This window comes from Gordionus sp. m RMFG-2023, chromosome 2 (assembly GCF_954871325.1).
Source record: "Gordionus sp. m RMFG-2023 chromosome 2, tfGorSpeb1-WG-v2, whole genome shotgun sequence".
NCBI classification, from domain to species: domain Eukaryota; kingdom Metazoa; phylum Nematomorpha; class Gordioida; order Chordodea; family Parachordodidae; genus Gordionus; species Gordionus sp. m RMFG-2023.
The window spans coordinates 41,982,893-42,054,981 of record NC_088776.1 but is presented as its reverse complement, the minus strand read 5'-3'; the positions used below and the strand labels follow the sequence as shown (position 1 = coordinate 42,054,981).

General features: G+C 26.0%; 2 protein-coding genes across 5 annotated transcripts; one reads left to right on the top strand and one right to left on the bottom strand.

Moving 5' to 3' along the window:
* Positions 1-20,344: 20,344 nt before the first annotated feature.
* On the bottom strand, positions 20,345-43,722 carry LOC135925411 (cyclin-dependent kinase 10-like). Of its 3 annotated transcripts, XR_010571635.1 has the most exons (8): positions 43,586-43,722; positions 43,263-43,534; positions 43,120-43,201; positions 34,777-34,897; positions 34,602-34,734; positions 30,722-30,985; positions 22,996-23,232; positions 20,345-21,390 (listed from the first exon to the last, which is right to left on the bottom strand). XR_010571635.1 is itself a non-coding variant. In XM_065460714.1 (7 exons), exons 1-7 carry the CDS (start codon positions 43,640-43,642, stop codon positions 21,288-21,290), a joined length of 1,032 nt encoding a protein of 343 aa, XP_065316786.1. In that variant the 5' UTR covers positions 43,643-43,722; the 3' UTR covers positions 20,345-21,287. The 3 variants fall into 3 exon arrangements, 2 of the variants coding, with proteins under 2 accessions (XP_065316786.1, XP_065316787.1); XM_065460714.1 differs by lacking the exon at positions 22,996-23,232; XM_065460715.1 differs by lacking the exon at positions 22,996-23,232 and having other exon boundaries at positions 43,645-43,700.
* Positions 43,723-43,773: 51 nt separating this feature from the next.
* On the top strand, positions 43,774-58,128 carry LOC135923178 (uncharacterized). 2 transcript variants are annotated; one of them, XM_065457778.1, is made up of 3 exons: positions 43,774-43,902; positions 44,107-46,490; positions 56,092-58,128. In XM_065457778.1, exons 2-3 carry the CDS (start codon positions 44,112-44,114, stop codon positions 57,424-57,426), a joined length of 3,714 nt encoding a protein of 1,237 aa, XP_065313850.1. In that variant the 5' UTR covers positions 43,774-43,902; positions 44,107-44,111; the 3' UTR covers positions 57,427-58,128. The 2 variants fall into 2 exon arrangements, with proteins under 2 accessions (XP_065313850.1, XP_065313851.1); XM_065457779.1 differs by having other exon boundaries at positions 43,897-43,959.
* Positions 58,129-72,089: the final 13,961 nt, after the last annotated feature.

The window sequence follows — 72,089 nt, the reverse complement described above, 5'->3', positions numbered from 1 at the left end:
ATGGTTAACATTATCAAAAGCACGTTTAAAGTCGATAAAAATAAAGTAAAAAGGTATTTTATACTTCTGACATTTCTGCATTAAAATCTTTAAAACTAATATTGGTTCGTTTATATTTCTACTTGGACGGTAAGCACAAATGTATTTAGACAAAAGGTTCGGTGTAGAGGAAAGAATGATAATTTTGGGGAATGATGGACATAGACGATTTTATAAAATGTGGTATTTGTTTAGTAAATTGCTACACGACTATGAACGTAATGGTGTTAATCCATTATTCAAAATTGATGCTAATTATCAAAAAGAAAGTGCTTTAGCAGATACATTGCTTTAACCTATTATTTCATAAAATTGATTAGTGACCGCAATATGAAACACCAATAACCTATTTAGTACTAAACTTAGGGCCGTAGCCAGGAATTTTAAGCGAGGGGGGTTAGCTGCTTACTTGAGGGGGCCACTATTTTTTTAAAATTAAACAAATAATTAAGCATTCATAGATATATTTTGCTATTTAATATAATATGAATACAAAATAATACTATAATACGAATATACAAATAATAAATATAATACGACGATTTTTATTTATAAATTTTAACATAAATGAATTAAAGTTTTGTGTTATTTTTTTCATAAGCTATTAATACTAAATTTTGCTTAAGTTGATCTTTCATCGACTCTCTGCTGTTAGATAGAACTCTCTTTAATGTAGAGAAAGAGGCCACACAAAAACCCGTTGGTACCCTAATTATGATGGCTGCTGCTAGTATTTATACAATTCTTTAAAAGCATGATGATATTTTTTATACATAATATTTAGGATATTTTCAAAATTATGTGTTTCTTTAACAATGTATGTAATTAATTGAGAGTGATAAGTTTAATATTTTTTATTAATCCCATTTAATACGGCGAATTGACCATATTTGAGGCCACTAATTTTTTTTTAATTTTAAAATAACTATCGTTATTGTTGGGGTCAAATAACTCAAATGCATTTTTTCTTTAAATTTAATGATTTTACTTAGTTATATTATATTATATAAAATAATTAATATTACAATCAAATGTCGTTTTAAATTGGAACCTGAAGATTTTGACAATATAATACTTTTTGGGCACATTTTACACTTGGTAAGCATTGAATTAGTTCCTTCAATATAGGATGTTACTGTAAAACATTTATCATATTTGGCCATGTTAATGATAATTCATCTGATTTTGGATTTTCAGAATCAGATGATGGATTAAATATCCATGTTTATGCTAATCTATTAAATTAAAATATAAACAAAAATATTCAAATTAATAAATTATAATAATGGCGTATTAAAAAAATAAATGTGAAAAGGAAATACAGCTGATTAAAAAATATAAATAATACATTTTTTTAAAAAATTCGGATTAATATTAAATTTTTCAAATAAATAAAAATAAAAAGTATTTTTAAAATTGAACGAACGTTAAATTCAAACGCGTTCGTCATAAAAAAAGAACGCGTTCACGTTCAAAGTTCGTCAATAATAAAAGGAAGGCCGTTCATCATTTTTTTCAAAAAAACGAACTTCTTTCACGAACGCGTTCGTTTTGAACGCGTTCTTTATAAACGCGTTCGTTTACAACACTACCTGATTAGCAGTAATCCTTGTCAGATGTCTAATTTTTTATTAATTAATTTTGATTATTTTTATCTATAAACTTGTCTGAGGTTAAACAACTTAACTTAAAAAAAAATTTTTATATTCAAAGCTTATATAGACTTTTCTAAATGTGACTACTTGGAATTTTTATTTCCATCCATTTATTCTAGAGATTCTGACCTAAGAGCAACTCATTACATGCAATGCCTATAACATATCTCTTAAAGCATCGACTTGAATTTTTTGTCCATTTTTAATGAATTATACATCAAGGAATGGGCAAATCACATATGCGTTTTTTAAATCAATTCCAAAAATTTCTGATAATTGTTGGATTTGTTAATTGAAAGAAAGTACGATTTTAAGGCTTCATACATTTTAAGAAATGAAATAAGGAAATAAAAAATTCATTATATTTTTATGATAATAAGTTGTTGATAATCAAGCTGAGTGAATTAAGAAATAATAAATATACATAAAAAAAATATTAAAAAATATTTTTTTAAGAGGACAAATTAAAGTAAAATTAAAATAGATACAGTATACATCTTTTTGTGGATTTATCGTTATTTTTAAAATTTTTTACCCATTTCTTCAATGCTTTTAGACCATTTATTTTGGAGTATTCTGGAGAATAGAAAAAAATAGGGGGTATAACAATCTCCCCAAACAAGATATCAATATCTTGTCCTTATCTTTCTTTTGGAAACTATTTTTGTCGTACTTAATTTTATTTTGCTATAATTTTTAATCATTCCTTTTCTGACATCATATATGTTTGTAAAATTCATCATTAATTTTTGTAAAAATCAGAAATTACGATAATTTTGTTAAAATTATTTGTCTTACAAACATTTTCCAAATTTTATATAAAAAATTTGTATTCAAAATATTTGTAGCATATAGATGGACGATTTAAGATCTATTTTAGGATAAATTTATATATCCAAGTGTCTTAAATTTTAATATGGGATGACTAATCAACTTCCCCAGGCTTTTCTTTTCCACTATAAATCCATTAATAAGTTTCAAATGGTATACCACTCATTTCTAATACCAAATTTTAAATTAAATTCAAGTTAAAAAAAAAAATAAAAAATAATAGCATTATTAATTTATCCTTAACACTAGGGCTTTTGGAACTTTTTTCTAATATCAAAAACTTTTCATTAGGCACAAAACAAAGTTGGTAAAATTTTTCAAATTTTTAATTATCTTGTGGATTAAAATATAATGATAGTGACAACTTATTACTAGACCCAAACTTAGCATTGGGCTCAAATATATTTTTTTAATATTTAAAAATTTTAACGCAAGAAATTATAAAAAATAATGTCAATGGGAATCTCTCGATGAAATCAAAGGCTTTAAAAAAAATTATAGTATCAAAAACTTTTAAATAGTCTCATAAAAATGTTTTTAAAAATATTTATATTTTAACTTTCATCGTGGAATAAAATGGAATAGCATGTGGGTTTAATACTATATGAACCTTGCTCAAAATATAATTAATTTTATTTCTACATTTTACGCGGGGTTTAAAAAATATTAGAACTAGAAATTTCTTTGAACTCAAATGTTTTAGAACATCTTTATAGTAACAAAAACATATAAATAGGCTTAAAATAAATTTAAAAAAAATTAAATAATTTATTTTTTCTCGCGATAATTTATTTTTTCTCGTGGGGTAAAATAAAATAGCAGTGCTAATTTAATACTAGAACCAAAGGTTTTTGAACATTTTTTAGTGTCAAAAAATTTTAATTAAGCTTAAAACAAAATTTTAAAAAATTATGATAATTAATTTTTTCTCGTGGAGTAAAATATAATGCTAGTGCCAATTTATTACTAAACTTTTGAGCACCTTTTTACTGTAAAATACTTAACTAGGCTTAAAACAAACTTTAAAAAAGATTTCATAATTTTTCCCTCATTGGGTAAAATATAATGGCAGTGCCAATACATTGCTAGACTCAAAGGTTTTAGAACCTCTTCCTTGTATCAAAAACTTTTAACTAAAAACTTAAAGCAAATTTTTAATGAATTTTCGTATTTTTTTTTCCTCGTAGACTAAGATATAATAACAGTGCTAATTTATTATTAAACCCAAAAGATTTTGAACATTTTTTTAGTATCATATATTTTAAACTATGTTTAAGACAAAAATTTTAAAAAAATTTATAATTTAGTTCTGTGGAATAGAATATAGTGGGAGAGCCAATTCATTACTAGACCCAAAGGTTTTAGAACATCTTTCTACAATCACAAACATTTAACTAGGTCAGTGGCGTAGGCATAGGGAAGGTTCAACCCCCCCCCCCCCCCCCCCCCTCCCCCCTATGAAAAATTAAAAAAAAATTTTTTTTTTTTAATTTTATTTTTTTAATTTATTTTTTTTAATTTTAATTTAATAAATTCTTAATAAACGCTTGATTTTTATGTTTTAAATTTATTATAAATAATAATAGATATACACATTTGATTATTTTTATATTTATTGGTTTGCAGCTATTTCACACCACCCAAAAAAAGGAGTTATTTATTCAAACGTATCATGATATTGACTTAAAAAATCAAAAAAAACTAAAGATTTTGTCCGACTAGATTCATCGAAAGACAAGAGTTGGTGAAACTCTTTATTGAAATATATGATGTTGTCTTTGCAGCACTAGAATTTTATATATCAAGCAAGGAAAAAGATTCAGCAGATGCCGAAAATCTTTTGCAGGCTATTATTAAGCCACAGTTTTAAATTTCAATTCAATATGTTTATATTTTATTTAATTATACATATGATTTTAGCAAAATGCTACAAAAAATTGATTTGGATTTAAGGGAGATTAATATCAGAGAGAATGTGGATGAAAAATTTCATGAAATATATGAAAAAGTAAAGGAGATTGCTAATATGTTTGGAATTGAAATTTTTAAATCTAGAGTAGTCTCTAGACAATCCAATCGATCAAATATTGATGCATCTACGATTGAGGATTTTTATAAAATAAACATTTTTATTCCTCTTATTGATACATTTTTATTTCAATTAAAAGAAAGATTTATTAGTCATAATTATATTTTCAAAGCTTTTATTTTCTTTTGCCGGTTGAGTCTAAACTGTTGATTACACTTGACTTTTATTTTCTTTTGCCGGTTGAGTCTAAACTGTTGATTACACTTGAAACACGAGAGGATATTAAAAAAATCTCAGAGTTTTATGCTGATGATTTAGTAGGTTCATATGATAAGTTACTTTGTGATGTCGAATTTTGGTATAAAAATCTTGACAGAATAGGGTATTTTTTGAGACCAAAAAATGCTCTGTAGGCCCTTTCCATGTGTATTTGCATTTTAGATTCCCTGCCTAATATCAAAACATCATTAATTTTAACTACCTTGCCAATTAGTACCTGCATTAATGAAAGATCTTTTTCAACTTTAAAAAGGTTAAAAACCTATTTAAGAAACACAACCGGTGAAAAACGTTTAAATGGATTAGCCCTATTGAATATTAACAAGGAGATTATTTTAGATAAAAATTTGATTCTAGATGAATTAGCAAAATCTCTGAGAAAAGTAGATCTCTCTTTTTAAATTCAAATCAAAAAATAGCAATAAGATTTCTTTTTTTTTTGTAAAAAAAGTATTATTTATAAGATAATATCATCATATTTTTTTAAATACCATTATTTGCATAAGAATTTCACATATTTTATATAATTATAAAAAATTACTTTTTTTAAAATAGAGTCTTTATACATTATAATTTTTAATATTAAAATCTGTATTATATAAAATATCAACATTTTGAAAATATTTTAATTAATAAAAATATATATATGATTAAATAAAGGAATGTAAAATATAAAATAAAATAGCCTAAAATTTTGTTATATGAAAATATAAAACAATTTAACAAATCCAAAAATATAAGCAATTAAGTGTTAAAAAAATAGGAGGTTTGGAGGGCAACCCCCCCCCCCCCCCCCCCCCCCATGATAAAATCCTGGCTACGCCACTGAACTAGGTTTATAACAACATCTTAAAAAAATTCACAATTTTTTCCTTGTGGAGTAAAATGTAACAGCAGTGTCAATTTATTATAAGACCCAAAGGTTTAAGAACATCTTTCTAGTATCAAAAACTTTTAACTAGGCTTAAGATAAATTTTTAAAAAATTTTCACAATTTATTTTTTCCTTGTGGAGTAAAATACAGTGCAAATTTATTTTTTGACCTAAAGGTTTCAGAACATTTTCCTAATATCATAAACAATTAACTAGGTTTAAAACAACGTCTTAAAAAATTCATAAATTTTTTTCCTCATGGAGGAAAATATAACAACAGTGCCAATTACAAGACCCAAAGATTTAAGAACATCTTTCTTATATCAAAACTTTTAATTAGACTTAAGATAAATTTTTAAAAAATTTTCACAATTTATTTTTTCCTTATGGAGTAAAATATAATGGCAGTGCCAATTAATTACTAGACCCAAAAATTTTTAGAACATCTTCTTAATATCATAAACATTTAACTAGGTTTCAAAGTCTTAAAAGAAAATTGACAATTTTTTTTCCTCGTGGAGTAAAATATAACAGCAGTGCCAATTTATTACAAGACCCAAAGGTTTAAGAACATTTTTCTAGTATCAAAAACTTTTAACTAGGCTTAAGATAAATTTTTAAAAGATTTTCACAATTTATTTTTTCCTTGTGGAGTAAATGGTAATAGCAGTGCCTATTAATTACTAGACCCAAAGGTTTAAAACATCTTATATTTTATAAACATTTAACAAGGATTGAAAACCGTCTTAAAAAAATTATAATTTTTTTTCTCGTGAAGTTGAATATATTAACATGGCCAATTTATTACAAGACCCAAAGGTTTAAGAACATATTTCTAGTATCAAAAACTTTTAACTAGGCTTAAGATAAATTTTCAAAAAATTTTCTCAATTTATTTTTTTATATGTAAAATATAATGGCAGTGCCAATTAATTACTAAACCCAAAGGTTTTAGAACATCTTCCTAATAGCATAAACATTTAGATAAGTTCAAAACAATGTCTTAAAAAAATTTATAATTTTTCTTGTGGAGTAAAAACAGCAGTGCCAAGCCAATTCATAACAAGACCTAAAGGTTTAAGAACATCTTTCTAGTATCAATAATTTTAACTAGGCCTAATATAAATTTTTTCCTCGTGGAGTAAAATATAATGGCAGTGCCAATTTATTACTAGACCTAACGGTTTTAGACCATCTTGCTAGTATCATTAACTTTTAACTAGGTAAAAAACATATAATTTTAAAAAAAATTCTTTTTTCCTCGGGAACAAAATAACAATTCTTGAAGAAGAGAGTATAAACGACCAATCCAAATGATAAAACACTATGGTGATTAGAGCTTCCTCTTATATGACATGATGGAAGCTAGATAAGTAATCGAGAAAATTATTGTGAGATATTATATTTCTAAAAGATAGTCTTCCATTTTTAGTGATATATAAACGACTACAGAGTTGACCATTATTGCTCATCTAAAATAGAGTAATTGTAATAATCTTAAATTACATAGCCACACAAATAATAGATGTTGGTTAATTTACAGTCATAGCTATGACAACCATGTTGTTAACTTATCAGAATTTATTACAGGGTTTCCCATTTAAAAAAGGAAAAGTCCCAATCAAAAAAGGAAAAGTTTCAGTCATGAAAATGTCCGATCAAAAAAGGAAAAGGTTCAATCAAAAAAGGAAAAGTGTCAATCAAAAAAGGAAAATTCCCAAAAAGAAAGGAAAAAGTCCGATCAAAAAGGAAAAGTGTCAAACAAAAAAGGAAAAGGTTCAATCAAAAAGGAAGAGGTCCAATCAAAAAAAAAGTGTCGATCGAAAAAGGAAAATTCCCCAAAAAAAGAAAAAGTGTCAATCAAAAAAGGAAAATTCCCATTCAAAAATTGAAAATCGTAATTTTTTAAAAAAAAATTATAAATTTTTCAATTTTTCTTCAATTTTTATTTATTTTTGTCATTCCTTCTTATTTTATTTCTAACTTTTTGCGATATCTTTACTTTATTTGTATCTTAGGTCAATTTTTTTAACAATTCTTTACGTTTTTTTTCCATCATACATATGTCGTAATTTTTAAAGGGATCATAACTATCCGGGATTTTCACGGGATTTAAAGGGATCCCTTTAAAATTTCAATTTTTTAAAGGATAAAGAACTTTACGGTATTATTACGTTTGAACCATGATATAGAAGAATCTTTTTAAAAAAGCGTTTTCCACGCGTTTTGTTTTTTATATTGTTATTCATTAATTTTCAATGTTGTTTTTTTTGGCCTTATGAAATAAGATATGTCTAATTGATATGGGTATTAAATAAAAGCTAATAAAAATATTTTTTTATTGTAAAAATAGTAATCATTCATAGAAGGCGGGTCTAGGTCTTGGGAGGTCAGGAATATTTTTATCAGCACAAAATATCGATATGGGTATCAAATAAAAGCTAATTTAAATATCTTTAGATTCCAATTATTCATTTTTTGTCTTGATGGGTATGACTGTCAGGCCCTCAACATATTAACAAAATGTTTAGTTGGATAGAATATACAGAAATAAAAGAGAATGAAGATAAAACAATTTTTTAAATCTTTTTTCGGTTCCAATCCTGAACTTGAAATATATAATTTGCAGTGTTCTATATTTAGCGCGTTGTTCCATAGCTATTTTTTTTAGTATCGATAGCTTTAGCGTGCTACATTTTTTTAAAAAGAGCTCGTTACTAAATAAATAGCAAAAATTATTATAATAATTTTATAATTAATTCTAAAATCATAATCTTTTTATTTTATTTAGTTAAATTTACATTTAAAAATATGCATTGTTAAATATATTTTTTAAAAAAAATTTTTTTTAAATGTCGACAGTAGACATTGATAATGAAAATAATTTTGGTACAGATAAAATAAAAAGATTATGATTTTAGAATTAATAAAATTTTTATAATAATTTTTGCTATTTATTTAGTAACGAGCTCTTTTTAAAAAAATGTAGCACACTAAAGCTATCAATACTAAAAAAAATAGTTATGGAATAACGCGCTAAATATAGAACACTGCAAATTATATATTTCAAGTTCAGGATTGGAACCGAAAAAAGATTTAAAAAATTGTTTTATCTACATTCTCTTTTATTTCTGTAAATTCTATCCAACTAGACATTTTGTTAATATGTTGAGGGCCCAGTAGCGTACGCAGGAATTTGGTGTGAGGGGGGATAATTAAAATTTTTTAAAATAAAATTATTGTTATTTAAAAATATCAAGCATAAATTTATTAGGACTAATAACTATTTCTAATATACAAATTTAAATTAATATGAATTATAAAAAATTAAATCTATAAACCGATATATAAAAATAAATTTGATTTAAAAAATATTAAACGAATATAACCGGCGGCATATAAATACTTTAAATAAATCTGAATTATAAAATATTAAGTGGATATAACCAGGATATGATGACTATAAAATAAATAATCCATAATAGAAATTTAAATTTTTTTGAGCTTTTAAAATTTTAAAGTATAAAAAATCTAAATGTTGGAAATATGAATAATTATATTTTTTATGTAAAAGAAAAATATATAAGACAAAAAATGATAGCACAAAAAAATATTATAGAAACATTATATTTTTATAATGTAAAATCCAATCTTCGTTGGGAGGGAGCTAATTTTTTAATTATCTCATCCCTGTTTGGCGTCAAATGCCTATGAATATTCAAAAGGGCCAGACCATTCAACCTACTTTCAGAAGTTGTACTTCTTAGGTACGAATCTTCTTAAAGAAGAGAATGTTCTCTCATTAGTTGCAGTCCTAATGGGAAGAGTTGCTAATATATATAATAATTTCAATATATTGGGAAAATAATCTAAAAGATGTTTGAAATGATGCAAAGCATCATAGCATTTTTTGGGACTATATCAACCATAGTTAATCTTTTATACCATAGTTGGCATTCAGCTAATAAAGCATCATGAGATACATTAATGTCTTCATGATAAAAATATTCCAAATATTTTATTTTTTTTCTATCACCATCTAAAAAAGGTTCAGAGAGCTTTTGCGGAAGTAATATCTGCAGATTGATAAGTGTTTCTTGATAAATTAAAAACCTTTCATTTACTTGGGTTATAAATGTATCCAAAAGAGGTATAAAGACATTTATTTTATAATATTCTTCTATTGACCCTATATTAATATTTGGACGATAAGTTTGCCTTACTGTAAGTCGAGGGAGACAAATATTGAACTCGTATAGCTCTGCTTTTGATTCAACATTAACATATAAAATATGAAATTCCTCATCAGCATTAGCTCTAATTTCTTTGAGTTCTAATAAAATTGTCTCTGCTATTCTCATCATCTCAATCAAATCAATATCAGGTTTTTGAAAAGTATTCCATAAAATAGTTGTATAATTAAATAATTTATTAATACATTCTAATGCGAAAAAAAAACTTGGTATAAGTATTGAATCCAGTAACTTGCTTGCTTCTGAAGAAATATCTTTTTCAGACATTGTAATATTTCTATAAGAGCATTAATAATCGGCTCTTCTAACTCGATAAAAGCTGTTACTGCTTGATGTCAAAGACTCCATCTTGTTGGACAAGCTTTTTGCAATTTTTTTCTCCTTGTTGGTCAAGGAGTTTCAGATATAATTCTGTTCAAAATATTTTGACGCTTGGGGTATCTAAACATCTCATATATGCTAGATATTTTACCTGATATAAATATAAAAAATTTAATTTAATAATTAAAAACCTAAGCAATTTGATATCAATGGTAAAGAACATGAATCCGATATTGCTAAGTTGAGTGAATGGGCAGCACTGTAGACATATATAGCTGTTGGGCATTTTTTTTAAAATGCCTGAAGCCCATTGAATTGTCCACTCATTGCACGTGCTCCATCATACCCTTGCCCACGTATCATATTTATATTTAGCTATATTTTTTAAAATAATTATATAATAAGATTAATTATTACTTTTAATTTTTTAAGATTCACAAATATTACACCAGCTAAAGCAGACCCAGTCATGCTTGAAACAGGAATAAATTGGAGAAACATTTCCTTGATAATGTTTTTATGAGTATCTACATATCGCGCACACAACGACATCTGCTCAATGCCAGCAATGTCCGTGGTCTCATCTGCCAAAATTGAGAAGCATGGGGCAGAATTGATTTCAACAATCAATTTTTCTAAAATGAGGATCTCCTAATGCTTTAAATTTAAAAATCCACGGAAATTACCTTCGTTATCATTATTATTAAAATATAAGCTTCCTGAATCCTTGTGGCCACGAAGTGCTAGGCCTTGCAAGCCACAATATAAAATAACCTCAATAGTTAGTTTTATCTTGCCTCTATTTTCTTTTGCAATTTTAACCCTATTTTTATCAATTATTGATGAAATGGGAATCATATCCCCCTTTTGAATTGATTCTTTTGAGGAAATCATCAGTTCACATATTTTGTTTATTAAATTATCATACTATACTTTTTTGATTTTTGGCATGCTTTTCACCTTCAGCGTTTTTTAAAAAAAAGTCTAATATCCATGACTAGAAATTTGAAAATTATAATACCTGGAAATTTAAAAATAATAAATAAATATTACGCCACAAGGAAAACTTGAAAATGAAATTAATTGATAAAGTAAATTAGTAAATGAAAAAGGTAATAATATAAAAATTTAAAAAGAAATAGATATGAATAATTATAATAAAATATAAAAATAATATTTTTGAAAAATATGTCCGGCATCTGCATTTTGGCTTGGGGGGGGGGAATTTGTCCCCTGCCCCCCCGTTGCGTACGCCAATGTGAGGGCCTGACAGTCATACTCATCAAGACAAAAAATGAATAATTTCAATCTAAAGATATTTAAATTAGCTTTTATTTGATACTCATATCGATATTTTGTGGAGATAAAAATATTCCTGACCTCCCAAGACCTATACCCGCCTTTCATGTTATTATTACAATAAAAAATATTTTTATTAGCTTTTATTTGATACCCATATCCAAAAAAAATATTTTTTACCCCCCCCCCCTCCCCCCTCCTCCACCTTTACCCCCCAGACCAAGTCATACCCATCAAGACCAAGAATAAAGACTTTCAGTAAAACGATATTAAAATTAACTTTTATTTGTTACCCATATCAAAAAATTATTTTTTATACCCTCCCTCCATACACCTCCCCCCCCCCCACCCTCAGACCAAATTATACCCATCCATACCAAGAATGAAGACTTTCAGTCAAACCATATTAAAATTAGCTTTTATTTGATACCCATATCGATATTTTGTGTTGATAAAAATATTTCTGACCCCCCAAGACCTAGATCCGCCCATTATGGGGGAGAGATTGACTTCCAGTTGAATAGATCTTTTGGTTAGCTATCGATTGATGGGAGAGATTGACTTCCAGTTAAATAGATCTTTTGATTAGCTATATTTCATAAGGCCAAAAAAACAACATTGAAAATTAATAAATAACAATAAAATTAAAAAACGAAACGCGTGGAAAACGCTTTTTAAAATAAGATTTTTCTATATCATGGTTCAAACATGATAATGCCGTAAAGTTCTTTATCCTTTAAAAAATTGAAATTTTAAAGGGATACCTTTAAATCCCGGGAAGATCCCGGATAGTTATGATCCCTTTAAAAACATACAACATATGTATGATGAAAAAAAAACGTAAAGAATTTTCTTTAGCTATTTTCATTTCATGATGTAATGTTTCCATATTTAAGTTTAATATTGATTCTAATCAGGCCATTTTATCCGATATAAAATAATCAGGGTCAAAGGGGGACAATGTATTAAAACATGATAGAAGATTAAAGTCATCTTGTGTAAATCTATCTAAAAAATAATCAACATGAAGTAATCAATAATTTAATAAAATTTCTTTTTAAAGAACGCCAATTGGAGTCTTTTCACAATCAAATTGTAATTTAGTCTCGACTAAAAAATATCGAAAATTTATAGGCGTTTTACGTACCATTAATGATTGGGGAGTGGGATTAAATTTTGCTAAAAGTTTTACATTAATTCTTATCAAATCAAAAGAATTATCGCTTCTTTTATTTTTTAATAAATTGATAGTGGAATCAATATAATTTTAGCAACCACTAGATTAGTACCTACTGACTGTAGTTACTTATTTAGTGGATCTATTGTTATTATATTTCATAAATTATAATGGCTAGTATAAGGTAATTTACATTAACGCAAGATAAAAGACCAGGGGCCTCGACTGACTCATGAGTGGAAACCATTGAATTAAGAGTTTTATTAGAAAAGTAAATAATATTTCACCAATAGCCTCAAAATCGCATATTTACTGGATATGCTAAAGCGCCTAAAGAATAATACAACGCAATGGTTAAATTAAAAAAATTAATAGAATTATTATACCATTTTTGAACCACAAGATGCAACATGTGGTTTTAGGAATTTATATAATTTTTTTTGAAGTAGGGTTTGCACTCCTTCATTTCGGCCAGAAACAACGTTTGCCCTATCATATGCCTGGCTTTATATTCGTTGAATTAATAGCTCATTAAGTTGCTTTAGAATGCAATTAGTATTGCTTTTAGCAGGAAGACACTGTAAATAAATGAATCCTATTAAATTTTTTAGGCCTGTGAAATTGGCAGAACGACTTGAGGTGCAATTGACAAAAGTTATGCCATTATTTAGAGTCTTAATTGCAGTTCTATCCGAACACGAGCAGAATGAACCGTTCTTGAGTAATGAGCAAAATAAGGAAAGTGTGAAATTTTTAAATTGGCAGAACGATTTGAGCTGCAATTAACAAAAGTTATGCCATTGTTTAGTGTCTTAATTGCACTTCTATCCGGATATAAGGAGAATAAACCGCTTGTGAGCTATGAGCAAAATATGAAAGTGTTGGCACTTTGCCAAAACATTAAATAAAAAAGATCATTTTCTAAAACTTAGCAATTATTTAGTATTGAATTTATGCTTTAATATTCTCAAAACCCGATATCCGTATCACTCACCATAACCGATTTATATCTATTTATTTGAGAAGCGTGAAGTAGGCGGAATTATTTGTAAAAGTGAGGTGAAATTACTAATAGCTCTGCCAAGTTTTAAATTTTTTTTTATAATTTTTAAATAAAAGAAAAATAATTTAATTTAAGAGAAAGTAAAGGTGATCGCTAATATGTTTGGGATTAAAATTTTTAAACCTAGAGTAGTTTCTAGAGGGTTCAATCGCTTAAATATTGATGCATCTTCGATTGAGGATTTTTATAAAATAAATATTTTTACTCTTCTTATTGATACATTTTTATTTCAATGCCGGTTGAGTCTAAATACACTTGAAACGCGAGAGGATATTTAGAAAATCTCAGTTTTATTCTGATGAATTATCGGGATCGTATGATAAATTACTTTGTGATGTCGAATTTTGGTATAAAAAATTTGATAGAATAGAATATTCCTTGAGACCAAAAAATCCTCTGCATGCCCTTTCCATGTGTAATTGCATTTAGATTCCCTGCCTAATATCAAAACATTATTAATTATTTACCTTATCAATTAGTACCTGTCTTGCACTTATGAAAGGTCTTTTTCAACTTCAAAAATGTTAAAAACCTATTTAAGATATAGCACCGGTAAAAGCCGTTTAAATAGATTTGCAATATTAAATAATTATAAGGAAATTATTCTTGATGAATTAGTCAAATCTCAAAGAAAAGTAGAATTCTCTTTATAAATTCAAATTAAAAAATTGTTTTATTATAATATGATCTTAGTCATAAAATTTTTATATTCAAAACGTGATTATAATGAATTCTTGGTTATATTATTTATATATTATACCATTTTTAATAAAAATATTGCATTTGCACTAAGAATTAGTGATCTGCATCGGACCTAATTTTTCAAGCCAAGCCCTGCCCGAAATTATTTTTAAAAAGTTTGGTCGACCTGGCCCGAATTTATTTAAATATAGAAATTCATTTTTATAATTACTCAAAATAAAAGATATATGTTATATGGCGTCTAGTTTTTATAAATAAAATATTTTTATTTTACATAAAAAATTTAATATAAAATTGATATATTTAAAAAAATTTGAAGGCCCGACCGAACCCGGTCTGATTTATTTTAAAATATTAGACGCGACTTTCCTAATAAGAATTATTTTTGTTTTATTAATATACTCATATACTAATCCCCAAAACAAAATTTTTATCATTATTTTAAGAAAATTAATATTATAGTAATTTTACCCATTCCATTAAAATATTATATTTATATTTAAATTTTAAAAATAAAATTTTAATCTATTGCCTTGTTTATATTAATTAATATTTAAAATGAATGTATATAATAAATTATATTTTTTGAATTCTATAATTAATGTTTCGTTCTCTATGGCAGTCTTATTTTGATTTATATTCAATATTATATTATAGAAATTAATAAATTAAAATATTATATATTTTGGTTATTGAATAGTATTATGTTTTAATTTATGTAACGCGCATTCATTTAATTTTGTTTATTCATTATATTTTCTCTCTCTCAATTAAACAGTGATGACAGCAGAAAGTTATTGGAGATGTGCAGGAGTATAAACCTCAAGGTCGAAAATACTTTCTTTTCACACAGCGAATTAAACACCCTAACCTTCAGTAGAAATAATATCAAGTCTCAGATCGATTTTATCATCTCGAACATCCATAGCTGGTTTATCGATGTAAAAGTAATGCCAAATATAAATATTTCTGATCATAAATTAATCAGAGCCAGTATTACTGTGAAAAATGTATGGGGAAACTCTCGGCGTCCTTCTCTTCAACCCCAGCCGAGATACCTGTCCTGGAAGAGAAATGCAACACACCTGCAACGCCCTGCAGTCAAACTACAGCTCGATCTATTCTTAAATGATAGGGAGGCAACTTTCTTATCCTCGTCGGAGTCTCAATCTGTCGAAGAATGTTGGGCGTCTTTCAAAAACAACTTGTTTGATGCCTACAATCATCTCCCTAACATCAACATTTCTCCACCAAGACAGGAATGGCTATCCGATGACACCATTCGCATGATAGCTCAACTCAAGTTACGAGGTGAGCGTGATGGTCACTTATGGAACTCAATTCATAGACTCCTAAGGAGAGATAGAAGGATCTATATTGCTAAAAAGGCTTTTGAGATAGACAGGGATATGAGGGAAAATAGAACTTTCGACGCCTACAAGAAACTAAACTATTTTTGTAAAGCCAAAGTGTTCAAGACACTTCCAACTATAAGACTGGATAATAATAGGTTAATTACTGACCCCGACGAACAGATAGCGTTATGGCTTGACCACTATATGGGAGTCTTTGATTCTAGGAGGCCTACCTTAATCCCATCCACTAGTCAAAATGTTGGACAATTGGACGCAAACTTTTCATTGGCTGAAATTGTGGCCGCTATTAAGAAGCTTAGGAATAATAAATCTCCGGGTACAGATAACATTACAGGAGAACATCTGAAAGCAGCTCCCTTAACGATCTCTCGGTTCTTACTTCCTTTGTTTAACAAGATATGGTTGACTGGGATGATGCCAGCGGATTGGAATAAGACTATCTTTTGCAACTTCCCGAAAATTCCAAATCCATCTAAATTCAAGGATTATAGAGCCATCGCTCTCACGTCTATTGCATCAAAAGTTTTTATGGTTCTTTTAAAAAATCGCATTCTTTCCTCTACACCAAACCTTTTGTCTAAATACATTCGTGCTTACCGTCCAGGTAGAAATATAAACGAACCAATATTAGCTTTAAAGATTATAATGCAGAAATGTCAGAAGTATAAATTACCTTTTTACTTTATTTTTATCGACTTCAAACGTGCTTTTGATAATGTTAACCATGATGCGCTTTGGAAGATTTTAACCGAATGTGGCATTGACTCTAATATTATAAGGATCCTTAAAACACATTATAGTAGTCTTTTTGCCTCCTTAAAAATCAATAATAAGGTTTCTCCATCTTTTAGGACAAAAAAAGGGGTAAAACAAGGATGTGTTCTTTCCCCGCTTTTGTTTAATATACTTATGAATAAAATCATAGTAGATACGCTGGCTACTGCGAATCTCTTAGAATTAAGTTCCAGTCAGTCTTTTTTCTTGGAAAATAGGGTGATATCTTATGCTGACGACATAGTTTTGATAACAAAAAGTTTGGAAGAAACCCAAAATTTGATCGCTATATTAAACTCCTTTAGTCTTAAGGTTGGCTTGGATATTAACTTTGATAAAACAGTGATAATGCCCTCGTCCCAGGCGCCTCTTTTGAATAATTTGGTGGTGGGGGGAAAGTTGGTTAAGGTGGTAGAATCTTTTAAATATCTAGGTGTAACCATTGACAATAAAGGTAGTTGTAAAGAAGAACTAAAAATTCGTTTACAAAATGCTAGGGCGGCTTTTTATAAATTTTTTAAACTGTGGAAAGCTAGAGAGATATCCGTTTTCACAAGACTCTGTATTTTCAACTCAACCATCATCCCGATTCTCTTTTATGGCGGTGATACATGGGAGATTACCAAGACCGAAACTAGGAAATTACAAACGTTTGTAAATAAATGACTTAGAATAATAAATGTAATCTTCTACCCTAATATTATCTCAAATGAAAATCTTTGGAAGAAGTCTAACCATACCCAGGTTCACGTGTCTTTAAAAAAGAAACGTCTTACTTTCTTTGCCCATATTTTAAGAAATCATAGCAACAATAGCCTTGTTATTGATGCCATTAATTGGTTATACTCCTTTAATGGGAAAACATATTGCAAATATAAGACATTATGGTTCTACAGAGCCTTGAAGGACATAATGGATCTTAACTTAAATTTGAAGCAATTCCTAAGGCTAAATAAAAACAAAAAATCTATAAAAAAACTACTAAAAATTAAATCGAACTACCTAAACCTCTCATAATTTTTTCAGGTTATTTAATTTCTTCATCTCTCAATTTTACCTCTTGATTTTGTCTTTCACCTTTTCTGTGAATTACTTACTTCACTGACTTCAGCTTTTATTTATCTTATTTTCTGAAAAAACTGCATGGTTAACATTATAAATAGCTCTGTTATAATTCACAAATGTAAAGCAGAAGGGGGTTTTGTACTTAGTTTTTCTGCATGATTATTTTTCTAAATTAATTTTTGGATCCAGTATTTTCTTTTCTTGGCCTGTATATACTTATGTATTTTGGTGTGGGTGATATGCTTTTTTTCCATGCTATAGGATGTGATGGCTATAGCTCAATAAGCCTTAAATTTCTGTGGTCTTAGTTTTTTGGGTAGTTACTTAGGTAGGATTTTTGATCCATCCCACTGCAGTTAGTTTCCGCTCTCCCATATTTCTATTAAATGAGGGCAAATAGGTAGCGATATTGTTATAGATGCTATTTATTTTTTTTTTGGTTTTTCTGCTGTGATATTATCTGGCCCTGGAGCTTTGCTTTTTCTTAGTGTTTTTTTTCTTAGCCTTTTGTTATTTCATTTATGGAGAAACCAGTCGACCGGGGGGTGGCGAGGTTTGTATATATGTTTTGTTGGTAGAGTCTTTCCGTGAGTGATAGACTATCATATAACAATCAAGCCAAAATGCCTTTTGTTAATCCTGGCCAACAATTACTTTTCCATTTCCTAAAACTTACGGAGCTGGTTCCTATTTCTGCGTCATAGTTTCCTTTCTCTCATATCTTTATCATTATCAAAGACCTTTTTCGCTATATAATCTATCTATCACTCCATAGAGTATTTTGTTTCTCTGGAAAAAGGAAAAAATAACCGTTTGTTGTGTGGTGTTCGTTTGCTGGATAGTCATAAACCGATTACTGACTAGTTTTTGCCTATTCACTGGAATTTTCACCTATTTTAAACAATTTGTGGTAAACCCATTTTAGCTTTTCCTTATTTTCATGAATAAAATCTCAATTGATATGAACACATTCTCAATTATTTGTTAGTAACTATCAAGGCTTACATTAGATGTTAAACTTAAAATTAGCCACCACCCACCCTTAAAGTAATTAAATTATTTTGGCAGTTCATGGGTATAGGCTTTTGTTTTGCCCATTTCTTTTGTTGATTAGCCTATAGACGTTTAAGCGACAGTTCTCGGACTGTTGCGCGTACAAGTACGTGCGGCTTGCCCACAAACGTGTGAAGGGCTCCTCATTTTTCTCCCCTAAATTAACTATCCAGTTTGATGGATTTTTGAGGAAAACCTAGCGTAGCTCTGTTGTATCCACAACCAGAGGGCGAAAACGCTTTTATCACGTATTATAGTTTTACTTTTCTTAGTTTGTAAAAATATTATATAAACCATAAAAAAGTAATAAAATCAACATTTTTAAACATTCTTTATTTTAGAATCAAGTGTTCCGGATTTCTTCTTCATTATAATTTTATTCAATCGATTTCTTTTCTTTATATGAATATTAGCCCAAACAAACCAATTACTAGGAATTGTTTAAATATTAGACACTTAATGTCCGGGCAAAGCCCTATTCAACAACTTGAGTCCAATATCTTATTGTTTTTTTATAAATTTAACTAATTTTGGATATTAAATATAATGCCACTTTTACTTCTCGAATTTATAAAAATATTTTGATTATCATTACCTTGTAAAATGCCTAATTCTTGCTTTATCAAACTCCCTACTAGTAAGATGCTCCCCTTATACTGGGGAGCCAATAAATAATCAGCATGAGCATATGTATCGTTTTTTCAAACATATTTTAATTTTTTTCTTCAAATGGACATATTATAAAATCATGACATTATTGAATTCTGTGTTTTCCAAATTAAGTATCACATATTTTACGAGGGTACATTTATTTTTTTTGCTCTTACAATAAGATAGCTATATGTCAAAGAATAGTTTAAAATTTTTCGTCCAAAATATTTATTCACTATTATATTATTGGAATTTCTTTCAAACAGAGCTTCCTTGCTTATTTGTATTTGCTCTGTACATTTGACGATGCCGATCTTGTTTGGATATTTGTACATATGTAATAGAAATTAACAATTTGAACGCTTTAGCAAAATTATTAATTTATATATTGAGATTCAATCAAATTAACAATAAAAATTTTTTTTTCTTTTTATATTTCAAAATGAAATTCTAATATATTTAATATAAATTATAATTAAATCGATGCCTTGATGATACAAATATATTTAAATAAATTGTGTACTTTTTATGTGTCGCTGTAACAATCTCCAAAACATTTGTCAGATTAATAAGCATATTAAATTAAATCAATATATTTATTCGCCTTTAACCAGGTCAAATACTCTTTCAGTCAATTGACCGACTTGCCAACCCGAATATAATGCAATTTTAAATGTAAACTTATCCCATAAAAATAAAATTTTCACATTGTTTATTCAAATCAAATAATTAATTAAATATAAACCAAATAAAATGACAAGATAATCTTATAATGAGTATTGATTTAATACAACATTAAAAACAAAATAAAACCTTTTTCAATATCCTGGTAAAAATAAATACTCAGAAGAGCCCTATACATAAGCATCTTGAAATGCTACTATGTTATATTGTCCTAATTTTGTATAATTTATTATTAATGATTGTATAATTTATAATTAGTACATTTATTGTTGATTGGTTAAAAAAGAATTATAAAAATAATGATTCGAATATAAAATTTTGTGATAATTATTATTTTTTATTGATTTATGACTTTACATTTTTTTAAAATAGTTTTAGTAAAGAACTGGAAATTATTTTTATTGAAATAAAGAATTTTGTTTGTATACAGAAATTATTTTTATTAGATTTAAGAAATTAGTACTAATAAGATTGAGAAGACGTTTTATTAATTATTTTTATTATGGTATTAGAAAAGTTTAAGAAATTAACTAGTAATAAAAGTGAGATTTTTTATTATTGTAGTTATACTTTTTTTTAGTTATCAAACAAAAATATCTTAAGGAGGGTTTGATAGCAGCAAATAAAATCAGTCCATGCTTTGGATCGGAATATTGGTGCAGCCCTACTTAAATTTAATTAATTATTTTTTTTTGTAAAATAAAAAAATTATTTAAAAAAATCTAAACAACAATAGATATTTCTAAAAAATTTTACAAAATGTAGAGGTAAATTTTTTTTACATATAATATAAAATGATTTACATAAAAAAAATGTTATTACTATTGAAAATATAAAAAAAACAATTCCTGAATCCTAAAATTCAAAAAAGGGTTCTAGAAAAATTTCCAGGATTCGGGTACTCTTTCCTGCTTAAAATATACCCGATAATTATGCCGATGGATTTATTATTTATACATGGGAATGTTTTTTAAAATATAAAAGAAATAACTAAATTTAACAGAGAAGTAATAATAAATATATATAGATTACAATTTAATTAAAAAATTGTAATAGAAGTAACAAGTTATTGATAAGAATAAAAAAAATTATAATTTTTCATAGAACTGAATCTGGGTGAAATTATTAACTAACTATTGATAATTAAAGTTATGCTAGGAATATTATTTATCACGTAAATGAGGAAAAGTAGGCATAAATTCCGGTTTACAAGGATAAGGTGTCTCATAAAAATAAGGATTGTTAAGAGCGTCTTTTGCAGTTATTCTAAAAATATTTAAATCAAATAATGTTATATAATCGTGATTTCATGTTTATTTTAAAAAATACAAATCTTATTTGGATATATTTTTTTCAAAAACGACTGAAGCGCGCCCCTTCTTTTAAAAATCAGGAGCGGTAATTAGCTCCTTTTAGGACTGGAGTGAAGGAGAGCCGCTTCACCGCTATTTTAAATTTAATGTATAAATTAAAATTTAATAATTTTATTTTATTTAAATTTATGCAACATTAAATGTTGAGTGTAAATAACTTTATTATAGATTTTCAAGTTTATAAAAATGAAAATATCATGCTGATATTATCCATCCTGCATTCAAATCAAAATATGGAACAAACAAATATTCCTGATGCAAAAATAGCTTAGTCCACGGGAACCATGTAATGATTTGGAAGATTTTTTTGAAATTATGATTTTAAAATTACTATTTTTGATAAATTTCCTGATTTAAATTTTTTTTATAAAAATACCCCGCTTTCCTCTAGTGCTCCTGTTTAGTATTGCAAACAGGTTTTAGATAAAAGCGTGAATTTAGAAATTTTATTACTTTTAAATGCTAATGAAATATTTGATATATTATTTAATATAAATAAAACTTTTTTGATAAAAAAATATGATTTTGTTTCATGTACTTTAAAAAAAAATGTAAATCAAAGAAGCGGCTATGGAGTGGCACTCCATTACTTGGAGCGAGAGCTAGCTACTTTTAAAAAGGAGCATTAACAACTCTGGTATTTAGAATATTAATCGTTTGGAAATAATGGTATGTTCAGCTAAAAATAGAGATGGTTTAAAATTTTTTAAAATACATAATGTTCAGAAATTCTTTTTATTTTTCCCTCATTTGGTGTACTAGATTTATACAATAATCCCAGTATGAGATAAATACCAGGTTTAATGAGGTAATTATTTTAATAATGATAGGAATTAGGGAAGCTTGTTTAATTTAATTTGAAGGTTGGAATATTGGGAACTAAAAAAAAGTATGAAATTCTTTCTTTGAGTAAAAATTACATTTTATTGGAATTAACAAACTATCATATATTAATAATTCTGTCACTCTTCTATTCACTAATATTATAACCCGTTTAAATAATGAAGAAATTAAATTTTACCTTCAGTGAAAATATTTATCAGCACTGTGGTGCTGCATCTACACCATTATCACAGATAGTGTTGTTAAACGGCTCGATTTGAGCCGATTTTTAAAAAGGAGTAACTCAATATTTTATTCAGAAAAATATTACGCAGGGTTGAAGATTTTGTTTATAGAAGGAACAAAGGTCTAGACATCAATTAGCGTCATCTCGAGGCTTAGGCAATATTTTCCTGGCTAAAATATTGAGTTAGCCGTTTTTTAACAAAACACTAATCACAGATAGTGGAAGTTATCGAAATGAACTATTTTTAAAAATAGTAATCGATTCTTTTCATCAAAATCTAACATTTGGGTTAGATGTGTCGATGCTATTTTCATAATTTGGTCTCATACCACGATGAACTTAATAAATTCTTAGAGTATAACAAATTTAGAATGGAAAAAGAACACACACCTTTTTAGAGATATATATAAAATATAAACGTAGACATACTATCTATAGAAGACCTAGTCATACCAATCTTTACCATAAGGCTAATTCAGATTATCAATCATCACCCTTGCCATATACGCTGTGGGTTTACATTTTATGTTTTCATCTTGATGACAAATTAAAAGTTATTAAAACCGTTTTTTCTTCGGATACAGTGTAAGTAAATTCAATTAGTGGTGGGCACGGGCCATGAAATTATGCGTGACACGATGGGCCATGGCGTGAACATAAATTTCCCTTAAATACCGAAAAATTCAAAATTGTATTTATGAATATAAATGCAATTTTATAATTATAAATATCTATATATATAATCACCGTAATCAAGAAATGAACGTTTTTGTATATCCTTAATGTTAATTTTTCTCATCAACTTTCCTATCTTCTTAATGTTAATTTTTCCTATCATCTTAATGTTAAATAAATCGATGTAGACTATATCTCTCTAATGTTAAATTTTAAGAAAATTTTTTGTATATAACGGGATTCTAACCCATGACTTAACGTTTTAAAGGCAAGCGTTCTTCCCGCTCAGCCACCTTCTATATTAAATTTTGTAATATAATCTTTCTTATATACGTTATTATTTTGCTATTATTATATATTTTTAATGGCTTATTAATCTTTATTTTTATTGGTTTATTAAGGTTTTATTTCATTGGTTTTAATTTATTTTCTTTCTATTTTATTGGTTTAAATTTATTTTCTTTGTTTTATCGATTTTTAAGAAGATCACAACCTTTTTTATATTTTTAAGAAGAAAGTCAAGTATAATTATTTTATTATTAAAATTTAATATTATATATATGAGATTATCATGGAAAATACAAATATTTATACAAACCAAAAATTTGTTCAAATTCTTTAGTACCAAGTGAAATCCAACTACCTTTTATATTAAAACGTCTTCAATTTTCTAAATCAGTGTCAACCCTTCGATCATGTAGGTTTATATTACCTGTTTTATACCATGGAAAACTTAATGTAGGGTTAAGCAAATGTACCTCTTAAAAAAACCTAAAGTTATGATTGCACCTATAAAATATGCTCAAATAATTAACATAAGTATTTATTAAAATATCTATTAACCATTTTTAAATCTTAAAAATGACAAATTAGTTTTAAAAAAAAGTTTAATATTTACCCTATTCATATAAAAATATGGACATGAGATATTGTGAGAACAACATAAATAAATATAAATTATGTTTTAAGTTAAAGAAATACCCCTTTTTAAATTTTTAAGAAGATAAAATTATTTCTTACCCTTTAAAAATGACAAATTAGTTTTTAAAAAAAGTTTAATATTTACCCTGTTCATATAAAAATATGGACATGAGATATTGAAATTATGTTTTAAGTTAAAGAAATAACCTTTTCTAAATTTTTAAGAAGATATGTTTTAAGTTAAAGAAATAACTTTTTTTTAAATTTTTAAGAAGATAAAATTGTTTCTTACCCTATCAAGTATAAATATTTTATTAATTAAATTTAACTTAAAAATATAGACATGAGATATTGTGAGATGAACATAAATAAATATAAATTATGTTTTAAGTTTAAGAAATACAAGATTTTTAAGATTTGTAAAAATAATTGACACTTTAAAGATTAAGAAAAAAAGTAAATAACTACAAGATTACAGACATATATAAATGAGGATAGACAGATGCCAAATTAGCCAAAAATATGAAATAATGAGGAGCTAGGAATGAATGAATCAGTTCAAATTTTTAAAAAAAGTTTAATATTTACCCTATTCATATAAAAATATAGACATGAGATATTGTGAGATGAACATAAATAAATATAAATTATGTTTCAAGACCTTTTTTAAATTTTTGAAGATAAAATTATTTCTTACCCTGTCAAGTATAATTATTTTATTAATAAAATTTAACTTTATTTAGCAATTATAATGAAAACTATGGAAAATCATTTTTAATTAAATTTTTAGGAAGATCACAACCTTTTTTAAATTTTTAAGAATAAAATAATCGTCAGGGGAAAAAAATAATAAATTATCAAATTTTTAAAAATGACAAATTAGTTTTTAAATTAAATTTAGCTAATTTAACATTAAAAGTCATGCTCAAAAAACTAACCCAGGTATTTATTAAAATATCAACTAAAAAAATCAAGATATATTTTATTTAACCAATCAAAAAATAAATATGGTGAATTCCATATCAAATCAACCAAGGTTTCAACCTGACCCCTTTCTATTTTTTTTAAATTTTGCATACTGGTAGTATATACTATAACTAAGAAAAAAATGAAATTTTACCTAACAAAAAGGCTTACCCGCTAAGATATGGGCGTTTAAAGCGCGGAAAAATGGTACATTTTTGACAAAAAGTGCTTCATTTATTTTCAAATATCTCGAGAAATAATTAAGTTAGAAAAATAATTTAAATTTTATTATGTAGCTTAATAATAGTTCTTTAATATGACATAAAAATAAATATGATATAAATATGATGAATGTCCAAAACCGGAAATGGCCATAGAAAAAAAAGGTATTTTTTTTTTCGAAATTTTTTTTCTGTAGATAGATATAACACTGCTTTATATTTGTGCCAAATCCTAGCCTGGGATGAAAAAGGGTCTAGGAGTTATGACTCTTTATATGGCTTAAATTGATCAAAAATATCTTCATTTAATGAATACTTATGAAATAATGTTTATTTAAAAATTATGTCTAAATTATATGTCCTTACTTTTATTTATTTATTAGCATAAAACAATCTATCATAATTAAAATTCAACAAATATCATCATATTTAAGATAAATTCACATACATATTGTAGTTTTCATAACCCCTAATGTGTAAGCTCTATAACTTTTACTTCATCTTAAAATCATAATCACAATTTTCATTTATATTAAAGAAAAAAGAATTCTCCGAATCGAAAATAGTATTCTTAAACGGAAAAAATAATAAAATTAATATATTATTGGGAAAAAGAAACTAAATTATTATAAACTAAAAAAATAATAAAATCATATTATATTATTGGGAAAAAGTGCAAGACCATGCACAGGGATTTCATTGGACAAATAATCAGTCCACTATTCACTCTTTTATCATTTATTATAGTCAGGACAACACTATAAAACATATAAGTTTAGTGGTGATATCAGATTGCTTAAAGCACAATGCCTGTGCCTTTTATTTATTTCAAACTAAAATGATCTTATTTTTAAAAGAAAGATTTGATACATTGACCAAAATTTATTATTTTTCTGATGGAGGGGCCGTAACCCAATATAAAAATAAATTTTTTTTTATAAATCTCTATAATCATGAATGTGATTTTGGTATGGCCGAGTGACATTTTTTTGCTACAGCTCATGGGAAAAGTCCGTGCGACAGTTTAGGAGGTATTACAAAACGGCTAGCAGCTCGAGCTAGTTTGCAACGGCCATATCAAAACCATATTTTGACACCAATGGATTTATTCGACTTTGCAACAAATAATATACATGGAGTAAATTACATTTTTGTAAGCAATAATGAATACAATAATATGGAAAATCATCTAGAAAGCAGATTTTTGAGAGCAAAAAGAATTACGGGAACACAAAAATACCATGCTTATATTCCCCTTGACGAAAATAAAATTAAAGTCAAAATTTATTCCAATTCTTTAGATAATTTAATATATGATATATTGTAAACATAATTATGAATTATTATATTATATGTAATAATGCAGTTCAGAAAAATAAAGTTATAAATTGGTTTAGAATTATTTTGTCAAGTAATTTTTAGTCACAATATGGTAACAATTAAAAGTTAGGGCCTATCATTTAGACATAATTTTTAAAAAAACATTATTTCATAAGTATTCATTAAATGGAAATATTTTTGATCAATTTAAGCCATATAAAGAGTCATAACTCCTAGACCCTTTTTCATCCCAGGCTAGGATTTGGCACAAATATAAAGCAGTGTTATATCTATCTACAGGAAAAAAATTAAAAAAAACCTTTTTTTTCTATGGCCATTTCGGTATAATACATCCGGTTTTGGACATTCATCAAATTTATATCATATTTATTTTTATGTCATATTAAAGAACTATTATTAAGCTACATAATAAAATTTAAATTATTTTTTTTAACTTAATTATTTCTCGAGATATTTGAAAATAAATGAGGCACATTTTGTCAAAAATGTACTATTTTTCCGAGCTTTAAACGCCCATATCTTAGCGAGTAAACCTTGTTGGGAGGTAAAATTTCATTTTTTTCTTAGTTATAGTATATACTACCATTATGCAAAATTTAAGAAAAATTGAAGAGGGTCGGGTTGAGAATCGACTTTTTTTGGTTGATTTGATATAGAATTCACCATATAAAACATATAATAGTGGAAAAATTATGATTCCCATCAATCTTACCCTCTCAGTTATAAGATTTATCTTTAGAAATTACTAAATTATATTAATTATAATATGTCACACATTATTATTTAAAGTCAAATGGACTCTATATACCTATTTATTTCATGGAATTAAAATACTCAAATACTTAAACTATGCCACAATATGCCAATCAAATTCATTACTCCTTAGTACATATTACATTTTAAATTATATTTAGCCAATTGAACATTAAGTCATAAAAAAACTTTTCTCTCACCATTAATATGTGATCTCTAAAATACCAATTTAGCACCAAGTAAACCCAACCTTTTAAATTAAAACGTCGTCAATTTCTTTTTCTCCCATCTTTTGTGATTACTATTAATAAAAGTCAGTGTCAAACCTTCGATCATGTAGACATCTCATTTATTTAAAAAAATAATTAATCAACCCTCAAATTTATTGAAATTAAAATGCTCAAAAAACTAACCCAAGTAATTATTAAAATATCAATTAAAAATATTTAAATATTAAAAAAAACCATATAATAGTGAAAACATTTATGATTCCCATCAATCTTACCCTCTCAGGGAAAAAATTAATTTTTACAAAAAGTCAAATGGACTCTCTATATACCTATTTATTTCATGGAATTAAAATACTCAAATACCTAAACTTTGTAACTATGCCACAATATGCCAATCAAAGTCACTACTCCTAAGTACAAATTACATTTTAAATTCAACAAATAAATTTAAATTATATTTAGCCAATTGAACATTAAAAGTCAATATAATACTTTTCTCTTACCATTAATATGTGACCTCAGGAAATGATATACAATACTTATTTATCCATATCTTCCTACATTTATGAATACAAATTCATATATTTTATGTTCATATATTTTACATTCATATATTTAACATTAGATTTAATAAAATCTATATATATTCAGAGAAGATTCTCCTTTATTTTTTTAAAAAAAAATTTCATATAATAGTTCAAGATTTTTTTATTCCTGTCATACTTGACGGGTTATCAACTAGTAATATATATTTTTTTTGGAAAAAGAATAATTTTTTAAAACAAAAAAACTTCGCATTTTATAAACAACTTTTTTTCTCGTCTTATATTTTATAACATAAAATAAATTTATAACCCCGAGGTGTGGTTTCATCCGGTGGAAAATTTGAAGTGATAGAACGGTAAATATTATTTTATTTTAATCATATTTATTTACAGATTCTATGAACATTATATCTCGATATTGATAGTAATTATAACTTACACTAAAAAAATTAATCTTAAAATCAGCCATCACCCACCTTTAAAGTAATTAAATTATACTGTAGTTCTCGGTATAGGCTTTTTCTTTGTCCCACTCCTTTTAAATTAAAGCCTAGAGGTTTAAGCAACTTTTTTTCGAAATGTTGTGCCTACAAGTACGTGCGGCTTGCCCACAAACGTGTGGAGGGCTCCTCATATTTTTACTTTTATACCCAAATTAAATTGTTCCAATTAGATGGAAATGAGGAAAACCTGGCGTAGCTCTGTTGAATCTTCAACGCTAGAGGGCGAAAGCGCTATATATCACGTATAATTTCAATTGAATGAAAAAAATCTCACAACACTCGTTGACCATTAATGTAAATATCTTTCACTTATATTTACTATATACTAATCATTTGCAGTCAAAATTTATCAATTATATTTAATATATAGATAACAATAATTTTTCTTTCACATTTAGATAAACATGTTTAAAAAAAATGTATATTAATTCTGAAAATATAATTTTTTATGCTTTTCCATTGCCTTTCAATTGTTTGAGTATATTAAAGGGTCTAACCTTAATACAAAACTTTTTAATGATTTACCATATAATGTACTAAATAAATAAACCTAGTACAATGATTGTAGAGGTCTATGCACATACTTAAATTTTCATGAATGCTTTATAATTGGAGGGCAGATTCTCGTCCACAATAAATGCAGTTTATATATGGAGACAAAAATTAGAAAAACTTTGTCAACCTTCTGAAAATGATGTAATAATAATCAAAACCTTAAAAATCAGGACAATATTTCTCAATAAAGGAAAAATTTATTATGTAGTCACTACATAGGTGGGCTTAATTATAGATCGGAATTTTGAAAGTCTTAAGTTTTAGACGAAGAAAAGATATATAAAAGAACCTTTGCTAAATGATATAAAATTAGATGATATGCATAAGTCATTGCCAACTATCATTTATAACTTTTCTAATTCATCCTATACACATAAAAAAGCGGATATTCGAAATAAATGATTTAGAAAAATTCTAGGTTATGCTGATGAAGCATCAACATCTAAAGATAATAAATAACAATATTTTGCAGTTTTGAAAGCAGGAAAATTCATTTCCTTTTTTGAAAAAATAAGCTAGTAAAATTTGTCAGCCCCGGCAAATTAGGCTTCTAATGAAAGGTTATTTTCCATAGCTAATCACTTATTAAAAGAATGGCGAACACTATTGGAAAAAAATGAACTTTCTTCCTTTACTAAAAAAAAATTTTGATTTATAAATTGTAATTATTTGGTGTTATTAATATGGAATTAGAGAAATAAATACTATGGTAGAATAAATTCAAAATGCGTAAAAATATAGGAGAAATTTAAAAACATCGTGAATTTTCGGGCGTGATCAAAATATTGTCGTTCGTGAGCGGATGGGTCAAATTTTTTTAGTAGTAAGGGTGAAACGGCCTGAATATCATTATTGCCACCGTAAGCAGGCGATGAATAAAAAATTATGCCCGCGCCCACCTCTACATTCATTCAATTGTGAATTGAAATAAAAATTTAAAATAAATAATTCTACAACCCAAGACAGTAGTAAATTCATTGCTACTAATTCTTTTCTATATATTAAAGTAACAATAGATAGCAATGGCAATAAATTGTTTAAGCATAATATTAGAACATATTTTCCAACCTACAAATAAAAAACACTTTTCTATCTCGACAAACCTGACATCTGTCTCATTCTGGCAATATAAAATCTACATTGGACAAAAAACCGTAAAAAAGAGAATTTCTTAATTTATGCCTTATAGAAATTTAAACCATGTCTATTTAGTAACTTTCATAATCAAAGGGTATAATAAGAAAACATCTACAAGAGACCTAATTTAATCATAACTGAGATGAAGGAAAATCTAATCCTCCTTCTTAGTATCTATTACTCATTAATTAATTAGTTTTTAGAATTCGTTTCCATTTTATCTTATTTTTCTTACTGTTGATGCTAGACAATTAAGTAAAATATGTGTCCAAAAAATTTGTATTTTAAATGTTATAAAATTTATAAACCTTCTACAAGGATCATACATAAAAAGACCATTAAGTAAACTTATTCCATTGTCTGATATCCAATCAAAAAGATATTTAATATTATTATAGTTCTGAGATTTTAATTTGAAATCTTTAACTAGAGGCAATTTGTTAAACCCAGTCCAGATTTTTTCATTGGGTGTACCCAATAAATCGATTATCATGTTTATTTGTTGAATTTCAGATTTTCCAGGCATCATAGGTTTATGTAATAACAACTCACCAAATATACATCCTGCAGCCCTAAAACAATGTTAACAAAGTTAAACATATAAATATACACATAAACTGCTCAACCCATAATTGTATAATGTTATAAAAACATGTATTATAATGCATTTTTCTTAATAAAAAATTCTTTTTGTTCAGCAAAAATAGAATTTATCTTTTCACAATCAATTAATAGTTAATGAAATATGTATAAGCATTTTTTTTTATTAATTTACATTTTGAAATTTCTTTACACTTTAACAAATCCTTACGTAATGAAAAATAAGTTAAATCTCAATGTTATAATATATTATATCATGATTAAAAATATAATTCTAAAATTAATTAATATTTATTACTATTTTATAATTTACAGACATAATGATATGAATATCTATGACTTCTTTTTTTCTATTATTTTTATGCCTGATCATATTATTATTATATAGAACAAGATGTGACTTTGAATCTGTTAATATATAATTTGCATATTTTTTACTTTGTAATTAATGACCTTTTAAATTATCCTAATTTTTGTAAATGTTAATAGTATTAAAATAAAGATTTTAAAATATATTTTTTTGGTTTCTCTTTACTTGTCTTCCTTGAAATTATCAGAATCAAAATTTTTTTAAAAAAATAATCAAGGTCTCTAATTAACAATAAAGCTCAGCTCCCCGCTAAGTCATTTCCAAATATTAATTAAATAATCTGTAGATATAAAAACATTTTACTTCATAATTTTGAGAGAGAAAAAAGCTTAAATTTAAGAATAAATAAGCAAAATATGATATTTTTAGGCCAATAATACTTGTTTTCCATTATATAAAACATTTCTTCCTGTTTTTAATAAACTTATCATGAATTAAATGGAGTTATTTTTAAATTTTCTTGCATTTTGTAATTTATCTTCAAAAAATCAACAAACTTTCATAATAAATTTAAATTTTATATTATAAAATAGATATTCATACTCGGTTGTAAATTTAACCATTATTTTTGATTTATAAAAATAATATAAAGTAAATTTAAAAAAAATTATCCATCTTGCTGGAATTATATAATTACTTTATTTTCTTATAAATTTTTTTTAGTATATCGTCACCTAAGTATTATACTATTCTGTCTCCATATTTCCCAACTTTAAAGGAGAGCGTTTTTAAAAAATAGTCCTCTTAGGGCTAGAAATTTAGTTTTTATTTATTAGAGATCATACTAAAAATAATATATGAACCAATTTACATATATAAAGCAAATATAGTTTTCGGGAAAATTGTAATATAATTTTTTAGATGTAGACATAGATCAAAATTTCTATATTTCATTTGCAAAAAATTCTTAAATGTTTTCTGTGTCCTGGAGATAGAATAAAAATCAAATTCATGTTTTATTATTCTATATCCATCTCTAAATATAAATATAACATAATATACAAAGAAATATAAAATTTTTTCAAAATAATTTATCCTATTAAAGATAAATTCCATCAAATTTTGGGAAAAATTTGAGAATTGACTTAAGTTCCTTGCTTATCAAGCATTTTTTACTAGTCACAATACTTGGAATTATGTCTGGATTTATCTGACTCATCATAATATTACCTGTTTTTGGTTTTAAGGATTTAAAGTGTCTTTATTATGATTAGTTTTATAAATTAGGGTCATAGAGTGCCCTTGACTATATAAAATTTGTTTAATAAATTCATATGAGATCTTTAGGTTAAATATATGGATCTTCTTTGATTCCATAGAATCTTCAGGATATTTCTTAAATGGATTGGATCTATTCAAAATTGATAAAATATGATAAGCTCAAGGGATTGTAAATCTCAGTTTTAGAAAGGATCTATATAATAAAATTTTATATGATACAATAAAAAAAATAAATTTTTTTGATCTGATTGTGCACGTTGATAATCTCTTGAATATTTGAATGGCCCATTTCTGAGTATTATGTGTTATACTTTTAATTGAAGGATGCTTAATAAAATTGATCAAATTACGATTTTGTGAAATACATGAATCTAGGGATCCAAACCGAACCTGAACGGTTAAAAATCTGTATTTTTTATCGAACCTAAATCTCGAAAAAAATCCTAGCCGAACCTGAACCAAACCCTAAAATGCCTCTGAACCGGTTCGAGTCTCATAATTTTATGCTTATAAAATAATGTGTAAGTTATTACTAGTAGTATATTGCAAAAATTTTAATTATATTCAAATTGTTTTAAAAATTATTAACAATCATATATGATAAACGTCAGTCATAATTTTTATAAACTTTAGTATATTGCCATTTTGCAATATTTTAAAATTATAAATTATAATGCCTAGAAAAAAATTTAATCTAATATATAAATTATTTACATATAGTATTATAAATGACACATCAAATCTGATATCATACTGGCAATGCCAGCTACTCAAGTTAGTGTGGAAGGATGTTTTTCAACAATTAAATTTATATTATCTTCATATAGATGTAATTTGAGTGAGATGAATTTTGAAAATATATTAATTGTGCAGCTTAGTAAAAAAAATTTAAGTAATTGTTCATATTTAAATTAATCATTGATATATTTATTTGTTATATTTGTGCAATTAATAAAGGTTTTTATTTTAATTATGAAATAAAAAATTTTTTTTCCTGATACATAATCCTAATGTAGGCTCGAATACAAATGTGTTCAAACCGGTTTTTAGAGGTTCGAACCGAACCGTTATTTTTATCCGAACCTGAACCGATATTCGTTTCGGTTAGGATCCCTGCATGAATCCGATCATAAAATAATTACATATAGGTGAGGTAAACCTTTTAAAATTATATTTAAAATTTTTACTAAAGCTGATGTAATAACATTTGCACTCCTCCCAGAGATCCCCTCTGATCATAGCTAATATGCCCTTTTATTAATATTATAATGGGCTGTAAGAATGTAAGTGTTTAATTTACACTTGTAAAAAAATAAGGATGTTTAAGTTTGGAAGCCAGAATCTTTTTTAGGTTTAAATAAACAGCAGCTATTGCTTTGTTGGTATTTTTATTATTTACACGTAACACATTATAATCCTCAAAAAGAATAAAAATTACCAGAAAAAACATATTTTTAAATGATATGTGCATAATATAATACTTAAAAAAATTAAACATTAGAGATATAATAATTTGACAATTTTTGGATATAGAATAATATAAACATTGATAAAATGATCATATGGTTATTTTTATCTTTCAATCCGATTAGTTGGATAGATATAGAATAATAGATTCCTTTTAAAACACTAAAAAATGCACATAGTACAGTTTAATCCTAGGGATGCCTAATTTTTAGTATTTTTAGTGTTGGGATAGTTCTAACCTTAAAACATATATGATGTGAATATTTTTTTTTTAAAAAAAGGAATATAGAATAGTATACTACTCAGGCCATGATATAGTTAATTTTCTACATTTAATATAATTAATCATTTTTATTACTATTTATATTTATGTACGATTCAAATAAATTTCATAAATTTATGAAATATTAAACGTTAAAATCATTAAAAACATACTAAATAAAATAATGGTTGCAATGTTCAAAATATGGATCATTTTAATATTTTTTTTATCGCTGAGCATGTTAATATAAGTCTATAATTTACATTACCAAATATCAATAGCAGTTGCTTGAACTTCTGCACCAAATAATAATTCAGGAGCTCTATACCAAAGAGTGACAACATTTGGAGTCAATGGTTTTAAACATGGAAGTCCAAATTTACGAGCTAAGCCAAAATCAGCTAAAAATAATGATGAATAAATTGAGATTTTAATAAGAAAACCTATCTTGACACATCCAAAATCGTTAATCAATAAATTTGATACTTTAATATCCCGATGCAAGATAAATTTTGAATGCAAAAATTGTAATCCACTAAAAACTTGGAGAATTATACATTTAACCTAGAGATTAATAATAGAAATTACTAAATATTTATTAGTGTTATTATAATGGTAACTAGTTACATTTATAATTTTTATATAATCTCCCTTACTGCACTAATGTGACTAAAATAAAGCAACCCTTTAAAACGTTTTTTAATATAGGGAAACCTAATTTTGAACAAAAACGAGTCCTTTTAGACACCAATTTTGAAAACAGTTTATTGCTAAGGCTGTGTCCTAAATAAAAAACTTATCAAAAGTTCTATATATTGCATAACTTCTAAAGTTTTGAAAGATATAATACATGTTATGCTATTAATTCAAAAGTATTGTTGAATTCTCCATTCGAATTATTCAAAATGGTTGATGTGAACGATTTATTAATTCTATATTTTTCTAGCAAAAATTACAAAAAAAATTTCACACTTTATGAAGACAAGAGCATCAAGTTTATGTGGTAATAAATTTTTCACATGAGAAATATCTATATAAACGGCTCAATTTGAGCTGATTTTTAAAAGCATAGTAAAATGTTATGCAAGCCTGAAGATTTTTTTCATGTATGACACAAAGGTTTGGACACTATTAGCAAAATCTCGAGGTTTAGGAAATGTTTTTTTGGTTAAAAAATTGAGTTAGCCACTTTTAAAATAATATCAAAATTTAACAAATATCTATATCAACCGCTGTGTTGAATACTGATTCTGATGGATTACTTGTTGCAGGAGATGTCGAATATAAACATACAAGGTTTGCCAAAGTTGAAAACCTTTGAGCATTAAATCTTTAATAATCAAGAGGATTAATCAGAGATAAAATATTGATTCATTGTTAATTAATCAAATTAAAAGTTGCATGATTTTTATTTATTATAAGTTCATTTTTAATAAAAACAATGGAATAAATAGACAAAAAATACAAATTTTTTAATTAATTTCTTTATATTAGTTTATTATAGTGTTGTAAACGAACGCGTTCAATTTTACGTTCGTTCAATTTTACGTTCGTTCAATTTTAAAAACACTTTTTATTTTTATTTATTTGGAAAATTAATATTAATCCGCATTTTTTAACAAAAAAGTCTTATATTTTTATTTATTTGAAAAATTAATATTTAATCCAATTTTTTAACAAAAAAGTCTTATATTTTTTAATCAGCTGTTTTTATTTTTTCATATTTCAATTAACGTACCATAGTGCTACTGCTAGAGAAGATAAGATTAAAGTTTATTAATTTGAATATTTTATATTTTAATTTAATAGATTAGCATTTGCATGGATATAAATATTTCATCATCAGATTCTTATAATCAAAATTCAATATTAGATGAATTAGAATTACCATGGCCCAAATATCAAAAATATTTCACTGTTTTATAATCAATTCCGAGATATCCTTTTTTTTTGACGAGGAAGAAGAGGGCAAATTGGAGGATGATAACATAGCTCAATTTTTTGAAACAATGGATAAAACATTAAATGTTTTTAATAAATTCCCCCTTTTAAAAGAATTGTTTATCAAGTATAACACCGCAATCCCTTCATCTGCCCTTGTTGAGCGAGTTTTTAGTATAGCTAACGCTGTATTAACTGACAAGCGTTAATGCCTATCAGATGAAAATTTTGAAAAGCAATTATTATTAAAAATTAATAAGAAATTTTTTTATAAATTTATTTTTTTATCGCTCTATTATATTGTATTTATAATTATATTATCAAAATAAAACTATTATTTTTTATCATGGCTAAAATATTGTGTTGAAAAATATAAGGCATTTATTTATATTAAATTAAATTTTTAAAAAAATTTATCATAAAATTTTGAACGTATGAACGCGTTAATGAACTTGAACGCGTTCCTTTTTTTGAATTTGAACGTGAAGGCGTTCGATTTTTGTCAATGAACGTTGAACGCGTTCGATTTTTTTAAAAATGTTTACAGCACTAGTTTATTAATATAATTTACTTATATATATTGTTAAAAATATTAAGGCCGTGACCTAGGTCAACTTTGTTTGGATACTTAATTGATTTTTAGTAGTGCTGTAAATGTACGTTACTTAAAAAAATTAATACGTTACTGATGTCTGAAAAAAGGAACACACATTACTGACTAAAAAGTAACCAGTTAATCATCACTTAAATAACTAAATTATATACAAAAATCCCTCCCCCCAAATACATTACATGATATTTTTGTAATAATTTTTTATTTATTTTTAACAATTGATTTTAAATGTTTTGATCAGAAAACAAGAGTGCTAGTGTTCAACACACGTTCAAAAAGCAAAGAAGATGGAAGGGTTGTATTGTGGATAAATAAAAATTTTAATTGGGGATTTATTAAAAATTAAAGAATAATCTCTACTTTGAAAAAAATTTAGTTCATCATCAAAAGAATCGCTAGAACTTCATCCAATTTTTTAATATTTAGTTTAAAAAAATCTGTACATGTGCTGTTTTTTAAAGGACTCAAGTCTGCTTTTCTAAGTCAAGAATTTTTCTCAAATAGGAAATAAGTTCAAGTTTCCTTCCTTTGATGATATCTAGTTTTAAGAGGGCCAATCTGACTTAAATAGCAGATGAATTATTGTTGATAATAAAAATATTATCAAAATATAAATTGTGAACAATACTTGTATAACTTTTATTTAAGTACACAAAATGAAATTGTTTAAAGCCATATTTTTAATATTAAAATAGTTATCGTGGGAGTGACAAATTATTTTTTCTTTTCTCTCTAAAAAGAGCCATAGGAACAGGTTCCATAACCTAATCATATATATAGCCAATCCGTAATTTGGAGTTATTACAAGATAGGTCTACATAATCTATAATTTAATGTTTATATGTTATTATCAAAATTATAATATATCTTTATCAAAATAAATGGATACAAATTTAATGCAGATTAAAATGTTAATTTTAAAATCAAATATAATCATAGAGCATTCTCAAATTATTTATTTTGGAGCATTTTAAACTTAGTAATGGGAAAAATATTCAATTTATAACATATTTTTTTTGTAAAATTTGAACAATGGTCTTAGGGTCATTCCATATCAAATCGATCACTTTACAACGCGACCATCTCAGATTTTGTTAAAATTTGGTATTTAAGTTAATAAAGTATTGTAAGTGACGAATCCAAAATATTAGAGTCTTAACTCTATTAGAATTGGAGATATAGGGCTTCAAAGTGGGCCAACTTGGTCATTTTTCGAAAAAAATGATTTTTTAAAATTGAGATAACTTTTATATTAGATGCACTATGTATATTTATTATGGCTCATTTTATAGCGATAAGTAAACTCTTGAACGTATGATAAATAAATTTAATTTTTAGTTTAAATATTTTTTTTAAATTGCGGTTAAAAATTTGTAATTAATTTTTTAAAATGTTAGACTAAATTTTTTTTTCCAAATTTCAGATATTTTGTAAAGAGTACCAAGAACTGTTCATATATAAAATTTCAGAGTGGGGCCAAAAAAATAATTAGATAAAATCGCATTTTAAAAAAATCCGCTAGATGCGCAAGAAATTTAAAATATCAATTTTAACATAAAAAGTCATTCTAATAAATTTTTTTTATTCCATAATATAATATTTGTCGAATAATTAATAATAAGAGTATAATATAAATATTTAAAATAATTTTAATTTCTTTGAAATTAATTGAATTATCGATTTTTCGAAATATTTTTCCCAATAATTATATCTGTTACTTTTTTCCTAAAATTTATAATTTTTAAAATTAATTAATTTATTAATATTTTATTAAATATGTTTTGTACAAATCCATTGAATCTTCCAAATCACTATTCCGTGAAAGGTTTGCGTAAGGTGCCCCTATGGATGACAATGTATCATAAAATTAAGAAAGGAGAATATATTTGTCCTAAGTGTCGCAAATTATTTTATAAAAAGAAGAATAGTATTCCAATTTTAGAGGATAGCAATATCCCTTCAACTTCAAATAATTTCTTAAACTCCACCAATATAGAAAATGATTATCCGACGACAATGCGCAACTCCCTACACTTTTTTTAGAATCCTTAAATTCTACTTTAAATCAAATGGGGCATTCTCCAGTAAAAAAAAGAGATTAAGAGAAAATGGATATCCCAAGAAAAAGCTCAGCAGAATTTCAAAAGCTATTGGGAAAATTCTACAACCAAAGATTAATAAAAATGATAGTGACGATTGGATAATTCATATGAAAACAATTATCCATTATTGTCTAAAACCCCAAAATATCAATTATTAACAACATTACCTAAATTGGAGCATTCATAAAATTAAAAAACAATTTAATGCTTCGTTTTATATGATCCGTAATTCAAAATACATTCATAGTCAAAAGGGGATTCTTTCAACTCCTAATCCCAAGGCAGGTAAAACTATAGATCAAAACACAGTTGACATAGTTAAAAGTTTCTATTTAAATTACGAATATTGTAGATTATTGCCCGGAAAAAAAGATTGCGTTTCTATAGTGCTGTAAACATTTTTAAAAAAATCGAACGCGTTCGCGTTCAACGTTCATTGACAAAAATCGAACGCGTTCACGTTCAAATTCAAAAAAAGGAACGCGTTCATACGTTCAAAATTTTATGATAAATTTTTTTAAAAATTTAATTTAATATAAATAAATGCCTTATATTTTTCAACACAATATTTTAGCCATGATAAAAAATAATAGTTTTATTTTGATAATATAATTATAAATACAATATAATAGAGCGATAAAAAAATAAATTTATAAAAAAAATTTCTTATTAATTTTTAATAATAATTGCTTTTCAAAATTTTCATCTGATAGGCATTAACGCTTGTCAGTTAATACAGCGTTAGCTATACTAAAAACTCGCTCAACAAGGGCAGATGAAGGGATTGCGGTGTTATACTTGATAAACAATTCTTTTAAAAGGGGGAATTTATTAAAAACATTTAATGTTTTATCCATTGTTTCAAAAAATTGAGCTATGTTATCATCCTCCAATCTGCCCTCTTCTTCCTCGTCAAAAAAAAGGATATCTCGGAATTGATTATAAAACAGTGAAATATTTTTGATATTTGGGCCATGGTAATTCTAATTCATCTAATATTGAATTTTGATTTTCAGAATCTGATGATGAAATATTTATATCCATGCAAATGCTAATCTATTAAATTAAAATATTCAAATTAATAAACTTTAATCTTATCTTCTCTAGCAGTAGCACTATGGTACGTTAATTGCTATATGAAAGAGGAAAAAGTAAAAACAGCTGATTAAAAAATATAAGACTTTTTTTTTAAAAAATTGGATTAAATAATTTTTCAAATAAATAAAATATAAGACTTTTTTGATAAAAAATGCGGATTAATATTAATTTTTCAAATGAATAAAAATAAAAAGTGTTTTTAAAATTGAACGAACGTAAAATTGATCATCAAAGAAAAGGAACGCGTTCACGTTCAAAGTTCGTCAAAAAAAAGGAACGCCGTTCATCACCTTTTTCCAAAAAAAACGAACTTCGGAAAATGATGAAAGGATTAACGTTCAAAAAAGGTTAATTCTTAATAATTTAAAAGAAATCTATATAAATTTCAAAACTATCTACCCTACTCTTAAAATCAGATTTTCAAAATTCGCCTCACTGCCCCCTAAAAATTGCATAATGCCAGGTTCAAGTGGCACTCACTCGGTTTGTGTCTGCCTAATCCATCAGAATGTTAAGTTGCTAATAATAGGTAGCAATTTAGCAACTTTGACAAAAAATAGGGATTTTGAGATAAAGACTTACAAAGACATAATTCCAAAAATGATTTGCAATCCTCCACAGCCAGCCTGTTATTTTGGCGAATGTCATGATTGTCCTAGGGACCAAGCCTTAAGGGCTAAATTAGAAAATTTATTAATTGCACATGATATATACAGGATAACGTTCAAGCAATTGATAACTGTAGATAGAACCAGTTTAGAGACCCTAACACAAACTGCTGACGAATTTCTTAATTACTTATTTGATAAAATATTTATTTTGATTCGCCATTCTTTTATTACTGAACAACAAAATAGATTCCATCAGAATCTTAAAAACAACTTAGAGCTAGATCATTATTTGGTTATCTGAGATTTTTCTGAAAATTACTCTTTTATACTTCAAGATGAAGTCCAAAGTAATCACTGGGCCACTTCTCAGGTTACCCTACATCCATTTGGTATATATTATAAAGTAAATAATGTATTAAATCATATAAGTTATGTGGCCATATCCGAGTCACTGGTACATAACACTTGTTTATTTCATTTATTCCAAAAAAAATGATAAATTTTCTAAAAAATTACTTTTTATCTGAGCCAAAATACATTTATTATTATTCCGATGGGTCCGCGGCGCAATATAAAAATAAGAAATATTTTATAAATTTGTGTTATCATCAAGTGGACTTCGCCATCCCAGCAGAGTGGCATTTTTTTCCTACTGCCCATGGGAAAAATGTTTGCGATGGAATATGGGGAACCGTTAAACGCTTGGCTGCGCGGGCCAGTTTACAACGTCCTTATGAAAATCAAATAAATACTCCCTATGAATTCTTTAAATTCGCTGAGGAAAATATTAAAAATATTTATTTTTCCTATACATCCCATAAAGAATACCAAGATGAGCAAGAAGGAACGATTTTCAAGAGCTCTTTCAATATCTGGGACTCAAAAAATTCATGCAGTCTAAGTTAATTTATCACAAATAAATACAAAAAAATATTCTAGTGCTATTGAAGTCAAATTAGGAAAAATCCAAAATATAAAGCGAAATATTAACTAAAGATATTAAAGGGTATGTTATATGTTTATATGATAATAAATGGTGGTTATCATTTAAAGAAATTTTAATAAAATTATTTTAAATATTTATATTATACGCTTATTTTTAATTATTCGATAAATATTATATTATGGAATAAAAAAAATTTCTTCGAATAACTTTTTATGTTAAAATTGATATTTTAAATTTCTTGCGCCATCTAGCGGATTTTTTAAAATGCGATTTTATCTAATTATTTTTTTTGGCCCCACTCTGAAATTTTATATATGAACAGTTCTTGGCACTCTTTACAAAATATCTGAAATTTGGAAAAAAAAATTTAGTCTAACATTTTAAAAAATTAATTACAAATTTTTAACCGCAATTTAAAAAAAATATTTAAACTAAAAATTAAATTTATTTATCATACGTTCAAGAGTTTACTTATCGCTATAAAATGAGCCATAATAAATATACATAGTGCATCTAATATAAAAGTTATCTCAATTTTAAAAAATCATTTTTTTCGAAAAATGACCAAGTTGACCCACTTTGAAGCCCTATATCTCCAATTCTAATAGAGTTAAGACTCTAATATTTTGGATTCGTCACTTACAATACTTTATTAACTTTAATACCAAATTTTAACAAAATCAGATGGTCGGGTTGTAAAGTGATTGATTTGATATGAATGACCCTTTAGTTAAATATTTATTACCCCTTATTTAGTTTCATTGTGTTCATAAATTAAAATATCTTTGTTTACAATTTTTGTTATATATAAATATTATTTTCTTTCATCCAATAGCATGGAAATGATTAAATTTATTTGATAAATTGTGATTTAAATCAATTGTCTTTTTTGCTTATATAAATAAGTTGTTTTTTTTTCAAATAAAAACATTTTAGTAATCATTTGCCCTTTTATGTTAAAAATTGAATTGTTAATATAAAAGTAAATATGATTTATTATATTTAAAAGAATAAAATTTTTAACCCTATTATGCACTTCTGTCAGCCATATATATGAAAAATAATATATAGGTTTATCTAATATATTGTTTTTTAATAAATATATATAATAAAATTCAAATGCTTATGCAAGATTGATGACCACCCCAAAAAAATTTTACCCAAAATGATTAAGCTATTGAAAAATTTAGATCAAATCACCTAACGATTTTCAGAAAATCACAATTTATTGGGTACTAATAAATGCAATAAGGTCCTTAGGTGCAATTATCTTTAATTTAAATCCTTTTGATTAAAATTTGTAAATCATAAAATATTTTGTATAATAAAGATATAATATTAAAAAATGAGGAGTTATTTAGATTATTTAAAAATAGCTTGCTATTGGTTACTTTTTAATTTAATTAATACTGTAACTAGTTCCATTTTTAAATGAATGATGTGATTTTTCAAAAGTAACACTAATATTTTTCAACTTGAGCTTCAGTAAATGGCTTTTGCATGTGGTCTAATAAATTTGCTAAATCCTGTTCACAATATTCCATAACAAGATAGATGCTGTGTAGAATAAAAAAGAGAAATTTTATTTATGAGCAATTATATTAATATAAAAAATGACTTATCAAGGTTTTTTCCTAGAGCGATGTCTGACAAATGAACAATATTTGGATGTGAATTCTCCTTACTTAAGGAGAGAAGAATGGATATTTCTCTTAGAGAATTCAATGGTATTTCATGTGAGCTATTACGAGAATTATTGTATTTTCTCATATTTTTTAATGCAACTAATTTATTATTTTTCAGATCTAGCGCTTTGAAAACAACACCATAGGTCCCTTCACCCAATGTATTCAATTTCTTAAATTCTTCTACCAATCTGCAATTATTGTGCTTTAGCCAATATATTTTACATTAAAAAAAAATAATCAGAATCAATAATACCAAATTCTTTTTATCAAGTGTATAAAACTTAGAATAACAAGTTTGAGATAATTGCATACTTGTAATTTTCACAATTTCATAACATGCTTATTTAAAAACATGTGAAGAAGTTGAAATGGCGCAAAATAAATTTTTTTATTAAAATTTACTGCGCATACTCAAATCGTAAAAGAAACCTAACCTGGTTCCGTTCATATCAGCCAATTAAAAATATTGTTAAAATTTTATTTACTATTTTTTTAAACCTTAACATCCTTAATAGATTATATATATTGTCATATTGTAATATTCTGCCTAGTAACGTAATGAAATTTATGGTAAATAATCTTAAATGACATTTATTGCAATAACATAGAGAATTTTTATTAGCATAGGTATTTTATTGTAATAGATTAATCATATGTATTTATGAAATTAATGTAATAAATTAAGTAACAAAATATTCATTAGTTTTATAATAAAATATAAAATATTTATTCTTATACCATAATCTTTGCAAAATCAATTTTCTTCCTTAAAAGTCATCATGATCAATGACAAGAAGATAAAGAGAACACCTCAACATCCTCATCCTGTAGCTTTTTCTCACCCTCAACCTCATCTACAGCACAATGGTGCACCAGCTAATTTTTATTATAACAACCTACCACCTGCATTAGTTAATTCTTCCTATCAACGTCAATTCATGCTCAATAATGGCGCCATTGTAAACCAAGTTTTAAATGGGGGCCTTCCTGGCCACTACGATGCCAACCTTTTTTATCAGGCTACCCCTGCATCACCTGCTCCTTCATCTACTCATAGGAACAACAATAATAACAATGGAGCTCTGAATAGTTTAACATCTAATGTAAACAACTTGAACAACAACATCAATTTTCAGTTAAACACTGGAGCTTTCAGGCTTGCTGGACCTCACCACCAGGCTGCCTTTTTCCCAGCATCTCCCCTGATAGGCAATAGTCCTTATGTAGTGGCCTGTTCTCTGCCCTCATATTTGGCCCCACCATCTCAACATCATATGCCATTAGCACCACAATCCCAACAACAGATTTTATGGGCTTCACCATTGCCAGCAACAACACATCATCAGGGTTTCACAATGGTTCCCATAAAAAGCTCTTATTCAAACTTAATAGGGCAACCACAGCTTCAACCAGAAATTTTATCAAGCATTAGCAACAATAATCCTATGCCCTCATCTCCATCATCATCCAACAATCGTGAGTCACAACACATTGCAATCACCAATACAATAGAACCCAATGCTACAATTAATGACTCAAATACAATGGCATCAACCCTTAGCTCAAACATAATTGACATCACCCAACTCAATCAAAATTTAATTAGAACAAGTTCTAATCCCAATGCATCAATTGAACCTAATATAGCCCGAAACTTTTACAATCCACCCATCAATAATATGCCTCCTCAAGCTGCTATAATGACCTCAAATATAACAGCGATTGGGTATTCCCCTCAAAATTATTCATCTGATATGGTGTCCTTTTATTTTACACCTTCAATGGGGGCTTTTAATGAATCTAATATCATGTCATCCATCACACCAAATCAAATGATTAATCCATTGCCAAATAGCCCAGCTGAACCTCATATGCCTCTTGATGGATCTAAAAATATGCAGTTGAAGATGGGTTTAACTTTACAAAATTCAATAAACCAATCTGTCCCTTATTCTAATCAACAATCTTCAGTTAAAAAATATTCGAATACATCAGATATTAGCAATTCCACAAATAGGCTTCCTACATCTCTCATTATTCCACATAATACATCAATTACTAATAGTCCTTTATTCACTCCTTTAGCCTACAACAAAATCAGCAATATTGTAAACACTGTTAAAAAATCCACTCAAATTTTAATAGTAAATCCAGATACAGGTGACAGTTACACACCTCAAGAATTGGCAAAAGACTACAGTGATAGAAGTTCTGTAAATGAATTTAGAAATAAAATTACTAGCAAAGCATTTGCCCCTGAAGATGAAGAAAATGAATTTGATAGTTCAGAAGCCATTGAACCACATGATGCTAAACAAAATGATAGTGATAATGTTGGAGATTTTGTAATGGATACAATCAATAATGTTGAATTAAATATGGAAGAAAAACCATCAAATAATAATAAAAATGACTTGGAAAATAATGAAATACAAAATAATGAAATTTTGCTATCACCAGCTAAAGATGCTCCAGTTCATATGGATAATACTAAATTCATACCTAATTCAATTGAAATTGAAGATCAAATGGATATTGATGTAAGTAATAATGTTTCTTCAAATATTGAATTAAATGAAGATAATAATATTGACAAAGAGGGTATAATTATCATACCGGAACCTAATGTTTCCCTGGATAATTCTTTAAGTCAATACATGCAACCAAAAATCTTGAAATATTCAATTCCAGAACTTATCAACATTGGGCAATCATTAGATCCAGTATATTGCCCTGCTATACTAAAAAGCTACCCTCTCATTTTTGTCCACAATCAAGCCATGCCTAACATAAACAAAAAAATACCAGTACATGATTATCGATATCAATACAACCAAAATATTCCTACTAGAAACACCAATATTATGTACAAGAAACCCCCAAATATAAGTTCTTCATCGGAAAATGCTTGGAAATCTTTGGAACAACGCAAACATAAGATGGATACAGAAATGTTTATCACAGAGGAACTCATTGGCAAAGTTAAGGCAATACTCAACAAAATGGCCCCCAACAATTTCAATATACTCCTGGAAGATTTCAAAGAGTTGAACAAGCTTATCACTACAGATGAAAGGGTAGAGGGTGTGGTTGGTGTTATTTTCAATAAGGCCCTTCTGGAACCTGTTTATGCAGATGCCTATGCCAACTTTTTAAAGGTTTTTTTAAAACCTTTTTATTATATTCACTTTAATTTTCTATTTTATTATTTGCAACTTTTTATTCTCTTTCTAGCATAAAAAATAATTGCTCATATCTCTAATGTAATTTTTTATGATATGCATCCAATTAGGTAAGATTTAATATTGTTATATACTCTAATTCGTTAAAATCCTTACCAGATAAAACCGTCACCATTTTTATGGCTAATTATTTAATATATGAGACTACATTTACTCAAGTTATGCGATATAGAGATTTGCAAATCATGGCCAGTCCCATTAAATTTTTCTATATTTAAATAAATTAGGCTGGGTGGAAAATTAAATTATATTAATATAGAATCGTATTTAGCTTTTTATAAGATGATTTAAAAAAGGGCATGACTAAAATACGCGTCTCCGAAAACTACGCGTCCCCGGTCAAACGGGTTTAATTTATATAATATTAATAAAAAATCTTATTTAGCTTTATAAGATGAGTTAAAAAATGTTTTTTATGATTTAAAAAAAAAAGCAGATTCATATTTAGCTCATTAAATGAATATAAAAAATGTTTTTTATGATTTAAAAAAAATGATAACTCAGTAAAATTTTTAAAAAATGATAACTTAGTAAAATTTTTAAAAAATTATTTTTTTAAATTAAAAACTACGCGTCCCTGGTCAAGATACATTTTTTTTTATAAAATAAAAGCAGATTCATATTTAGCTCATTAAATGGATACAGAAAATGTTTTTTACGTGATACGTGATATATAGCGCATATGCCCTCTAGTGTTGAATGCAACAGAGCTACGCTAGGTTTTCCTCATTTCCATCTTATTGGAATTAATTTAATTTAGGTATAAAAGTCAAAATATGAGGAGCCCTCCACACGTTTGTGGGCAAGCCGCATGTACTTGTAGGCGCAACATTTCGAAAAACATTACTTATACCTCTATAGGCTTATTTAAAAGGGAGTGGGACAACAAAAGAGCCTATACCCTAGAATTACAGTGAAAGTTAATTACATTATGGTGAGTTGAGGACAATTTTAAATTAAAAAAAAACAATTTTTAGTAAGGAAATGCAAAAGAATACTTATAGGAGGATTTGAATGGTTGTTGATATTGGAAATATTTGAGATTTAAAAAAAAGTGGTAACTTAGTAAAATTTTTAAAATACTAATTTTTTACTTAGAAAAACACGCGTCCCCGGTCAAGATACATTTTTAAAAATAAAAGCAGATTCATATTTTGCTCATTAAATGGATACAGAAAATGTTTTTTTTGATTTAAAAAAAGTGGTAACTTAGTAAAATTTCTAAAAAAAACAATTTTTTTCATTTTTTGACTAAAATACGCGTCCCCAGTCAAGATAGATTATTTTTATAAAAATGAATACAGAATCGTGTATAGTTTTTCAAGGAGATTCCGAAAATGGTATTTATAATTTTTTTTTAAAAATTATTTTCGAAAATTTTTTTTGACTAAACTACGCGTCCCCCGGTCAAGATACATTTTTTTAAAAAAAATAAAAGTAGATTCAAATTTAGCATATTAAATGGATACAGAAAATGTTTTTTTTTATTTAAAAAAAAGTGGTAACTTAGTAAAATTTTGAAAAAACACTTTTTTCATTTTTTGACTAAACTACGCGTCTCCGGTCAAGATAGATTATTTCCATTTATTGTAACAAGTTCAACTAAAACATTCATAAATATCTCTTCACACATTTGAATATGAATGCTTTTTTTAAGCAAAATTTTTTAATATTATTTTCATTCTTCTTTAAAATACTGACTGTAGGCTTTTTAACAATGTCTTCTTCCAAAAATTTGGTTTTTCTATTTAAATATTCCTCAAAGATTATAGAATGATGTCTTTTTAAATGTCTTTCCAGGTTAGTATTGTGTGAACCTTTTATCATTATGTGGCAGGTTTTGCACTCAGAATCCCCTTTAGTTGTATTATAATACTCTGACAAAATATCTTTTAATTTTACACTAAAAAAACAATTTAATTTGTTTAAAACTTAAAAGTATAGACACATAGAAATATTTTTTTTATTAAGGCTGCATCCAAAATCTTAAAAATATAAATAAATTTTGAAGAAAAAAATTACATAATCTATTTTTAATGTAAAAATAAAATAGTGTTCAATTTCATTTTTCATATTTATAAAAATTTCACAAATTTTTATAAAAGAATGTACAATTTATCTTAATACCCATAGACTTTTATACTAATATATTTTAGTGTCAAAATAATTAAGGAAGCATAAGAGTGCACAACCTTTGGTGCAAAAATGACTTAAAAATTAGATATTCTAAAGAAAATAGGAAAATTTGGAAGGAAAAAGAAAAAACAAAACTTGAATTATGATCTAATGAAAAAGAAATTTTAACTGTAAAGGCTAAATTTAATAAATTATAATCTGGTAAAAATAAAAAATTATAATTTAAAAGATGCTGGAAAATTATATTATTTTTATCACAATTTTATTTAACTCAAATATAATAATTTTTATATATATTTATGGAAAGATTATCTTTCAAAATAGGATTATTGGTTTTCCCAACTGTTTATAAAATATTGATATAATTATTTACAACATAGTATATATTAATTAAGTATATAAAAGATCTAAATATAACTATTATCAAATAATAGGTTCTTAATAACTGAAAGGTAATATAAAATAATAAATACAATTAAATATTTATAATCATATCAAGCATTTTTAAATATTTTAATTTTTTTAAAGCTTAAATGTGTCCAAAGTGTTTTGTTATTAATTTGTGAAAATTTTAAGATTTTTTCAAAACATTTTGGATGCAGCATAAATAAAATAATATGATAATATTTATTTTGATTAATTTAAATTTAATTGGCAAAAAATCATATTTTTAATAGCACAATAATCACTTAATAAAATTTTATAAAACAAATAAACAAAGTTATTATATAAGATATAATTATAAAATATTATTACTTGCAGTTAAAAAAAATTCCAAATATTTCACTTTCAAATCAAAATACTCAAAGTATTCCTAATAAGAGCAAATAAATTATCACAATTAAAATATTATTACTTACACTATAAAATAATTCATGGTATATCTCTAAATAAAATGAAATGAAGTCCCAGAAGAAAAACGAAAAAACGCTAATATATAATAAATGATTCCACGAAAAAATTAATAAAATTATAAAAATTTTATATTATTTAAATTTTTATGTTAGAAATTTTTTTATAATACCCTGAACCCTTGAACCCTCCACTTTTTAAAAGGGTTCGGGTTCAGCCAAAATATGAAGGCTCCGGGTCCGGGTTCACATCCCTTTTTCGAAAATTAATTTTTTTTTAAATAAAAAATTATAAATACCATTTTCGGAATCTCCTTGAATAACTATACACGATTCTATATTCATTTTTATAAAAGACGCGTATTTTAGTCAAAAAATGAAAAAAAAGTGTTTTTTCAAAATTTTACTAAGTTACCACTTTTTTTAAATAAAAAAAACATTTTCTGTATCCATTTAATGAGCTAAATATGAATCTGCTTTTATTTTTTAAAAAAAAATGTATCTTGACCGGGGACGCGTAGGGACGCTTAGTTTTTTTATGTAAAAAATTAATATTTTAAAAATTTTATTAAGTTATCATTTTTTTTAAATCATAAAAAACATTTTCTATATTCATTTAATGAGCTAAATATGAATCTGCTTTTATTTTTTAAAATAAATTGTATCTTGACCGGGGACGCGTAGTTTTTTGATGTAAAATAATTATTTTTTTTTTAAATCATAAAAAACATTTTTTAATCGTCTTATAAAGCTAAATAATATTTTTTATTAATATTATATAAATTAAACCCGTTTGACCGGGGACGCGTATTTTAGTCATACCCTTTAAAAAAATGTTTTTTTTTAATTTAAAAAAATATAGTAAAATTTTAAAATTTTTTTTTTACATGACTTTAATACGCGCCCCTAGGCACCCTCTATCAAAGAAGTTTAATTTATAAAATAGAATGCAGAATCATATATAGCTTTAAAAGGAATCAAAAAATGTTAATATTATATTTTAAAATTTTTTATAACTTATTAGCTTTTGAAAAAACACATTAAAAAAATGAATACCATCATTTTCTGAATCTCCCTGAAAAGCTAAACATGATTCTGCATTCATTTTTTAAAAATAATGTGTGGCGCATATTTTAGTCAAAAAATTTCTTTTTTGATAATTTAATTTTTTTTAAAAAAATGAATACGGCCATTTTCTAATTCTCCTTAAAAAGCTAAACATGATTCTGCTTTCATTTTTTTTAAATGTATTGATGGTGCAAAATTTTTTTTTTCGATAATTATAATTTTTTTATTAAAATGATTACTATTATTTTTTGAATCTTCTTGAAAAGCTAAACATGATTCTGCTCATTTTTTAAAAATAATGTTTATTTACTGAAAAAAGTGTTTTTTCAAAACCCACTAAGTTATAAAAAATTATAAACTTAATACATTTTCTAAATCCTTTTAATGAGCTTTTTACTAGTTGTGCAGATAATTCAAAACATTTCCTATTTATTAATTTATTTGGAAATAAAATTATTTGACAAAAAATTGTTAAATAACATATTTATATATTCTTATAATTTTTGCAAGTTAAATAATTTTATTTACAAACGAATTAAAAAATATGGAAATGTTTTGAATTAAATCTGCACAACACTGTATGTTACTAATTTTTTAAATTAAAAAAAACATTTTTTTAAAATCATCTTTTAAAGTTAAATACGATTTTATAATTTAAATTAAGCTTTTAGCCATGCCCTCAAATGGCTGATCAAACATTTCAACTGATCTCTTTCAATTTTGATAAAAATTTGATCAAAAATGAAATTGTCAGATGCTAAATGATTGGGGTTAAATTTAAAGCGAAATTAGTTTGAATATTGATTCTAATATTAATAACTGTCAATAATTGATAATTCTGAGAAAGAAGTCATTATTTTTTTTTTAAATAAGCCATTAAAAATATTTTGAGTTTGGCTTGTAAATCTGGCTTCGGTTCTAACACATTATTTTTATATTTAAATTATTATTTAATATTCGGTCTTTTAGTAAATGGGTAATTCCATAAATTGACCAGAGATTTGGTCGACCTTTGAAAATGAATGAAACTTGGTAATTGTTATAAATACGATATAATATATTAAATGTTATAAACGTCATATAATATATTATTATGATGATTGACATTATTGATATTTTTTATACAACGAGATAATAAAGTCATATGTAGTTTAAATTAGTAAAGTAATTATAATGTATATTTTATATAAATCTAAATTTAATGTCTTAGCCCAAATATATCCTGAGTTATTGGCCTTCAAAGTTCGATGTGAACATTTTTCTCTTTTAACGAATCTAAAATATAAATGTAGCCCTTAAATTTCTCCTTAAGAAAATGCAAAAATTATTTTTAAAATATCTTCAGTGTCATTGTATTTCCGGTAAAACAAAAAAATATTTTGAAAAGTGCCACATTTAAAATGATGAAACTCGTGAAATATGTGTATTGGCAGTATATTTACAAATAAATAAAAAATATTAATTATTAATGGAAAAAATTAGAATTTAAATTTAATTTTTATAATTTGGAATAAAAAATTCAATTATAAAGATGTATGAAACTCATCAAATCAAATAATATTACCAATATATTTATATATAAGCGAATATATTAACGTAGAAAATAATCCAAATTTTATTTAGTTTTATAATTTTAAGGATAAAAAATCAATTGGGTGCTATCTATAAAAATAATTATAATATATTTTCCTTTTATTAGGGTAGAAAGTCTTATTTTTAAAAAATTTCTAGTGTATATGTTAGTGTCAATGTGTTATTTTTACAACTTTATATCCTATTTTGAGCGCGTTTTTAAAAATTTAAAAATCTGATTTTCCGGAAATGTATTCCAACATTTTTGTAATACCTACCCTATGAATTTCAGACAATTTTTCCATGAATTTTTAAACTTAATATAATTTATATTAGATTTTCCATATATATAAATTATAAATGGCTTAAAGGTTAACAGCAAAATTGTCAGTTATTCCAAACATGATAGAATATATTTCCTGTAAAATCCGTTTTTTAAATTTAAAAAGCGCTCTCAAAAAATGATTTAAAGTAGTAAAAATAACACATTGCCTGACAAAACACATTGACGCTAATATATATAATAATTTTTATAGAAATTATAATGTTTATTTATAATATACAGGGTTTCCCATTCAAAAAAGGAAAAGTCCCAATTAAAAAAGGAAAAGTTTCAATCATTAAAGGAAAAGGTCCGATCAAAAAGGAAAAGTGTCAATCATAAAAGGAAAAGTGTCAATTAAAAAAGTAAAATTCTCAAAAAGAAAGAAAAAAGTCCGATCAAAAAAAGTGTCAAACAAAAAAGGAAAAGGTCCAATCAAGAAAGGAAAAGTGTCAATCGTAAAGGAAAATTCCCAAAAGGAAAGGAAAAGTGTCAATCAAAAAAGGAAAATTCCCATTCAAAAAGGAAAATAGTAATTTTTTAAAATTTTTTGTCAATTTTTATTTATTTTTGTTATTCCTTCTTAATTTATATCTAAATTTTTGCGATTTCTTTAGGTTTTTTTCTTACTGATCTTTTCTCAATTTATTTCTAACTTTTTGCGATTTTCACTTTTATTTTTCTTACTATATCCTCAATTTATTTTTCTTCTCAGACTATTCTTTTGTATTTTTAAAAATAATTTATAAATTTAGGTCCATTTTTCTAACAATTCTTTACGTTTTTTTCATTATACATACAATATTCTTTTTATAATTTTTTCATTGTAATCTTTTACATACATTTCTAACCTTTTCAATCTGTTTAAGTCATTTTTAATCTTTATTTTTTTGAGCATTTCTAAATTTTTTTCTTCTTATTTTTGATAATTATTTTTTAAAATTGTATTTAATGTTTTTGGCAGATAATATAATAACAATTGCTAAATTAAATTAATCGTTTGGTTATAGTGTACCTTTTTAAAATTAAATACGCTTGACTGTAATACCAAACGATATGTAAATTAATAAAATATAATCATTTTTAAATTCTTATTTTTAAAATTATCAAAAATGAGAAGAAAAATCATTGAGAAAAGCTGAAAAAAATAAAGAGATTAAAAAGGTTAGAAATGTATGTAAAAGATTACAATGAAAAAATCATAAAAAGAATATTGTATGTATGATGAAAAAAAAGTAAGGAATTGTTAAAAAATGGACCTAAATTTATAAATTATTTTTAAAAATACAAAAGAATTATCAAAAATGAGAAGGAAAATTAATTGAGAGAAGATACAGTAAGAAAAATAAAAGTAAAAAAAATCGCAAAAAGTTAGAAATAAATTGAGAAAAGATCAGTAAAAAAAACGTAAAGAATTGTTAAAAAAATGAACCTAAATTTATAAATTTATTTTAAAAATACAAAAGAATTATCAAAAATGAGAAGAAAAATATATTGAGAGAAGATATAGTAAGAAAAATAAAAGTAAAGAAAAATCGCAAAAAGTTAAAAATAAACTGAGAAAAGATACAGTAAGAAAAAATCGTAAAGAAATCGCAAAAATTTAGAAATAAATTAAGAAAGAAAAAAAAAATTTAAAAAAATTACTATTTTTCTTTTTTGAATGTGAATTTTCCTTTTTTGATTGACACCTTTCCTTTTGGGAATTTTCCTTTGGGGATTTTCCTTTTTCGATTGACACTTTTCCTTTTTTGATTGGACCTTTTCCTTTTTTGATTAGACTTTTACCTTTCTTTTTGGTAATTTTCCTTTTTTGATTGACACTTTTCCTTTTTTGTTTAGACCTTTTCCTTTTTTGATTGAACTTTTTCCTTTTATGATTGACCCTTTTCCTTTTTTGATAGGACCTTTTCCTTTTATGATTGAAACTTTTCCTTTTTTGATTGCGACTTTTTTCCTTTTTTGAATGGGAAACCCTGTAAAATGGATATTTTTATTTATAAAACATTATAATTATTCTAAAAATAGCACCCTCTATATATTAATTAATTTATTCCTAAAATTATAAAAAACTAAATACAATTTAAATTCTTATTTACTTGATTATTATTAATATTTAAATATATTAGTAATGGACATATTTAGTAAATTTCATTATTTTAAACACATGTAAGGGCTGTGCCGATATTAAAATCATATGGTTATAAATCTGATCTCAGAATTTATACAAGTTAAGCAGTAAATTTTTAATGCTTAACAATCTTGGAATATTAATAAAACTTTAAATAATTTATCAAACAAAAATATTTTAAAGCAGCATCGGCAAAGGAAATGAGCCTATGTTTTGGATCGGTTTTTAACAATTTTTTGCCGATCTGATCCAGAACAAATTCTTGATCTACCAATTCTCACGTTTCCTTATAATAATTTGTTTCATAACAAGTTTTAATGTTATATCGATACTCCAATATGTTTATGCATAAAAAATTAGCTGCCAATCTAGTGCCAATATACACATTTATAAACATGCAATTTTAATATCGACAGAGCCCTAATTTTTTATTCCTAAGATTTTAAAAAACTAAATAAAATTTAAATTCTTATTTTCTCCATTAATATTTTTACTTTAATATTTAAGTATAAAACATGTTTAGTGAGCTTCATCGTTTCATATTAGGACCTTCTCAAAATAATTTTTTTTTGTTTTACCTGTAATAAAATGACATTGAAATATATTTTAAAGTAATTTTTGCATTTTCTGAATGAGAATTTTGAGTGCTACAAAATGATATATAATTTGTTACTTTCGATTAAAAATATTTTGAGTAATTTTCGTTAAAAAAGAGAAAAAGGCTCTCATCGAACTTTGAAGGTCCATAACTCGAGATATATTTGAGCTAGAGCATTAAAATTTTGATTTGTATAAAATATACAATCTATTTAATCTTCGTGCCAAGTTTCATTTATTTTAAAAATGATCGTCTGAAAATCACGTTATTTTAGTCGATTTGTCATAAAATTACCCAAATATTTAATTTTTTGATGTCATTTTCTAAAGTTTGACCTTTCATGTCTCAAAAAATATATGAGCTACAATAAATTTTTATACTGCTTTAGTTACTTGTACCTTAGGTTGTATATAAAGTTGCATCCAGATCCCATGGGGTCAGGAGAATATCATTTGTTTGAGATTGAATTACCCCATTACTTGTGATACATAAGCTGAGTCATAACTTGAAGCAACTGAGCCATTAACCCATTAATCACCAATGTTTGATTTTTGAAATATCAACTTTGTTAAATAATTCTCTTGTTTTATAATTTATAAATTAAGAAAAGGTGTGGCCTGTCTCGCCATATCTTTTTCTTTTAAAATGCAAACAAAAATTTTTTGAACTTATTTAGTAAAATTTATAAGCTTTTAAAATTTCTATATTTTTTTCGAGGATGAAAATTCAAAAAAAAATTAATTTAGATAAAATGTGAATCAGAATCATATTTAAAAAAATTTTATTTTTATTATGTAAACCTAATTATATTTTTTAAATAAAAATACCTTTTCCCAAAGATTCTAGCTAATCTCTGCAATGTCACAACTTGCAAACCAATGTCTGTGCTGCTCAATATGTCTCAGAAGGAGTTTTACACAGATGGAGAATTAAAATCAATCAAAGATAAGGAATGGAATAAAAAAATTGAGGAGGCTACAAATGAGACTGAACGGCGATTCCTGGAGGAAGATTACCATGAATATCTGCTTAAGACTCAGGACCGTTATCTAGGGAATATCAAGTTCCTAAGCGAACTTTACAAACATGCCCTTATCAGTGACAAAATATTTAGCGATTGTGTCAATACACTTTTCAAAACCAAAACGGACTTAGCATATGAAGGCCTATGCAACCTTCTGCGTTTTGCGGGTAAAGTTTACATTGACCGAAATAAAGTACAGAAGGATCACTTAATAGACGACCTTATTTTAAGCTTTTCAGATTTAGTGCAGGAGAATTTACTTCCCCCTCGGATTCGTTTTATGATCATTGATATCATAGAGCTAAAAAATAACGATTGGGTGCCTCGTAGAGATGAAGAAGTTCCTAAAACGTTTGAGCAGATTGACAAGGAGATAGCCCTTGAAAATGAGGAAGGCAATAAAATAGCGGCAGCTGCTACAGCCAAAAAACATTATATCAAAAATAATAAAATGTATAGCAAACCTCGATCCATTAGTCCCCTCACTGCAGCCACTAACTTGCCAGAGGAAACAAAGAGCCTAGCCTGTAGACCTTCCTCCATCGTCCCAAGGCAGACCAATCCGCCTATTGAACAAATGAAGCTGGCTCCCAAAAAATGGAAACTCGCTAAAAGTATGCCAAACACGTTACTAAGTGCGGCACCTATCCCTCTGCTTAGCCTCTCCACTGATAAACCATTGGCTTCTCCCCCTACCCCTTCAATCGTTCCTTCTGATGTTACCTTCAATGATATTCTCACTGAATATTTTTCTAACGACCAGAATATAGAGTTAGTTCAAGCTTGCCTCGCATTCAACTTATCCACTGTTCTAGCCATTCCTTCCGTTTTCAATCACGTGTTTGATCAACCCTTGACAAAGCGACACAAATATGGTGCAGCCCTTTCCGCTCTTTTGAATGCCAACTGCATTGTTTTAAAAGACGTGATTCAGGCAATGGCCTCTTACCTTACTGCAGTCGAAGACCATTTGGAAGATTACCCTATGCTGTTTGAATATTTGGCAGATGTCTTGAAACCTTTAATAATCCCTGGTGATAGTAATATGAGTGAGTATTACGATATTCTATTGACTAGCTTACCTAATGAGAGTCACCGGAGTGCACTGACCATTGCTCTGAATAAAAATGATATATCTTTTTCTTCATAATCTTGTGGGGTTTTTGAGTCTTGAAGAAGCCTATCATCTCCAAAATCGTTAGTTATACTTTTCGCTTTACGTCATAATTTGGATCTCTTCATATTATGTATTATCATACATGCTTCGATAATAAGGAGACCAAATAAATCAACCGTAACATATTTATGATATTCTACGAATGAATCACATGATACGAATTCCTAATTTATTTAAATGATGAAAAAATTTGACACTTTTATAATGTTTCGCCACTAACATGCATTAAATCGAACGGTGAAAACACTTTATATAAATCAAATTTTTTGAGCGCCTTCTCTTTAATTTTTGCATGTTAATTTTTTTATATTTCTTAAAAATATGTAATTCTTTCCTGGATATGTATAACATTTACGTTTAAATTAGTCAATATATTTTTTTTATTTTTACTTATATAAATATATATATAATATTTAATTACCATATGATAAAATTCAAAAATATTTATCAGTTTCCAAAAGGATATATATAAAATGTTACTTTACAATTTTTTTTAAAAAATATTTTGCAAATATCGCGCTATATATGTTCATTTATTATGTTTCCATGACTTGTGAATTTTAATTTCTTTATATAATTTAAAATGGGAAATAAATTTTTTTAAAAATAAATTTTTTTATATTTCGCGATCGACGAAATACGAAATTAATAACGATTAAAAGTCGATGATGAAGATTCGAGCGCATTTACTTGTAATTGTATTGATTAATAATTAAATAAATAAAATGTATCTTCCACTTTGTTGGGATTGAAAGGGCTTTGTTATTTGCTAGGCTTGGTTTTATTATATTATATTTTGCCAAACATTTTATAATGAATTATTTAAATTATCTGTTGGTTTGTCGTCTATACCCAGGGTTGCCAAATCAAAATTTTCAAATTGTGAGATAATTTTTACGGATTCTGCATACTAAGGCCGGATGAGGGGGTAGGACTTTGAGGTACTCCCTTTTTTACCTATAGTTGCCACTTTAGTATACTTCACAAAGTCAGCATAATTTATTCTTTATAATACTTCCAAATTTAGGCGTTTTTTGCATTTTATCAAAAATTATATTTACGGTAGATACTAGAGGTCTGCAATGGGGGTTTTTAGCCCACAAGACTTTCCGTCCAATATTTTTAAAATATTTAACCAGCCCACCCAATTCGCTCATAATTTTTTAAAATTATACCCTCTTACCCATGAGTCTAAAATTCTTTACCCGCCCGCCTGCCTATTAGTTAAAATTTTTTACCCATCAGCCCATTATATAAAAAAATTTTTTAACCCATGCTCCCCATAAAATTTAAATAAGCTCATTCTTTCAATTTTTTAAAATCAAAATTAAAAATTTAATTCAATTTCTTCAGCGCTACACCCCTACAAAAATTATAATTTAGGAAATTTCTATGTTGAGCAAAAAAAATTGTTCAATTTAAATTACGGATAAGGAATTTATTTGATTTAATAAAATATATGTAAAAATAGTCCTGTAAATATTTCTAAAAAAATCGAATGCGTTCAACGTTCATTGACAAAAATCGAACGCGTTCAAGTTCACTTTCAAAAAAAGGGAACGCGTTCACGTTCATGAATTCAAATTATGATAATTTTTTTTAAATTTTTCTAATATAAATAAATGTCTTATATTTATTAACACAATTATTAGCCATGTTAAAAAATAATATGGTTTTTATTTTGATAATATAATTATTTCAAAATAATATATCAAATAAAAAGATGTTTTTATTTATAAAAAATTTTTCTTATATATATTTAATAACAATATTTTCAAAATTTTCATCTGATAAACAAGAACGCTTGGCAGTTAATACGGCATTAGCTATACTAAAAACGCACTCAAGGGTAGATGAGGTGATTGCGGTAAACTCATTTAACGTGGGGAATTTATTAAAAACATTTATTGTTTTGTTATTTGCTTCAAAGAATTGAGATAAGTTATCCTCCAATCCATTCTCTACTTCCTCGACAAAAAAAAGGATATCTCGAAATTAACAGTTCTTGCATTATCATTTCTAGGGTTTTCAAAGCATTTTTTTCAATAACGCTATAAGTTTATTTTTAATAGGTTCGTTCTGTGGAAGTTTTATCCATGGCCATTGAAGCTTGAATACTGGATGTATAATTGCAGAAAGAACATTGATTGATCTTCATATATATGTTCAAATCTTTAAAAAAAATATATGTAATTAATTGAGAGTGATAGGTTTAATACCTTTTATTAATCCCATTTAATACTACGTCTATCAATGGTTGACCATATTTGAGGCCACTAATTTTTTTTAATTTTAAAATAACTCGTTATTGTTGGGGTCAAATATCCTAAATGCATTTTTTCTTCAAATTTAATGATTTTACTTAGTTATATTATATAAAATAAAATAATTAATATTACAATCAAATGTTTTAAATTGGTACCTGAAGATTTTGACAATATAATACTTTTTGGGCACATTTTACACTTGGTAAGCATTGAATTAGTTCCTTCAATATAGGATGTTACTGTAAAACATTATCATATTTGGCCATGGTAATGATAATCCATCTGATTTTGGATTTTCAGAATCAGATGATTAGGATTAAATAATAATATCCATGCTTATGCTAATCCTTTAAATTAAAATATAAACAATAATATTCAAATTAATAAACTATGTGTTAAAAAAATTGAAATGTGAAAAGGAAATAAGCAGCCGATTAAAAAATATAAATAATACTTTTTAAAAAAAATTCGGAAATATTAAAATTTTCAAATAAATAAAAACTATTTTAATTGAACGAACGTTAAATTCGAACGGTCATAAAAAAGGAACACGTTCAAAGTTCGTCAAAAATTAAAGGAACGCCGTTCATCATTTTTTTCCAAAAAAACGAACTTCATAAAAAATATAATATAAAATTAATATTTATTGATATAACATTTAATTATAATGCAAAAATAATAATGAATCAACATTTTCTGGATTCACGCACATTCCTTTTGGTTCTATAAACCTTCCAGCAATGTTAATTCTTTGTTCAGAAGAAGCGCTAGCTACTTGATAGTTTCCATAAATTTTTTTCTTGTCCTTTCCACCAAAGTAGGATATCCGTTTGAAGTATATTTTCTATTTAAGTGGATATTTAAATAAAGAGTGAAACCATTAATAATAAATAAAAAAAGTAATTTAAACTAATTGTCTAATAAATGTAAACCTAAACTAAACTAAGTAGCCTAAAATCTCGCTAAATTATGCAAAAACTCGATACTTTAAGATTTAAATATTTTGTTATGAGCCACATCTTCCCATCTGTTTAATTTTGATGTGGATACTATCTACAAACATTGCATTTATAATTTAATACCTTTAATTGAATTCTCTTTGCTTTTGGAGAAATGGGTAAAATCAGATTTTCATCCACGTTGATGTTATATTCTTCCATGCAAATACATGTTTTCGATATCAACACATCCTCAGATGTCAATTGGTATTAAAAATGTTAAAATTTCATGGAGCATTTTTTTATTATTTACATATATGATTTTAAATAACAAATAAAAGTTTGGGCGAGCTAAAAACCTGCCCAATGCAGACCTTTAGTAAATACTGTGCGAATTTGGGAAATGTTTTTGCGTTTTGTAATATTAAAAAAGACGTAAATATATTTTTTAAGTTATTTTTTCACTTATTAACCACTTAAACAAGATATCAATTCAATTTGCAGTACCCGATGTGAACACCATATTAAGATTATTTAATTTTACTTTACTTAAAAATTGAAATGTAACATAACTAAGATGTCACTAATTTCTTGGATATAATTTTTTAATTTTGCTATAGCCATAAAACTATAATAAATATATAAGTATTTTTGGTAAGAATAAAGAAAAATACCAATAAAATTGAATTCTTATAAGCTTAATAGCTTTTTACACTCGGCACACCTTTAATATATCCAAAAGTTAACTTTACAATTGTTTCAAACTTTACAATTGTTTCAAACTTTTTTATTATTCCTATAAACACGAATTAATTTACGTTCCTTAAATCATGGATGTAAACCCGGACCCTGAACCCTCGTATTTTGGCTGAACCCGGACCATTTTTAAAAGTGGAGGGTTCTATAGGTGTCATAAAAAATTTTTAAAATATAAATATTTTTTTAAAAAAATAATATAATTTTTTTTAAATTTTATTAACTTTTTTGTGGAATCATTTATTTATCTTCGCGTTTTTCTTTCAATTTTCTTCCTTCCATTTTTTAGAGATTGATATCATAAATTATTATCCAGTGTAATAATATTTTATTATGTAAATTTATTAATAGAAATACGTTGATTATTTTGAAAGTAAATTATTTTGTAGTACAAGTAATAATATTTTAATTTAAATGATAATGCACAACACGTTGGTTCTCAATTTGTATGATGCTAGAATGATTATTAAGTTTGAAAGATTTCTGTAATGATTTTATTATATAAGCATGTGAAGTCATTTTGTCGGAAGATGATTGGTGCCAAATAAAGGACCTTACTAGTGTATTAGTTCCTTTAAAAATAACAATATTGATTATAATCAGAACAATTATGTTTATTTGATTTTAAGGTATATATGGATTAGATGCCGATTAGATTTAGAAAAATTTACAGTCCTTTTTATACGAAATATTAGAAAACATGAAAATTCTAGAGCAACAATATTTGCAAAATAGTGTTGTATACGCTTCTATATATTTAGACCCTCGATATCAAGTTTTATTGAATATTGAGCAAAAACAAACTAAAGACCATCTTAAGGATTTATGGCTTAAACAAAACTCCATTATTTACAATATATATTGGAGGCTACGACAATGCTTATTAGTGGTAGTGGTAATTATAATAATGACAGCAACATTGATGATCTTGAAATTTTACTTTTAGATAGAAAAAAAAATCAAATTATCATCAGATAAAAAGGAGGATCAAAAAATGCCCATTGCATCTTTAATAGTAAAGTTCTCAGAAGTTAAGAGAATAAATAAGGATATAAATATTTTAAATTTCTGGGAAGAAAATTCTTCAATATACCCAGAATTATTTATCTTCTAGAATCTTCATGGCTGTACTGCCTACACAGGTACATTAATTTTATAAAGATAACTATCTATTTTAGGTAAGGGTAGAAACTATCTATTTTAGGTAAGGGTAGAACGTGAATTTTCATCTTTGAAATATATATTGTACTTTACGTGGAAATCTCAAGGATGATATTTTAGAAGATATTATGATTGTGCGAGAATAAAACATTTAAAATACAAATTATTTCATTTTAAAATTTTTCATTTGTAAATTAAGAATATGTATTTGTATATATTGAAGTATAATAATAAATGAATGAAAAAAAAATCTTATTAAGAGTCATTATTTTTATGTTCCCTGGACCCGAACCCTGGACCCTTTTTTTTGTCGAAGGGTTCATATCCCTGCTTTAAATACTTTCATGACGAAAATTTAAAGTTTATTTTCTTTCATTTTTTTAAACCTTAAACAAAGATGGATATTAAAAAATTTTATTAACCAAAAAAATTCTATTTAATTTATCTCTACTAATAACTATAATTAGGTAAAATTTCTAAAGTGTATGAAATGTTCAGATATCCATATAGACATTATTTGCTGAATAAAATTATTTCTGAGACTTCTTGTGCTACAGAAAGAAACTGCAAAAGCAAGCCCGACATGATGGAGCCTTCGACATCAAGTTATTAGAGCATTTTGAGTGCCCTTGGAGAGATATCGGAATAGTCTATACCAGTTTTTTTCATTTAAAGCTGATAAATTATTAGAATCAATATTACAGCTGATTTTTTTTTCCATTGGAATATATTAAATTATTTAATTACATAACAATTTTATGCAATATTTTTCAAAATAATGATATGGTTTTGGGCAGGGATCCAAATCGAACCTGAACCGAGCCATTAAACCGCTAAAAACCAGTATTTTTTATCAAACCTAAACCGAACTTAAACTGCTAAAAAATTTCTAGCCGACCGAACAGCTAAAATGCCTCTGAACCGGTTCGATTCTCACAATTATATGATTATAAAATAATGTGTGTAAGTTATTACTAGCATATTGCAAAAATTTTAATTATATTCGAATTAAGATTACATTTGATTTATAAGTGTCAGTCATAATTTTTATAAACTTTTGTATATTGCCATTTTACAACATTTTTTAAATATTTTAAGCTTATAAATTATATGCCCAGAGAAAAATTAATTCCAATATATAAATTATTTACATATAGTATTATAAATGACACATCAAATCTATATCATACTGGCAGTGCCGGTTACCCAAGTTAGTGAGGAAAGATGTTTTTCAACAATTAAATTTATATTATCTCCTTATAGATGTAATTTGAGTGAGACGAATTTTGAAAATATATTAATTGTGCGACTTAATAAAGAAAATTTAAGTAATTGTTTATATTAAAATTAATCATTGATATTTATTTGTTATATTTATAAATGTGCAAGTAATAAAAAAGAAGGTTTTATGTATGTGTTTTTATTTTAATTATGAAATAAAATTTTTTTTCCCTATACATAATTCGAATGTAGGTTTCAATACAAGAGCGTTCAAACCTGTTTTTAGAGGGTCGAACCGAACCGATATTTTTAATTTTTTTGCGAACCGAACCTGAACCTTGAGGTTTTGGGTGAAGTAAGAATCGCGAATTTTATTATATTACAATTTAGAAAACAAAGAGATATCAACTAAGAATTTCACGAGATTTATGTGATTGTTGAAACGAAAGAATTATATGATTTTGAGATTCGCATCCTCGTCACCCTAGACACAAACCGGTCAAAATTAAATTGAGGATTACTATAAAATAACCGTTTTTTTCATTTTTGGATACATTTTTGACTCAAATCAATGAAAGATTTATGACTCATCAAATAGCTCTATTCAATTTACAAATACTATAAACTCTCTCTGATTTAAAGTTATATTAAATCTTGATATTGAAAGAATTAAATATTTGGCTAAATTTTATTCAGAGGATATAAATGTATCTGTAGGTCAATTAATTTCAGAATTTAAATCACGGCATGAAAAATTAATTTTAATAGATAATTAGATAATCCTCCAAGAAACGCAGTGGAAGCATTGCATGGTTTGTAATATATTTTGGAGTTTTTCCAAATATACTAAAATTACTGTATATTTTGGCAATGATACCAATTAAGTATAAACGAGAGGACACTTTATTCATTACAGAGAATAAAAACCCATCTCAAAAGTACATCTTAAAATCGATTGAATGAATGGACAAGATTTATTAAAATACACGGTGATCTAATCTCCACAGAACATAAATTTTCATTTATGAACTATGTTTTGATTAACTTTTTAAATCATCATATAATTATTATTCTATATTTTCCTATGATTTACATATCCGTTCAATAGCTATAATTATAGCTCTTAAATATTTTATATTTCCTGATATTTTGTTATTTATGTTTGAAATTATCATCTTTTAAATATGATTTTTTGATAAATTTTTAATGCTCCAAAAAAATTATTTTAATATAAAAAAATATTACCCCCCCCCCCCCCCCCTCAGGAAATTCCTGAATACGCCCCGAAGGGGGGGGATTTATTAAAGGAAAGGTTATTCATCGTCAGTAAATCTTTCTAAAAAACGTTCAACAAAGTAACCAATTATTTCATTTTATAATAGTCCTTTTCACAATAAATTTTAATATGGACTCAATCAAAAAATCACGCTCGAGTATTTTTCGGGCATCAGATTGATATAAGATTTTCAACCTTCATCTTTATTAAGTCTAATGAATTTTCACCTTTTTTATTTATTAATATATGAATTGTGCAAAACAATTTTTAGCATCTACTATCATATTAGTAAATACAGTTAAGATGCTAATTTAATGGATAAATTGTTTTAATATTTCATAAATTACAATACCCAATATAATTTATATTTATGCATTAAGACAAAAGACCAGTGGCTTCGACTGGATCATGAGTGGAAACTTCCGAATAAGGAGTTCTATTAGAAAAGCAAAATAATATTTCAGCAATATCCTCAAAATTCTCATAAAAGATCCGAGATGTTGCCAGATGACCAGTCCAGTCCTTCTTGTCTAAAAATCCCTTGAGAGACCCTTATATTTATAGGGTAGGTTAAAACGCCTAAAGAGATTGTACAATTCGTTTGCTAAATTGAAAAAATAAAAAATTCGGATATATTGTTATACCAATTATTAACAACAAGGTTTCACTTGTAATTGAAACAATGTATATAAGACACCTTTTCATCAATTTTTTTGAGCAAAGTTTGTACCTCTATTTCGACCAGACATGACATTTGCACTATCATACGTCTGGCTTATTATATTAGATGAATTTATATTTGTATCATTAAGTTGTTTTAAAATGCAATTTGTAATACTTTCATCAGTAAGTTTTTCTAAATCAACATTTTTATTAAATTCTCTGAATTTTTCACAAAAAATATACCTAATAATTAAACTCAAATTTTTACAACCTGCTGCATCTTTTGTCTCAACAGCCTTAAGATAAAAAACGGCATCTCACTTTTGTTATAATTTCTTGAAATAGATTCCAACACCATTTCTGCCATAATAGGGTATGACTTCATTTTGATTTGAGGTGATGCATATTGGACATTTTATTTGATATTGATTTTATAATTTTTTTAAATTTTCATCTTTTTGGAAGGTATGAAAACTAGTGTTGTTAAACGCTACATTTGAAAGTAGAAAACTAATGCTAATTAACAAAAAAATAGCATGCTATCACTACCACTATTTTGAAAAAAAATAGCGCCCTATTAGCTATTTTTTTAAAATATTTTTTATATATCTAATCTATGTCCAGAAACTAACATTGAAAATTCAAAGATGTAAAAAATATATGTATAAAAATATGACCAAAAATTTTAAATATCCTTATTTTTGTTGCACATTAACATTATAATATCTATATTCTTTATCATCCCCAAGTCTAGAGCGACTATAAGAAAGTATAAGCTGCCTTAGTAAATAATCGCTAAACACCAGCACTTGAGAGCAATTTTATATATAAGAATATTATCAAAAATACTCATTTGAGTATTTCTAGATTAAAAGAAGGTCGGAGGGATATTTTTATTATATTATTATTCTTTATTTATTTCATAAAAATATTCCATAATAGGCGGCATTCTTGATGTATTAGCGATTGTACCTTAAACGCTTATTCAAAAAATAAATACTTTATTCTGCCTTCTATTATGAGTCCAAAATTCTGCTATGCAGGTTACGAGATATCTAGATATAATATTAATAACCTTCATTTCTTAAAAATTAGCCATAATTCATGTATTTTGTCGACACCTGAGGATAATGTCTTTATCAGATTGATAAATGAGGGATTATCGACTAAGGGAATTGGCAAAACTGTAACAATTATAAAATTGAATATGACTGTATCAGCTAGTTTTTGAGAAACACCTAGTATCGATGTTGTAGAATTGATGAATTTGGTTTAAATAAATTTTATTTGTATGCAGCCTCTTCTAATACACCAAAATGATTGAGATACTTTTCAATTTCCCTGAAGTGTGGATTTTCTAAATTTAAAACACTAATAATTTCAATGAAATTTATGAATAATGCTTTTATGTTTATTTAGTTGATATTATCCTTCAGCATTTTTTATACATCAAAATCTAAATCCTGTACTAATTTTTTTTTATTGATTTCAAATTATTTCGCATTGTAAGGAGGAAATTCCACAATATTATTTTCTAACAAATTTTGTTGTTTCCTGTCTCAACATTCTCTTTCGAGGTATATTATATTTTAAATTATTTGATAAATTAGATATCTACTATCATGAAAAGGGAGTACATGTTATATTATAATATTTATTTATAATGAATTTTAGTAATTTAATTTTTATAGTATATTTATTATATAAAATTAAAAGTAATGAAATAGCGTGTTATATTCTCTAAAAAGAAGGGCGCTACTGGTATCGCTATTTTTTTTAAAAAAAGTAACATCTATTTTAAAAACTCTGATGAAAACATTGTAATAAAAAGTTCTAAGAATAAATTATGTTTTTATCTGCAGCATCAGTTATTTAGTGGAACCAGACCCACGAATTATATTCTGATAAATTGTATCCAATCAAATATGAATTACGTTCAACATTATGGTTCACCAAAATTGTCGATATTTATCCTTCTTTATGTTACAATTTTTATCTAGCAATATTGAATTTAAATGATCTTTAGAGGTTTCATGTTTTAAAATTAAAAGCCACATTTTTCTAAGAATTTTTTTTTTTTTCATTTAAATTTAAAGGTTGATAGAATATGTAAATTTAATAAATAATATATTTTTTTTTAAATTGGGGCTGGAAATATTTTTGGAGGCTATTTCTGGAGGCCAAAAAATTTGGAGACGAGGTTTAGTGGCCGAAATGTTTTTGGAGTGTGGCAGGCTCTGTGGCTATGACCCTGTACAAACGCATTTTTTAAATATAACCCTAAAACATTTTTAAACACGTAGTAAAAAAATATTTGGTCTAAAAAGGACGCGATCTATGTCCTGACTTAAATTTAAAATGAAATTCAGATAGATATATATGGGGCATTCAACATCAACTGCTTTCTTAACTATATTTATTAAGCAAAGTCAGGTCAATGTAACTACAATTTACTTATTTTTTGAATGATATAACAACTGGATATTGTTATATTAATGATGTAACTGTGACGAAAATTAACCTTAGCAACACTTGAAATTTGTTACCGTAGATGCTCTCCCTCACTCAACGCGATGACAAAATTTGTGATAACTCTTATAAAAATGCAGAAGACAAACAATGAATTAGATCCAAAGCTTGATAAAGGGAAGTCGGCTCTTGAACCAATAAACATTTTATTACAAGATATTAGAAAATCTTCGTTTGAAAAATGTAGATCAACTGGAAATCAATTTTAAATTTTAAATAACTCATTGAATTTTAATAAGTTTGATAATTCTATAATAAATAAAGATGAGAAACTCTTAAATATAAAAGAAAATTTTTCGCTTTTATCATAATATTTATTTTAACCATATTGTAGAAGGTTGGATGATTTCAAAATTCGAGGATGAGTTTAATACAATAATTATGGAAATTTTTTAAATGTAATTTATTTAAAAATATATTATGTATTTTTATAATTCTAAATAGCATATTGCATCAATCAGCAATATATTAGTTACTATAATTTGTTTATAGAGTAAATTAATCAAAATGAGCATTATTTTAATTATCAAAAAATAAAATTTAGGGCAGTACAACAATATTTATAAAACACTGAGCCATAAAAATAAAATATTTTGTTAATTAAAAATTGTCCATACAGTTTTGATTGAATAGTTCAAAACAGAAAATGAACCAATCTAAACTAAACTAATTGTCGTCCTTATTTTTAATTTTATTAAATATTTGATTTCTTTTTTAAATTCTAATATAGGTATGATGAAACTGAAAATTCTGCAGGTATAAATTATTCATATGCATTATTAATTAAGTTATTACTACTTGTAATATGAACAAGCCTTTATACTTAAATTACTATGTGTGTCATATAAAGTAATATTTATATGTCATTTAATCTAGTAATAGATGGTTTAACTTTTAATATAATTATAATTTGAATTTTAAAAAAAATTACATTATAATAGTAACCCGCACCGTTGTTTTTGATATTATATATAAAATAATTTAAAAATCTTGACATTTGGGATTACTTAATAAAAACATTAAAGTTCATATAATCAGCTGAATGGTAGAAATTTGTAAGTAGCGAGCGACCAATTTTTATTAAGCCACTTTTAAAATTCTATTAGCCATTTACCCTATGTATGACCACCCTTTTAACCTTTACCCTAACCTCTTCAAAAATTAATAATTTTGAAATCGATTTAAAATAATAAAATACATTGCGTAATAAATATTAGCTATTACTTATTTTATTTTTCTAATTATTTTATATATAATTTCATTAAAACATTTAAAACATTTATTATTGATGTATTTCATCACTCAGAATAGAAACTGAAATAGTCAAAAAAAAATTTCCCTAAACGCTCAGAAAAAATTCAGAATGTTTAGGAAAAATACTGATTGCTTAGAATCAGTTTTTAATACTCAGATAAAAAACTTAATTTCCCAAAAAAAATTCTAATCTCAGAAGAGCTGAAAAGCTCAGATTAAAAAAATGAATCTCTCAGGAAAATATGTGAAACACTCAGAAAATCGTTTTGGATTTTAAGTAAAATATGTAAAATTCAATAAAAATTCTGAGCTTTAGGTATTTTTTAATTTTGAGGAATTAAGGTTAAAAATTCTGAATAATTATGGTAAAAAAATTCTAAGCGTTTCAGTTTTTATCGTGAGTGGTGGAGTAATAAAGTCATTATTAAATTAAATGAGATATTTTAAATGTAGATTACTATATTATTATTAAATATATCCATTAATTTAATTTTAATGACTTGTTTATGCTATAAGAAAATACATTCTGAACTAAATGAATAGAATGTATAAATAATCATCACTTGTTGAATTTGCAGTTTACCTCCTAGATATTTGTAGTTTAGTCAAGCTCTTCCAATATTTTACTTTAAGAAAATTAAAAATACTTCCCTTAGTCAACAAAAAACTTGAAAAGTAATTAATAACTTGCCAAAAATTTTATGCACTTCCAAATTAAATTATTATTAAACTAGTTAAACCCCCCCCCCTTGATGATTTGGGTCGATTTTTAAAAACGGCGTGATTAAGATTTTAGTAAAAATAATATAATGTAAGACTCTAAATTTGGAAAATAGATGTTAAACCTTTCTGCCACCTATGAACAGAATCTTCAGGCTTACTTAATATTATTTTGGCTATAATCTTAACGGGCCATTTTTAAGAATCCCAGATCAGGCATACAACACTAAAACTGCCTATTTATTTTAAGTATTGCCTAAGACAATAAAATCTTTAAAATTGATTAACTTGCCAAATTTTTAAATACATACCAAATGATTTTTGAGCTGCCCAAAAATCAATTACTTGCCAAAGTAATTAATATTACTGCCTATTTCTTCTTAAAAAATGCCCGAGTAATTTGTATATATTAGATTATTATTTTTAGCATTTGAATAGTAAAATTAATGAAATTGAAATGAATTTTTATGAGTCAACTATGCTATGTATATATTTTACATTATTTATATATTTTTTTAATGTACTCAAATGGATTAAAACTCCCTCTTTATAACCATGATAATAAAATTAGTCATATCTTGAGATAATTTCTTAAACTAAGGATTTTTTACTTTTGGGAGGAAAGGAATTCTACAGACACTCTGAATGGATTTAGTAAATGCGAATAGTTCGTCAATTAGATCCCATTCCTTAATTTTATTTAGTTTAATTATAGGACTACTTTGTAACATAATTATAGCTGTTCCAACGGGTAGAGCGATTTAATTTTAAGGTTTTCTTATTAATTTGATCTGTTGGTGCATTGTGATAAGTATCTATAATATATCAATATAATTCACATTTTATAATTTTGATATTCAAATTTATAATTTGATATATAAATATAAATAAAGAGCATTTTAAAAATTATACACGCCGCGTAGCCGTCATAAAAAAAAATAGGCCGCGCGCCTAATGGCTTTAATCGGCAATTTTTTTGGCATGGGAAAAATTCCCAGGGTGCCAGGGTGAGTCGGCAGCGCATAGATCTAGGATAAATAAATATTATATTTAACTAAAAAAAATTAAAGAATAATTCATTATTCGTTGAATCATAACCTTAACGAATAATTCACGATTATTCTTAATGAAAATTGAGTTAGTAACTCAATTGTCCTCCATTTTTTGGCTGATCGAATGAATTTAATATTTATTGTTTGCGATCACCATGATTTCAACATGACTCATTTTTCGATAAATTTTAAAATGCCGGCTATTAATCCTGTAATATGTCAGACAAAGTCAGTTATATTAAAGATTCCATCTTATTTTTATGACTCATATCTCAGCCATATTGTTACTTTGGTTCATTTTTTATGAATTATATTCTGTTTAAAATTTTTATTCGATTACCTTACATTACCATAAATAATATCGTTATTAGGGTGATCTTATCTTGTGTGTTTGAGTATATCGTAAAGAATAATATCTTAAAAATTTGGAAACATTACATTATTAATTGTTCAATGATTATTTACCTCAATGAAACTACCATCTTTTCAAACATTTAATAAAAATATTTGAAAAATCAACATTTATAATATTTGGAATTCCTAAAATTTTTATTTAAAAAAAACAAAATTTTAATATCGCCTTAAGATATATTTGATTTTAATACGCAAATCACTAATATCCTTGCAAATTATGCAATATTATTATTTTCGACTCATTTATATATTTTTTATGCAATGAGTATTCGGCCAATTAACACTTTTTTTAAAAAATGCTTATTTTTTAAAATTTGAAAGTAGGGGAAATCAAGGCACGACAAGGGAATATTAGTTCACCCCTGTTATACTTTAAGTTATTAGG

Coding starts and splice junctions, on each gene's coding strand:
- LOC135925411 (XM_065460714.1), bottom strand. CDS start 43,642: ATGCAATTATCTCAAACTTGTTATTCTAAGTTTTATACACTTGATAAA. Junction 43,202..43,262: donor CTAGGAAAAAACCTTGATAA/GTCATTTTTTAT, acceptor TATTCTACACAG/CATCTATCTTGTTATGGAAT. Junction 30,986..34,601: donor GCAACTGCTATTGATATTTG/GTAATGTAAATT, acceptor ACATTGTTTTAG/GGCTGCAGGATGTATATTTG.
- LOC135923178 (XM_065457778.1), top strand. CDS start 44,112: ATGATCAATGACAAGAAGATAAAGAGAACACCTCAACATCCTCATCCT. Junction 46,491..56,091: donor CCTATGCCAACTTTTTAAAG/GTTTTTTTAAAA, acceptor CTTTTCCCAAAG/ATTCTAGCTAATCTCTGCAA.